The sequence below is a fragment of the Melitaea cinxia genome, chromosome 7 (assembly GCF_905220565.1).
Source record: "Melitaea cinxia chromosome 7, ilMelCinx1.1, whole genome shotgun sequence".
NCBI lineage: Eukaryota > Metazoa > Arthropoda > Insecta > Lepidoptera > Nymphalidae > Melitaea > Melitaea cinxia.
The window spans coordinates 8,949,032-9,014,910 of NC_059400.1; the positions used below are offsets into that span (position 1 = coordinate 8,949,032).

Genomic DNA, 65,879 nt, shown 5'->3' on the forward strand with positions numbered 1-65,879 from the left:
GTAAGTCCAAACCTCTACTATTATTTAAATCCTGGATTAGTAAGCAGACAAATATCATAACAGCTAGGATAAAATAGCTAAATAAACAAAATTGAGGCGAAACTATTATGAGGATAAAAACTTACTTATATCGATTTGTTTACCTTATATTTTAGAACTAACTACTGAGAGACCTAATGGTTGATAAAAGTGGCAAATTAGCAATACCGGCCATTTGGCTAACGTTTTTGGAATTTCGAGAAATTTGCACTGTTTCAACTTAACTTTGTTTCAACGCTCCTTGCTCTCCCCTAATACATTAGACACGTTTCAGGATTAGTAACATACTTATTATTTATAACATACTTATGTTATAAATATATTTCTTTGTTAAAATATTTCAAAATCTAAATATTAACAATCATATGCTTTAAGCATATAATACATATAGATAAGATAAACTATTTCAGTCTTATACAGTAGAATATAAAATATCTATCTCATTTATTTATAGTAGGTTAAAGCCGTAAACACTACAATAAACTTTAGTAGCCACTTGTGATTGTTATTGCGGTGTATGTTTAACCATAAATTATCTACCTACTTCCTTCCTCTAGCTCGGTTGCCCTTTTTTCATTTAATTTATCTAACATACATGACACATAAAGTACTATTATGCTACGTCGTTACGACGAAAAGATCATTTCATGTTATATTAGTATTTGCGGACGTTTTTCGTTATTACTTTAAAAGCTTTTCTTTAACTTGCAATGTACTCGTATGTATGTGTGTATGTGTGTTACGATGGAATCTTGCAACTCAATTTTGAAGCGTATATCTTCAACCGATTGCGCTGAAGTTTTGTAAACACGTTTAGTCGTTTTGATTTTAATGCATGGTTAGTTAAGCTCTAAAAAGATTTGATGATGAAATAAAAGCTTATCGCGAGATTTAGCTACGTAGATAAATAAGGATATTAAATGACTCGTACAGATTGATTTTAATTTTTAAAATTTTCAAACTAAGTATATACGAGTGCATAAATCGCGCAACAACCTTTTATATCACATAAATTGTGTAATGAAGTTATAAAGATAATAAAAATTTTAAAGGAAAAAATATTGTACTCTTTTAATGCATTTATTACAAAGTATTACGAATATTTAAGTTTATAATCCAATCTAAAATGCATTAAAGGAAAAAAATCTTCCGTGTTTTAATTATAGTCTGAACTGAATCACCGGCTGATTCAAAACATCTCACTAGTGGACAGACTTCTCTCCTTGTATTCTACAAGACACATTTATATAACAGTGTTATTATCTTATATATAAAATTCTCATGCCACAATGTTAGTTACGATACTCCTCCGAAACGGCTGGAACGATTTTTAATGAAATTTCGTGTGCATATCGGGTAGGTATAAGAATCAGCTAACATTTATTTTTCATACCCCTAAGTTATAAGAAGTAGGGGGATTAAGGTAATTAATAACATATATGACAAAACAACGTTTGCGGGTCAGCTAGTATATCATAAATTAAATAAAATTAAACGTTATATAACAACATTTGGCTTTTTTTCTATAAGATAATATTATTACTTCTTAAACAAAAAAAAACAACTTTAATTTACTGATACTATATATATAAATATAAGCAGGTAGAGGATTACGCCCCAGCAGGGAGATCAAACGGACGAAGGTTAGAGCTGTAGGCTGAGAAAACCTACAACCGTGTGCTGCAATGCTTTCGGTTTCCAAAGTCCCGGAATCGCAGCTAAATACTAATGTACGGATTGCTTATCTACTATCCATTTATTACTATAATTATGTATTAAATGTAACTTAGCACTGTCGTTAGTGCATGTAAGTGCAACTTATTAGTATAACATATTTTAGTTAAAGAAGTAGGTAACACAGAAGAACGAAAGGTCGTTATAGGATATATAAATTAAAAAAAAATACTTGTTTTCTGTTCAGCTGATGATGGATGTCAAATTAAATTACTTATTTGAAATGACATGGAAATCCCGTTGGTTTTCCAACAATAACATTTTTAACATATTAAAATGTTTTTGTTTTAGCTTCAGCTAATTTAAGGAAAGTTTCGGTCGGACAAAATGACAGACTGATTGACAGACAAAGCACGTGCTGCGTGAGGGTACTTTTCATTGTCGATATTATTTTATTGCATTCGTCCGAAATCACGCTGCGTTTGCCAAAACGTCGTCTCCACTCCAGGACACGTCTGCTCCACCGGCCATCAGTCCTGCGACACAGGTGACCAGCACACTACCACTTCAACTTGCTAATTCCGTGGGCTTTGTCGGTTACTTTACGTACGTTCTGTTTCAGTAAACCTACTAAATTCTTATTTTTTAATTTCTATCAAAAAGATTGCCTGGAAGAAATTGCTTTATGCGATAAGGCCACCGTTTGTACTTTTTCTTGTTTGGTAATTTATTTTAATTATTTTTTCCGGCGTAGAAGTCCGTAGAGTGTCCTTAGAATTATAATTTTTCAAAATAAGTTCTTAACGGAAGTCTGCCCAGCAGCGGGATTTAATAACCTATATATCAGAGAATATTAAGGAATTTTCAAAATTTCAAAGAGAACAGAATTTCAAACAATGCATTCCTGGTATTTAAATTTTCATTTTCCCTCTTTCGAACATCCGGTGTGATTTGTAGAATGAAAGAACTACAGAAACGGAAGCTTTGTTAAAATAAGTTTTTAATAAATAATTAATAAACGCTTCACACTCAACGGATTATTCTTATTTTAAATAGTAAAAGGCTTGTAAATAAATAATAGTCAATAATAATAAAATATTTTACATCAAAAATAAATATTAAGACTGTGGATCCAACGAGAGGAAAATACTCTTTGCTCAGTACTGTTTAAGTTTCATTTACATTTTACAACACGAAATATTCTAAAAACCGTAACAAGTTTAAAAATGTTTTTAATTAAACATGTATGTAAGCCCTAGCTTAGCTAGCTGTTTAGTATGCAAAGGTTAACTGCTATTTACGTAATCAAAACTGTATAATCTAGTGAAAAATTAAAAAAATATATTCGTACTAAAAAACTACCTTTTGAGATTTTACAAAACTGATGACATATAAACACGTTACCGGATTTTAAAAATATTTTTGCTGATTTATTTATTTCACTTTCATAAATAACATTGTACTTATGAAAAAAGATACAAACGATAACTATGGACCCCGTAGAGGCATGAAATATTAAGGCAGAGAGAATCGCTTTATTAGGTAAATATTCTTATTTACATTATTTTAAGTATATTAAGTCTTTCGACTCTTGGAAGCTCCTTTGCCATATTCGCAGGGCGCGGACGTAGGTTATCGGGCAAACAGATAATTTAATTCCAATAGAATAAAACGATAAATCCAACAAATCACCGTACATATAATTTTACACTCGCAGTCTTTACAATATTATGTAGGTAGTATGTAATAAGATTATAACAAAATTGTAACGTCCACCGAACACGTCAATGCGTGCGCGCTCTTCGGCGTTCCGATCGAGTCTGTCGCCCGTCCAAGATGGCCACCCCTTCAGCACTCGGCAAAGAATATAGTACTCTCTACAGAGAGGCGCTCGGTGTTCGTTGTAAACAAGTGACGTAGTGGTGGTTCGAGTAGGTAGTAACGAAATGCGGATATGCCAACATATATATATATATATATATATATATATGTCGTGGAAAAACAATAATTTTAATTAAAAGTAGCTTTATTAATTATAGTAGTAACGAGTAAACGCGGTGACGTCATTTGTTGTTAAAGTTACGTGGACAGAGTCGTGTTGGAGAGTGGGGTAACTGTATAAAAACACTAGCGCTGTCGTACACAATTAGAAAGGAATTTATGAACAACAGATGCAACGATCGCGCCACCTTGCACATCGTTCGATAGTCACCTACCCTCATTCATTATATTACTCGAGTTATTATGACGAGTATAAAACGAACGGTGCAATCTCGGCTAAGGCAGTCTTGGCTCTGGCTTGGCACGGTGCCCTTGTTGTATCCTGCTAGTGGCTTAACCTAGACTCATTCAATAATTAATTTGTGTAAATGAATTTACTGTAACATATTAGGGCGGACAACTCGAGCAGTGAAGGTGAGCGTTGATACGTATCTCAAAGGGGGCCTACTTAACGTACACCTGAGTCGCAAGTCCTAGGCACTGCTCTGAGTTACTCCCTCTGCCACACGATGGATTCGGCACCCGCACGGTGAACCGTGATTCCATTGAATGCTACTAAGTTAGTCTTTGCCCCCTTAACTAATAACCATCCCGCCTTCCGTGCTGCGTTACCCTTCTATTAAGTGATTCCTGTGTCATAATAAATTGGCGATATAATGAATTATGTTAATTATGTCAACATTACCCACTAAAGCCCACAGTAGACCGAGTACTCTGAGACGATGAGAGAGAGAAATATACCTTCACGCCGATATATATATATATAAACTTATATGTATGTATTCTTATTAATATTCGTGCCAAATTTGAAGTAAATCCATGCAGTACTTTTTGAGTTTATCCCGGACACACATACAGACAAACAGACAAAAATTCTAAAAACTATATTTTTGGCTTCTGTATCGATTGTAGATCACACCCCAAATATTATTTTAAAATTAATATTATATGTATAGATAATCTTAGCTCAATAGCTCATTTTTGCAAAATGATTTTGAATCTATGGAAACAACTAAAAAAATATTAATCGAGCAGTTGCAACATCGGCCAGTTGACGAGTTTCCCTAACCGCGAATGCTGCAAAGTTGAGCTTCCAGTCTCGAACGACAAATGGAAATTCCACCAAAGTTTCGAATCTAAATTAATGGCTAAAAAACTTTAGTTTCACTAACAATAAGACTCTCGTTATTTATTTCAAATTATAATTTGCATGATTAACATTTGGCAACCCCAACGCAACGATTTTAATTTTCTTGGTGCTCAAAATCAAATTGTTTATCTTTAAAGAACCGAAAAAAAAAGTAAAAACGTTTAAACTTTAAGCGTTAGTATAGACGTTGTCTCTCTGTGTGTTTTTTACCGTCTGTATAATGATTGTTTTGAAGAACTCTTCAATATGGAACCACCGTCACATTTATAGCATCGCACCCTTTGGCACAAAACTAGATATAACCCACACCAAATTGGATACGTGATTTGCATCCAATAAGATGGTCTTCTCGCAATTTTTTTTTTTTTTTCGTTTAAGTACAAACCGTAGAATGGTCTATGTCCTGAGGTTTTTCAGGACTCATATTTAAACAAAAGGCTGGTGACTCACTCGCACGCCGAATATTTTTTTTTATATTGAGGAGTCTTAAACCTGTCTCTTAGCTCGAATAGGTTGGGTTCAAACTTGACAGACACAAAATTTCATGAATTTTAACAGCACTTTATTTGAAAAGTCAATATTCGCATTCGCGAATGTCAAACTCAATTATTCGCATCCGATTTCGCGAATATTATAAATTCAACATTTGTTACATCACTAATACACATTATATTCTCATAATCTATGAATGAATACTAAGAGATTCTGAAATGACTTATGCTAACACATTGTAATTTAATACAAGTAATCTTCACGACATTGTTTAAGTAGTCTAGGCTTTATTATATTATGCGCGTGTTCGTGTAATTATGCAGTTTTCATTTGTGAGACAGTGACAGTGACTCGAATTTCGTCGTCCAGCTAAAACGTATTTTTATATTGTGGGATTACTCGAATTAAGAAATGGAAGTTTAGTGAATTTTGTTGAAACTTAAATTTTGCATCAATTCGTAAATTTCTGTACAAAAGACTTAACTAACTGTTACTCTTGATATACACACATGTACAAGCCAGATTATTTTTGTTTGTAATAATAAAAAATAAAAGTTTAAATTCCAGCGATAAAAGGTAGGTACAATGAGGGCACATGTACAGGTTGTTCGACTCCTAACTGCGGTTTCATTCATCACTTGTTTCAATATGAACGTGGCAATTAATATTAATATTTCACTTTATCGACGTTTTTTAGGGCTAAGAAAAATAGTATTGGACGGTTATGCACGATTAAGTACATTGCCAGAGTAGCTCGTGAGTTATGACAAAGTAAAATTTAAAATAGGGCTAGGTTTTTATTCACGTGAAACGTAATCTGTAACACCTACCGTACCCCCCATTTGAAAAAACGCAGTTAAAAGTCGAACACTCTATATACGGTATTGAGGAAATGAATCTTATAAGTCATCTCACCAGCTACCGTCATTACAGTGACTCTATCAAGCTCGGTGTTATGAGCCATCGAATTTGCGTACAAATAAAATAGCTTAGCTACATCTGTTCGGAAACAACTCAACGAGGCGTTGGAAAATGAGGTTAAAATAAAGTACGGACTCGACCCAGTCATATCCGACTACGTGCTTTATGTAAGTGAGATATAGTATCAAGTGGTCAACTATGTAGGAAAAGCGTTATGCATGATACGTAAAGAAGAGTACTGAATTTCGAAATCGACTTTGATCTATATTTGAATAGGTTTTTGTTATGTTATATATTATGTAGATACGTTTATTATATTATAATATATTAACTAGCTGACCCAGCAAACGTTATTTTGCCATACGACACACACCATTATTAAACATTATAAAGAATAACCTACAACCTATTGTCTAACCTAACAAATATTCACAACTAATTTCATAAAAATCTGTTACGGGATTTTTATATATCAGATGTACTGAAAGCTATTATAGCATGTATTGCATAATAGAATATTTATTGTGAGCCATTTCTTTTATATTTTATGCACTGTGATACCCGTACATTGTCCACATGACTGGAGGGTATAAAGATTACTTTTTTATGACTTTAGATGAAACCACGATATTGTTTCGCGGCAAAGAAAGGCCAAGTCGGAATTTTTTTTTCTTTTCTTTTGATTTAAATTTCATGAAACCGTAATTGGAAAAATCTGATTTAGATTGGATTTGACAATGTTAAATTGCGCTTACGAAGAAGAGGATTCCTGCCTGTGTATTTTATATATTCTATGGAAACGTACGTATTGTACGAATGCTCAAAATTCTTTATATGCTAGTTAAATTGCTTTTTATATAAAAACAATTGTGTTACAAAATATATACTATAACCATAATATAAAAAATCTTAATAAAGATGTTAATTTAGCCGTAATAAATATCTTAAAAAACTGCACCTAGGCGATGAAAGAAACTTGTAGACTTTCAGTTAAAAACTGTACACAACCGTTTGTTAGAAATAATCCCTCTTTAATATCTAGCATTTCTTTCAAAATAGTTTGCAAATATAGTAATTACGGTGCATACTTTACTCTTGAATAATATAAAATGTGTACCTATTATGATTTTATTCTATGTTAGCAAAGTAAGTTATATAAATATTTAAAGCCAAAAAATAAGTCAAATAAATAATCATAAACAAAGGTTATCTGGAAGAAATCGCTATTTAGCGATAAGATCGCCTTTGTACATCTTGTATTGTATCTTTCTTTATATGTTTCTGTATTTCGGTGTACATTAAGAATAAATAAATAAATAAACAAATTATTTATCTGTTAATAATAATTGTCAATATAAGCAACACAGACTCTGCTAAATTTTATAATTATTTATAAACACATAAATAAGACAAGTTAGCTGTGGAACAATTGAATTGTTTAATGTATTAATCCGCGGGTAGGCACCCGCATTGGAGCAACGTGGTGGATTAAACTCTGATCCTTCTTCTACATGGGAAAAGTGGCCTATGCCCAGCAGTGGGATATTACAGGCTGAAGCGTATGTATTAATTTATTTTGATTATCTCACGACAAAAGGAACATTATTATGTATTACCTACTTCTAATACCTTACACAATTATATATAACTACTAGCTGATTGCCGTTGTTTTGCCAATAAACTATCTACTATAAGTGTGCGGGGATTTACATAATAGAAAATAGGGGTTGATCGTAAAGAGGTGGAAAATTAAGAGTAATATAAATTTTTTATTCTAAGTCATGACAAAATAAAAATAAAAATCTTGCCAAAAAAAATTAAAGTTTATAATTAACAAATAAAATATAGGGGTTGATCGTAGAGGGTTAAAAATTTAGGGTTACACAACCCTAAATTTTCAATTCTAAAGTTTCAGTATTTTTTAATTTTGTGTCATAAAAAAATAAAAAATAATAATTTGTCTAAAAATTAAAAAAATTTAGGGAGTGGAGTACCCTTAACATTTAGAGGGATGAAAAATAGATGTTTTTCGATTCTCAGACCTACCCAATATACACACAAAATTTCATGAGAATCGGTCAAGCCGTTTCGGAGGAGCTTAACTACAAACACCGCGACACGAGAATTTTATATATAAGATATGCTAACATTAAAATAAATAGACTTACCTGTATAAATACTATTATTTACTAATAATAGTATTAAAATATCCAAGTTTATAAATAATCATCTAATATATATAATAAATAAAATTAATATGTAATTAACAGAACTTTTTATAACTTATTATTTATTTTACTTTTCTATCGCTGTCGGAATCCCTATGTTTAGTGAAAAGTTACAAAAAGCTTATATAATTACAAATAGTAATTGGCGAAGAGTGTAAAAAAAATTTAAGTTATAAACTTAATATTGATTAAAAATCATGCCTTAAATATATTACCAACACGATATACGAGTATATATTGACCTATAATTTGTTCATTTAAGGGCTTTCGTTTAATTTATAAAATACATATCGCTGTTGTGTAAAAAAGTCGAGAGGGAATGAGCCCCAAACAAATTTTCATACGTGGCCCATTACGGATTAACTGCGTTGCCATTTAAAAGAGAACATTTGTAATGCTTCTCGCCCTAAAATTTTACATCAAATGCGTATAAGTAAAATAAAAATAGATTTAATTAAAATGAGAACTGCTATACGAAAGAAGCAAAAAAGATTTGAAGTATTGTATACAATAAATAGACATTTCTACTATAGTTAAGCAAATATAAAAAGCTTACTTCAATCACAAGAATAATGAGAATGATAATAAGAACTGACAGAGGTTTTCCTTTGAGTATAAAAATGTATAGTTAAATTTTCCTTTAGGGTTCGCAACAGTCTCACAAACAAGTTTGAAATCTTTGAAAAGTAGTAACATACACGTTTAAATGCATTAAATAAAATTATTTAACGAAACTTGGGCAAGGACTAGTTTTAATTGCAAAACTTTTATTGCAAAGTTTTCCTATTCCCTATATAAAGGATAACTTTTAGTTTAGCGACTGACTCACTGAAACTTTGTATCCGTATACATTTAAGGGTAACATATAAACATGAAAAATGCTTAAGACTTAATGAAATAAAGCAGAACTTAAATAAATTACTATTGTTTTTTTTTTAAATAATTTTTCAATGAAAATTATATGAGTTGAATGAAGTCACTGTAGTTGATAATATTAAAAATAATATAAAAGTAGCTCTTATATTTTAATCGTAAGAAGAATACTTTTTATAATGTATCATCAAATTGAAATAAAATACTTAATGAGTTATAATGTAAACCTTCTTTTTAATTATTTCATTTTAATTACATCTGCCTATGATATATACGAGCATATTTCACTTATTTCCTTTTTTTTATAATGTAATGAAACTTATCTGATGACTGATTTTTTTTTTCTGTTTCTTATCTCAAAAGGGCTTATGACTAACATATTGTAGTTTACAAAATAAATAAATAAACGTAGCTACAGGATAATTAGAAATTGAGTGCTACTTAAAGAAAAGTTAAGTAAGTTTAGTAAGTTTGTTCGGCGTAGTTACAAATTATTCCTCATATGCGACATTTATATTACTAAGAATAAATATACAAGAAAAATCATAATTAGAATGATATAATACAAATACCATATAAGTGGTTATATAGTATATCCTGAAGGAGCTGGTGTATTTGAGCCTCATTTTAAGTACAGAGATTTTGGATGCGTCATCCTATTTCGCGAAAACTCTTGCAAATGTAGTACAGCAATACTTAAACTTTTTGTTTTTGGTAAGATTACGAGACAGGCATTTATATGTGTATTCTGTATAAGCATTAGTATGTATATATTAGCATGTGAGTTTATCATATAACTGCACCACCTACCCTGTTTCGAGCGTATATTTAAATCTATGCTACCTTTAATTGGGTTGTCTTGAAGGAATGGCTAAATAGCCATATGTTCACCTATCTGTAACTGTATTTAAATGTGTTTAATGTTAAAAATGTAGTCATGGTAACGTGATGACAAAAAAATAACAAATTAATTAAAATCACAAATTCATTATGCAGATTTGAATAACATATGCGTTTGTCTGTGAATTCAAAATAACTTTATATTTCAAGTAATTATAGGTATATACATGATACTAAAACGTTTTTACTGTCTTTTACGACAATTTTTTCAAATATAATTAAAATTCCAATATGAGATAAAGCGGGATCAGAATCACGCTGTTAAAAAAATAATAAGTGTCTATATACAATCTCCAGCGCGAACGAAGTTGCGGGTACAGCTAGTAAGTACTAAGTTTACATGGGTCAACACGTTCGATTCAGCAATATTTGTCAAATAAGAAAGCTGAACTGAACCATGTTCAACTGAAGCCTGTTGGTCAAGCCGTTTCACGCTTTATTCTTCGGATTTGTGTTACTAAATCTGCTCAAATAAAAAAAAATTTGTTGCATTGTTTCGGTTTTGAGAACCACATCACACCTAAACGTTTTAGGCCTTTGTAAACAAAGTAAACAAGCAATAACTCAAATTTTAGCACTACTAAAGCAATGTTGATCGATCGGTAAAACCCGACGGATATTTGTCTTTTACCAACCGTTTTAGTTTAGCTGCAACGTGCGAGTAAGGCATATTCGAGTACCTTTGTTGAAAATATATTGTACCATACCGCCCGACAGCACCGATTAATGAAAGCCTTCTATATATGGAGCATAGCATGATGTTTTTAAAAGATATATAAATTTGTGTCCGTTACAAACAAAAAAAATCGACTTCAATAAAAAAATATATAATATATATTATAATAAAATATAAAAATAACAAAGAATCGTCAATTAAAAGCGCATTATTAGAGGTTATTCAAAAACTACTCGTCAGATATCACTCGAAATCTTTCATACAATGTGCACTATGGTATTATAAAATACACAATACAGAATACACGTCTTTTATGAATACCATTATAGTAAAAAGGATCGACTAAATAAATATTATGTTGGACATCAAATTTTTTGATGTAGGATAACAAAATAACGCAAGAACCACTTAACAAAATAAGCTGTTTTTTTAATGTTACGAAACTATCGACTTTATATTATATTTTTACATTTCTTCCATAATATATATTGATGGAAATGAATCGGAGCTATCTGTGATTATCTGTAAGAACCAAATCAACTAATTGAATTTATCATTGTGTGTCTGTAGTTCTTCCTGACAAACCTGAGAGCCCGTCTGTGTACGGGCCTAGAAAATTGCCTAAAACCCCTTGCTCGGGCTTTCATCACTGGGGAGCGATGCCTCAAGAGTCACTTTATTTTACGCCCAGTAAGCCAGGTCCTGTGATAGATAGGTAGGTAGGTAGATAATATTCTTTATTGAAAACCAAAATCCAACTAATCACAATAACAAATGAAAACAAAGATGTATAGAAGCGATCTTATCGCTGATGAGCGATTTCTTACAGGTAACTTTTACAACTCAGAAACGATAGTGTAGCATCGATTAGGAAATGTACAATAGAGGGAAACAAATGAAGAATAATAATAATAGATTAGGATAATAATACAATTATAAATACTACATTAAATTTTTCTCTATTAAATTATCTACACAATGATATGCAAAGTATTGTAGTTCCGTAAATTAACAAGCGTAAAATGATAAAAATAGATTAGGAGAAAAACCAATAAAAAAAAATCGATCTTAACACACTAATGCTTTACGTTATTCGCGTTGGCGTTCTTCGATCGTGCAATATTTGGTTTATATTAATTGAATAATGTTTAATAAAAAAAAAAAAAAATGTTTATTACTCGAACAACAAAGGGTCCATAATTGTTAATAAAAATAAAAGATGAAAGCTTAATAACTAATATTAGTGCTTAATAACTACAAAGCTTAATAACTAATGTTAGTACTTAATAACTAAAAAGCTTAATAACTATTTTTTTTTTTTTTTTTGATATCGCAGGGTAACCCATTTACGGGTGATATCCAGGATGCCCGGGTAGGCATTCCTAGACCGTATGTCGGCTTAGCACTTGGGGGTGCACTACCGACCAAAACCCCTGCGGGAGCCTTCAGCCGCTTTAATTGGAGGGTCCCGGAACTGCAGGCAACAGGATCCCTCCAGCGACAGGCTGGCCTCGGCGAAAAGACCAGACTTCTCCTCCATGGGACTGTCCGGCTCACCTCTGAACAATCCCGACGACGCCATGTCTAGCAGGACCGGGTTCCCATCCCGGCCCGACATGGGCACAGGGGCGTTACTGGAGGTGCATTAAGTAGCGCCTCCTACGCACCCCCGTTCGTCGCCTGCGGACGGAGGCCTCGTCGGCGGCCCCCTCTCTCATCCGCTCGTCGTTCTCCTTCTGGGACATTACTGTCTCGCAGAAGGAGACCATCGCCTTCCAGGACTCGTCGTCACCGAGCATCGCGGTGATAACGCTCGGTAGTGACAAGTCCCCTCCGAGGACTGTCGTCAGATCGCGACGTAGCGCCGCCCATCTCGGGCACACCTCGAGGGTGTGCTGGGCAGAGTCCACCGCCGCGCCACAATCGTGACATTCAGTCGTCGGCTCCCTTTGGGCCGTCCGACACAAGTATTCACCAAAGCAGCCGTGCCCGGTGAGAACCTGCGTCAGACGGAAGGTGAGGGGTTTGCGCTTACGGCGCATCCACCGCTCAAGGACCGGGCGCAAGGCAGCCGTTACGCGAGTGCCATACGGCTGCTCCAACAGGTCCTCCCCCCACCTCCGCATTAATGCTTCTTGCCCCATCCGGCGCACCCGTAGCATCCCGTCCAACGTGAGGTTCTCACCGAGAGCCCTCCTACCCGAGACGTATGAGTAGGTCTCGGCAAGGACCTCCGCCACGAGCTCCCACGGGGGGTCGCCAGCTAGAGCAGTAGCTGCAGCCCACGATACCGTACGATACCCCCGAATCACCCTCACCGCGATGATCTTCTGCGCCGACCGCAGTGCGGCCTTATTCTTCGCAGTGAGGCGATCCGCCCAAACCGGGGCACCGTACGTCGCCATACTCCGGCAGACTCCGGAATATAGCTGCCTGCAGGCAGCGCTGGGTCCTCCGAGGTTCGGGAGGAGTCTGCCCAGTGCACTCGCCACCTTCACGACCTTCGGTCCCACCATAGCGAAGTGTGGACCGAAGGTCCACCCTCCGTCAAGGATGAGCCCCAAATATTTCATTTGGGAGCTCATCCGGACCCTCCCCTCTCCGATCTGCAGGGTAGCCCCCGGTGGGGGTCCCTTGCGTCCGGTCCCGCGAAAGAGGAGGGCTTCGGTCTTTTCAATTCTGACACGAAGCCCCAAACTCTTTATGCGGCTGATCACGAGGTCGAGTCCGACCTCAGCCAGCCGCGCCGCCTCCTTATAGTCTCGTCCCCGGGAGTAAACGAGAGTGTCATCCGCGTAGCAAATGACACCCATCCCGGGGAGGAGACGGCCTCGCAGGACCCAGTCGTATCCGATGTCCCACAGGATCGGGCCCAGCACCGATCCCTGTGGGACACCGCAGCCGACCCGCCGCCACTCCACGGACCCCGACCGATTTTCGAGGCCTACTTTGCGATCGGAGAGGTACGCCTCCAGCAGCCTCCCTAGATACGGGGGTACTCCGAAGAATTTGAGTGCCTCCCGAATCACTGCATGCGGGAGGCTGTTGAAGGCGTTCGCGATGTCCAACGACACCGCGAGCACCACCTTCCTCTTGTGTTCCGCTTCACCCGTCACCGCCCGTAGGCGTTTGAGGGCGTCGATGGTCGACCGGCGCGCTCGAAACCCGAATTGGGATTCCGAGAGTCCGGGTCCCGAGCCCTCCTCCAGGTGCTGAACGAGCCGGGAAGCCACTATTCTCTCCAAGAGTTTCCCAGCTTCGTTCAGCAACACCACCGGTCGCACCGACGAAGCCGAGTCCGGGGTCCGCCCTGCCTTAGGAAGTAGGCAAAGCCGACCCTCCTTCCAGGCCCCCGGGAACTGGCCAGACCGCAGGCAGCGGTCAAACAGTTCCCGGAGGCTATCGCCGAGGTGCCCGAGAGCGATCCCAAGTACTCTCCCGTGCACCCCGTCTGGACCCGGCGCCCTCTTCTTACTCTGAAGGCGGGACAGAGCTGCCTCCATTTCAGCCTCTGTGACGGGTGGCGGAACACTCTCCTCCTCGTCCGGCGTCTGCCGAGCCATCCTGGGGGGCATGAAACCCTCGGGTTCGTCGGGAAAGAGTTCCCCGACGATCCTTCCCAGTTGCTCCGGCTGGAGCGTTTCGCTGATGGGGGCCGACTGGGCGCGGAGCTTGTTCCGCGCCCAATTATACGGTCGGCCCCAGGGGTCTCTCTCTAGACCCCCAATTAACTCCAGCCAGGCCTCCTCCTTAAAAAAAAAAAAAAAAAAAGCTTAATAACTAATGTTAGTACTTAATAACTAAAAAGCTTAATAACTAATGTTAGTACTTAATAACTAAAAAGCTTAATAACTAATGTTAGTACTTAATAACTAAAAAGTAGTATTATAGTGGAGGATTAAGAGCTGAGGTAGAACATTTCATCACAAATCGTGCAATAATTTCACTCGTTATTATTTTTAGGCCTTTTTTTATTATCTTTGAACTAGTAACTCAATTGTTAACTACACGAAAACTAACTTAAAAATTGTATTTTTATTTATTTATTAGTTCTTGCATACATATAATCAAACACTTTTACATAGTAAAAAAAAAAAGAAAAAAACAACAGAACAGAAATAAAATTAAACAAAAAGTAGTGACAATGACAGCATGTAAAGGCGGTCTTATTGCTTTAAGCAATCTCTTCCAGACAACCTCAGGTAAAAGGAGATTATTAGTAACAAAGTGCGGGATTGTGCAAAAGTAGATAAATATAAATGGAATTATAAATACATAAAAACATATATACATACACTTACAGAAGAATAAGATAAACATACAAAATCATGAGAATAAATAAATTTACGTAAACCATACGTAAGAATATAGGTACACATATTAAATACTTACAACATACACAAAATACATACATACATACATACACATAAATACATACACACACATACATACATACATACACATACAACATAAGTACACAAATGCATATCACAAAATAATATTTAAAAAAAAAACATTTAAAGCGATAGATAATGTTTGTATAAGCGATTCTTAAAAATTGATAACGAATCAGAATAACGAACATTTCCAGGTAGGCTATTCCATAGTTTCGCAGCCTTAATCGTAAAAGAGTTGCTGTACACTTGCGATTGCGAAACAAACATCTTCAGCCGATTGTCTTTACGTGATCGAAGGTTTAGGTGAAGGTCAGAATTTGAGCCAAGAAATACAAAACGTTCTTTTAAATAAGAAGGAGATAAGGGATTATAAAGAATGGAGTAAAGAAGGGAAAACATGTGGAGATTACGGCGCAGTCTGATTGGTAGCCACTTGAGTCTAGTTCGGTATTCGGATATGTGATCAAACTTACGCAATCCCTATATGAAACATATACAAAGGTTTTGAAGTCGTTCAAGTTTGTTCAGCAATTCCTCTGAAAGATCGGGATAAGAGGAATCTGCATAGTCTAAAAGCAGTAGAAGAAGTGAATGTGCTAATGATAATTTGGTCTTGACAGGAAGTAAACGCTTCCACCGTCGCAAACAGCCAATAGTCGCAAAAAAAATTCTGCTCATCTCATTCACCTGTGGAGCCCATGACATAGTACTGTCAATAATAATACCAAGATTCTTTACTGAAGTTCCCACAACGAAGCTAGTATTATTTATTTTAATTAAAGGCAAACTATTAATATTAACTTTCGCAATCTGTTTTGCGCCACCTAACAAAGCCACCTGGGATTTATTGGGGTTTAACGCTATTCCAAAAGACTCACTCCACGAACTAATTTTATTCAAGTCAGAATTCAAGTCTTCATATTGTTAGCAAGGGCCGAAGTATAAACTTGCAAATCGTCAGCATATACATGATAAGACGAGGAAAGAAATTTGACGACAGTGTTAATAAAGATGGAAAAAAGGAGAGGAGAAGAACACCACCTTGTGGCACACCAGCAGTAAGTGAACAATAAGATGAAAGGCGGTCATTACTGCGAACACACTATTCACGACCACGCAAATAACTGTCGAACCATTGGATGGCATCAGATGAAATATTAATGGACTTTAGGACGGCTAGAAGGATGTCAAAATCAACCGCATTAAAAGCGTTGCTGCGTATTTTTATGAGTCGTAGATTCACTAATTAACTATCTAATAAAAACTCGGTGGCATGCACTTTTGGATTAACAAATATATTCGTTTCTGTTCTGGTTTCTAGCATTTTTTTTTACCCCGGCTCATCGTGATGAAGATGGTGTCGTAGAGTTTGGACAACTAAACTCGAGAGACTGGCGGGTGATCATCCACGGAGTTTCTGGGGAGCCACGTGACACGGAGTCCCCCTATGATAAGTGACCACAGTTAACCTCCACCCACGTGTCAGAAATAATTCGAACCCGCAGTGTAGTTTAAAATTAATATTAGATTCATCAAAAATGTGTTTCGGTCCATAGTGTAGATTTAAAATAATTTCGGGTTGTGTTAAACTCGTTCGTTTAATCCATAAACGGAAGATAAAGTTGTTAGTTCATTCAAATTTGTATTAAGCTTAAAATTGTGTTTCCTTGTATTAAATTATTTTCTACGTTAGTCTTATTTGATTTGGTTCTCCAATCCAATCTGATCGCTAATTTTTTTTTTAAATATATATATATTTACCTCTCTGTGATTTAATTCGTCGCGTTAAGAAAGATTTAATATTTTCTTATTCTATGCTCTTTAATTTAATTAGATTTACATATATTATTTAACGCGCGACAGGGCGAGGATAGTAAAAATTTAGTCCTTTTAGTTATATCACAAAGCTCACAGTTTTTTTTTATAACTAGGTCGGCAAACAAGCGTATGGCTCACCTGATGGTAAGCGATTACCGTAGCTTATAGACGCCTGCAACACCAGCAGTAACGCAAACACGTTGCCGACCCTATCCCCAATCCCCCAGGAGCTCTGGTCACCTTACTCACCAACAGGAACATAATACTGCTTAAAAACAATAGGTATTATTTAGCTGTGGTCTACTGTAAGGTCGAGGTACTACCCCAGTCGGGTTGCTCCATATTTTGAGCAGGAAATTTCCTTCTGTGCTCTACCTCAGTTAGGTTTACCTACCAATTGGCCTATACAAACGACTGCCATTAGCGGGGATCGAACCCGCGGTCGCAAGTGCCACAACCAGTGCCGTGACCGCTGCTATATAATTCTAATAATATTTGCCTATTATCGAAACATTTTTTTTTAGTATCGACGGGAGAATAATACTTCAACTAATAAAAATAATCTTTTTAAAACGGATGACCTTTAACCTAAATTAAGCATTCAAGAACGACCACGCACAAGACCATTGTTTAATCGATGAAATTAATTAGGTATGAATCCATTCTAAGTATCACTGTTGAGTCGCAGCTCGTGGAACGACTTCAGAGTTAAAATAGATCGTCTTTATGTTCTACTATTCATAAGTAGTTAGTTTGTATCTAAAGACCTCTTGTTACCATTTCTTTATAAAGCCCCTTTGAAAAATTCGTTTCACCTGTATCAAGTTTTCAGAAGAAATGTAAAGTATTTTAAACGTAAGATATAAATATAAATATGTTCAGGTAAGCAACATATCTTTTTAACAAATGTATATGTAAGTAGATAATATACACAAAAAATTTATTATATTTTTTATATATTTTTTTTTGTGTCTTGGATGCATAAACACACACAATACACAAGCACAGGCACTCGGATTACAGCATTATCTACTCAGACAAAACCGTGATTTGTATAGGCCACTTATACAAACGATTGCAATTTCCGGGGATCGAACCCGCGATCGCAAATGAAACAGCCAATGCCGTAACCGCTGCTCTAACATGTTAACATATTTAAAATGATGTTTAATTCTAATAATATTTGCCCAACATCGAAACATCTTTTTTTCAGTATCGATGGGAGAATAATCTGAGAGCGATTTAACTTTTTAATGTAATCAAATTGTATGCATAATATCTGAAACGTGTTTCATGTCATCCCATTTTAGAGAATGACGGTGTGTGATGAGATTCGAAACTCAACAGGCTCGCATTTTCCTCATTTCTAGGTGAAAATGTGCCAAGTACGGGTACTTTAGTAATGGTACGCGGTAAATGTGTACTATAAAAGTGTATATTTAAGCTTCTTTGCGTTTTAACATTCTTTTTTATTATTAATAACGTGTACGTTAGTTGGTTGGAAAAAAAAAACGGCAATATTTATAATTCTATTCCATCTGTTAAGCTATATTTTAATCCTCATTTTGACTTGTTTTAATTTGAATAAATAAACATAAACGACATAAAAACTCTCATTGAATTTCACTTATAAACATACCTTTTTTGAATATCATATCAAAAATTGACCGCTCCAGCGGGATTCGAACCCGCGTCTCCGACTGACCGTGTCGGCGCTCTAGCCAATTAAGCTATGGAACGATGTACCCACTAGAGCGAAATTTTCGATATGATGATTTTTACTTTCGGTTTAAGCGAACCGTGGCGCCGTCTATAGTGAGTTCTTTACAGAGACCCGTAACTATTCAAAGTTTCATATTACAATGAAAATCTTTGACAGGAGACGACACCATGCTATTTTTAATATGTATGATTTTATTTTTGTGTTACCCACAATTAGGAATTCTAAACATTTTTGAATATCATATCAAAAATTGACCGCTCCAGCGGGATTCGAACCCGCGTCTCCGACTGACCGTGTCGGCGCTCTAGCCAATTAAGCTATGGAACGATGTACCCACTAGAGCGAAATTTTCGATATGATGATTTTTACTTTCGGTTTAAGCGAACCGTGGCGCCGTCTATAGTGAGTTCTTTACAGAGACCCGTAACTATTCAAAGTTTCATATTACAATGAAAATCTTTGACAGGAGACGACACCATGCTATTTTTAATATGTATGATTTTATTTTTGTGTTACCCACAATTAGGAATTCTAAACATTTTTGAATATCATATCAAAAATTGACCGCTCCAGCGGGATTCGAACCCGCGTCTCCGACTGACCGTGTCGGCGCTCTAGCCAATTAAGCTATGGAACGATGTACCCACTAGAGCGAAATTTTCGATATGATGATTTTTACTTTCGGTTTAAGCGAACCGTGGCGCCGTCTATAGTGAGTTCTTTACAGAGACCCGTAACTATTCAAAGTTTCATATTACAATGAAAATCTTTGACAGGAGACGACACCATGCTATTTTTAATATGTATGATTTTATTTTTGTGTTACCCACAATTAGGAATTCTAAACATTTTTGAATATCATATCAAAAATTGACCGCTCCAGCGGGATTCGAACCCGCGTCTCCGACTGACCGTGTCGGCGCTCTAGCCAATTAAGCTATGGAACGATGTACCCACTAGAGCGAAATTTTCGATATGATGATTTTTACTTTCGGTTTAAGCGAACCGTGGCGCCGTCTATAGTGAGTTCTTTACAGAGACCCGTAACTATTCAAAGTTTCATATTACAATGAAAATCTTTGATAGGAGACGACACCATGCTATTTTTAATATGTATGATTTATATATATGGTATAAAATGTAAAACATTCTTGTTTTATTGTAATATCGAGTGTTCGGTAGACTTAAGACCCCGTTTTACGACCTTGTTAAGTCTTATAATTGTTGAACTTAGCTCGATGGTGCTCTTATGTAAAATAAGTGACTTTCTTACTCTGACAAAGTATTTTCAACAATGCATCATCTCATTTTCTAAATTTAATCCTATTTTCATTTATAAATACATGCAATAAAAAAAACATTATTTTATATTAACATACATCACTGAATAATAAAAAATAAATTATTTGTATTATTTGACATAATTATATTGAAATTTAATATCAAAAGACCACTATAGGAAACAATGTTAACGAATGTACTAACAACAATTATTTATACATTAATAATTTAGTGAAACCTATTTTTGTTATATTTTTAATTATTCAAAATAAATACATATACCTTTAGTAACACAATTTGCTTGGCAGACAGTATGCCATGCGTAAGTTTATCTAGAAAATATTCCCTTATCCAAAATTTCCTAAATCTCATTATCGTGTTAATATCAAATTTTCTTTTTTTAATTTCCCTTTATTCTTAAAGTCGATACTTCGTCATTTTTATATCACCCCATCTACCCACACAAATCAAAACGGTTGATGACACTGGCTTTCCATTGAATAATTATGTTTATTCTCAAACAAAAAACTTACCTACTTCAATTTACATCGACAAATAAGTACACAACAAACACCAGCTATTGAATAAAAAAAGTTTCATCAAAATCGGTACACCTGTAAAAATTTATGAGTTAACACACAAAAAATACAGTTGAGTTGAGAACCGCTTGTTTTGAAATCGCTAAAAAATAAATATTGTGTCGGACTAATAACTTTATCCAAAGAGTAGGAAATGGCACAATCGTTAAGGAAAAGATGATGTATCTTTAATTTCAATTAAATTTCTAAATCACTTGGTCATTATAAATACGTAATTATATGTATCCAAAAGTGTGAGATAACTGTGCACACATAATTATAACATTTTGATTTGTCCCCGCCTGTAACTATTGCCGCAACGATCGCTGTTATATGTATATCTATAATAATAATCCGGGACAAAAACATATGTATATTATATTTTTATTAAAACACAGAAAATTATATAAATACTCGTAATAAAGAGAATGAATACTAATGCGGCTCGAACAATTTTAGATCCAAAGAAGAAAAAATAAAACTATTGATTACCTTAAAAGGGATAGCAACTATAAGAACATAATTAAAAAATTCTATTTCATGTAAAATTAACATGAAATTCAGACATTTCAGATACTCAAGATTTTTGTTATACATTAAAATTTTAAATAATGAATGGCTTTTTTTTCATAAACAATAATTATGTTTAGAGAGAACCTAAAGCATTTTTCAGGTTTGTTATATGTTGTTGACATTATTAACTATCCATTCTCAACAGGATCATAGCGCGAGGTAGGTACTACATTAGGCTACTATACCTTTTTTTCAAGCACCGGATAGTTCAATTACTCAAATATTTCAGACGATTCAATCAATATATCCTAGTAATAAACAAAAAATATATATATTAAGAAATATGTCTAACACATTCTAAACTTGCACTTTTACTTTAAACTTGAACTTTGATAACTAACTATGATTGAACTTTTCTTCTTCCTTAGTCGTTCACTCTTGACAGAGTGGTCGTGGTTGATGACGATTCATTGGCTAGAGCAGCCCTCACTATACGCCTCCATTTGATTGATTGAACTTTTACTTTAAACTTGAACTTTGATAAAACTACATAATTGTGTTGTTTTTAATGTAATATTATTTAATGTATTCTATATGAGTCAATATAGTTAATGTTTTGCCGAATAAGTTAGCAAGGTGTATATTTATATACTCGTACTTGACTAACTCAATCGGCATAGAATGAAATTAAATTTATTTTATAAAATATAATAAATGCTCTGGTATTCTACATATCACCAAATATGCTGTATTGCTTCGATATCAATCGGTTACTACTGTAATAATTAAGTCAAAAAATATCTGGATCACTAATAAGCTGATAAATTATCACTTAGCGTTAGCAAAAATTAATAAATTTAATTATTAATTTTTGTAATCTTCAGTGCGACAAAACCAGCCCTGCGATCACCAATCCACCTGCTCAGCGTGATGACTATGGTCAACACACATGAGTTCACACTATTATTAGCGCGAACTTATGGAGGCTTATGTCCAGCAATGGACTGCGATAGGCTGAAGTGAATAAATTTAATTTTCCAAAGATTGACTAACACGTCACAGCGAGTCAAAGTATTGTCAGATGTACTATCAGCTAATCTTAGTTAATTTGTAGACAAAGATGTGGAACACTCATTATTTATTAATGTATATTATATTTATAAATACAAGTATTTCATTTAACACTTACCCATCGTTCATTTATAAAATATTCGTATTTAATTTAGATAATATTATACATATTTATTGACATACGCATATCCGAACGATACCCATGTACATGTACCCCTATCTAGAAACATCTCACAGCGCATGAGGGTGGATTGCGTAATATCAATTTTTGTAATCATTATTGAATAGGTAAATAATAATTAATACTTAAAAATTTAATGAGATAGTCATATTCTTTTTTATATGTAATATAAGTTTTTTCCATATTTTAATTAATATAATTTTATTTCATTTCACACCTAAGTACTTAGTTTTAAATAATTGTGTTTGCTCGCAAACGAAAAAAAACCGACTTCAATTACATCGACGAGTAATACAACGTAGATCGACGAAAAAATAGTCAAGTAACTACGCGTTATCAAAGATTACTCAAAAAGCAGTTACCAGATCTCAATAAAATTTATATGTGACCACATGACAAACATCAGCTTCCGATTAAATTAAAAATTATTAAAATCGGTACACCCAGTAAAAAGTTATTGCGGATTTTCAAGAAGTTCCCTCGATTTCTCTGGGATCCCATCATCAGATCCTGGTTTCCTTATCATGGTACTCAACTAGTGATATCTTCTTTCCAACAAAAAAGAATTATCAAAATCGATACACCCAGTAAAAAGTTAATGCGGATTTTCAAGAGTTTCCCTCGAATCCTCTGGGATCCCATCATCAGATCCTGGTGTCCTTGATATGGTACTAAACTTGGGATATCTTCTTTCCAATAAAAAAAGAATTATAAAATCGGTACATCCAGTAGAAAGTTATGCGGTATAATACAACGTAGGTCGACGAAAAAAGCGTCAAGTAAAAACGCATTATTAGATATAACTCGAAAAGTAGTTGTTAGATCTCAAATAAATTTATATGGAACCAATTGACACACACCGCCTTTCGATTAAAAAAAATTTGTCGAAATCGGTCCACATGGTCAAAAGTTCTGATGTAACATACATTAAAAAAAATACAGTCGAATTGAGAACCTCCTCCTTTTTTGGAAGTCGGTTAAAAATATCAACAGAGTTATTGAAATCAGTTACTCCACAACTTTTGCACAAAAAAAAAAACATTTCAACAAAACCACTCAATGAAAATTATGTCCTATCCCTTACAAAAGAAGACTTTGTTCTATACAAATGCATGAAAACATTTGCTAAATATCTAGTATTGAAAATAACTTTTTATACTTATCGAGATATAGGTATATAGATTCGATGCAAACTGATTGAATAATTTACTGTTCATAATTTCATATTTTAAATATTCTGCAAACAATTTGATTGGTGTTTTATGACTTTATAAAAAAATCATATAGAGATAAGATTTTAATAACAACGATAACTTACTAGGAAAGTAATATACTTACTGATACGTAAAAACAATATAACAAGAATTCGTTAATGATCGCACCCAGTAAGCAAGCACATCCAACGTTTCCTTTACTTTAAACGAGTTTGACATCGTGCCTGGTATAGGAATGCAATGAAATAAATATTCACGAATCAGCAAAATTGTTTGTACAACGATTGTTGGGTCGTTATAAGACTTTCATTATAAAATTTAACTATTTTAACTTTTGACGACGCGTTAGGGCAGCAGTCACAGCTATAGCTGCTATTGTGCTTGGGGTCTTGGGTTCGATGACGTTTTAATGACACATGACAAATTTTGTATAGATCATATAGATGTTTGTAGTTGCCTGGGAGTTGGTGCCTGTGTATTGTGTGTGTTTCCGGACTCGGATACTAGAGAAAACCCTACTGGAGGGCATTAAGTGTAAAGCGTTTATTTATTATTATTTATTACACTTACAGTGTACTACAGAGACTAGTTTTTTTTTTGGTATCGCAGGGGAACCCCATTTACGGGTGATATCCAGGACGCCCGGGTAGGCAGTCCTAGACCGTATGTCGGCTTCAGCACTTGGGGATGCAATACCGACCAAAACCCCTGCGGGAGTCTTCAGCCGCTTTAATTGGAGGGTCCCGGATCTGCAGGCAACAGGATCCCTCCAGCGACAGGCTGGCCTCGGCGAAAAAGCCAGACTTCTCCTCCATGAGGACTGTCCGGCTCACCATTGAGCACAGACCAGTACAGTAGTACTTATAGTGTACTTACAATTAAATTCACAATGACTAAATTATTAAAACATTCATTTAATTTGCCATTTTAGTACCACATGTTACACGATCGCGTTTTAAAAGGTTATTCTCTTCAAACTATTTTACATTTTAAAAAGCAAGCTAAAAAATATTTACACAACTATTTTTATAAATGTAATTCCAATATCAGTCAAAACAGCCACAAATAGCAATTAAATTACTATACGAACTACGTTAAACTTCATTGATATTTTTTGATTTATTCGAAGCATACCTAGTTCAATTTCTGTATTAATTATTTCAATCGAAATCAATAACGGTTCTTTCAACAAACGACTCCTGTAATTAAAATCTTAATAACAGTCGTCTCGCTACAGAATCTTTCAATCACGATTCAGGATAACAAAACATTCCAAATTTCATATAACTTTCAGTATTATCATTTTTGTTGTACACCAAAATTTCTGTTTAATATTCAGTATTCTGGAGACAAACGACAGCAAAATTACAATATTATATTACATTTTTTACTAAATCTATACAAATAGATAAAATTGTAGTGTATGTTTTTAATATTTAATTAAACGCTTTTTACTAAATTCATATTTATTTATAATTGTATACACGGTACATATTGTCTGTGTATACATCCATGTGCGATCAATTACATACATGCATACATGCATACATGCATACATGCATACGTGCATACATGCATACATGCATACGTGCATACGTGCATACGTGCATACGTGCATACATGCATACATGCATACGTGCATACATGCATACATGCATACGTGCATACATGCATACATGCATACATGCATACATGCATACATGCATACATACATACATGTATACACACATGCATACACACATGCATACATACATACCTACATACATAATACTTAATAAGATTATGTTTTTAATTTGACCTAAATGAATTAAATTTGACCGAGAACTGACGAGTACTTTTTAAGTTATCCTAAATAATGCGTATTTTACTGATTATTATTTTTTCGACTACGATAATAATTCAACGAATTATTTGTCAATGCAAATTAAATTCGGTTTTTTTTCAATTGCGAGCAATTATTGTTTATAAATATACTTAAGTCACTATGCATACTATTTATGCCATATAACATTTTAAAATCAATTATACCTTAAATCAAAAATGAGTTTTATAAAATCGAATACATAGTGAATGCTCTGCAAATTTTCGAATGCAATTTCCTTCCAGGACGGCGGGCAATCAATTCTAGATGAGCATTGCGCCCAGGTACGACCGAGTTAAATCGGATTATAATATTCACTTAGCCTAGCTTCTTCTGTAAATAATAAAATTAAGTCTTTATTATACTAAACCTTTCAAAATTAACGATTTTTTTTTTTCTTTTATTTAGGAACAAACAGTTGTATACAATGTAAAAAAATACATATATGATAATAATTTTAAACCTATAGTTCCTTACCTTATTACCATACAAAAAAAAATTAAAATATGAAACTTGTACAGCTAGATTGTAACATTTTTTAAAAAAGAAAAAAATTTATTCATTTAATGCTCTAATTAGATCTCTTTTAAACATTTTTTTTTACTCGCACCAAATATATCTATATCACTTAATCTATCATTATACAATTTACATGTACGTCTTATGAAACTATTGGCGGTGTAGCGTGCCAACTGAAATAAAATTGTTTAGTTGAACACGAGACAGCCTTGTATTTCCTTCAAACCTAGAAAAATCCTATAAATTTTCCCTATATTTTGCTGAATAATTATAATAAGTATGGATACTTATTATATAAGAATATATATAATAAGTATTTTTACAGTTTTATTTATTTATAGCTATTCATTTAAAAGTAAATATTCAAAATACATAGAAAAAAATAAGACATTTCTCTGCTTTTAAGTTACAGGAGAAAAGTAACGTTAAAAACTGAGATTGACCTACGTTTATCAAATTTATTGTTTAAGCCGGCTATTGAATAATAATAATTGTTTGCTGGCAAAGGAAAAAAAACCGACTTCATTTACGTCGATAAGTAATTCAACGTAGGTAGACGAAAAAATAGTCAAGTAAATACGCATTATCAAAGATTACTCCAAAAGTTGTAATCATATCTCGATGAAATTTAAATATGACCACATGATAAACATCAGCAAACACATAACAGATAACAATCATCAAAATCGGTAAACCCAGTATAAAGTTATGCGGATTTTCGAAGGTTTCCCTCAATTTATCTGGGATATCACTTAGGATCATGGTTCCTTTCCAACAAAAAAAGAATTATCAAAATCGATTCATAAACGACGAAGTTATCCCCGAACATACATTAATATATATATATATATATATATATATATATATATATATATATATATATATATATGTATGTATGTATATAGACGGTCGAATTGAGTAACCTCCTCCTTTTTTGAAGTCAGTTAAAAAGTTAAATTCGTTAAAAGCAGTTCAAAGTGAATTTTTATATTTTTATTTCACTTATATTGTAACAACCTTCTTATGAGAAAATAGCATTATTTTGTACACCTAAAATAAATAATACTCCTGCTTAATCATTAAGTTCTTCGATAGAATTGACCAACGATGCGTACTGCGTTTACAAACATTCGATCAATGTGGACTTTGATGTATCGTGAATGAGAAAATTACAATTCAAGTTAGATACTTGTTTGATGATAGTCTTATCGGAGCTTAAATTTCATTCATTGACTTATCGGAGCTTAAATTTCATTAACTGATGTAGGGCACAGCAGGATATACCCTGCTCAAAATCTGGGGCAGCCCGACTGGGGAAGTATATGGACCTTACAGAAAATCACAGCTAAATAATACTGCTTTCAAGCAGTGTTGTGTTCCTGTGGTGAGTAAGGTGACCAGAGCTCCTGGGGGTAATTGGGAGTAAGGTGGGCAACGCGCTTGTGACGCTTGTAGTATTGCAGTCGTCTATTGGCTACGGTAATTGCTTACCATCAGGTGAGCCGTACGCTTGTTTGCCAACCTAGTTAAATAAAAAATTACTTAGCAAACTAAAAGAAGTAATATGAATAATTAAGATAGTGAAAATATATATTCATATTCTACCGTTCTACAGATTATAAATAAAATAAAAATATAATATTATGTCAGGTCAACTAATTTTCTGCACATTAGCAAAAAAATATTCCTACAAATTATATTATAATAAAGAAGACATACATTGCGGTATTTTACTAGTCTATTTTTGCTCTCCGTTAAAAAAATATCAAACGCGAGACTTAAAAATCAAATTTATTCTTTCTTTCGCTTACCTTGAAAATAAAAATCCGTGAAAATCCTTAAGACGCCAACATTAGCATATTTATTAGTAGCACTCAACAAATACCAGGGTTGCTTTCGATCTGATATCAATAATAAAATTAGAAAACTGACATTGCAATTTTATCATTTTACTTATAACGTTATTAATAAATGGATTAACTTTGTGTTAGTTATACATTTACGTACACATTTTTTAGTATACTGCAGAAAAACCTAATGTAGAAAGACCTTTACAACCTAGAAAGACATAATTATATTAATGTGACGTCAATTTTTGTTATTGAAGTGAAGCTTCTTTAGAATCGTTGTGATTTGATACTCGGTTAAACGAAAAATGCATCACGATAAAGAAAGAAACGCTTATATATAAGAGACAATGAGATACAATACATTACTGCTGAAAACCCGTAAGCAACGCATTTTGCATGGCTCTTACGACCTTTTTCACAAGACCCGTGATTATCCTCAATAGAACAAATCGCCATGGCCAACCTTTCCACGACTTTTATGAAGTTTCACTTCTGCTATGTGTAAATTGCACAAACACACATTTTCTAAAGTGAAACATCTTTAGAATCGTGATTTAAAACTTGATGAACTAAAAATGCGTACAATAAAGAAAGAAAAATAAAAGAATAGGAGAGACTGATACACTACATTACTTCTCAAAACGCGTAGGCGACGAGTTTTGTATGGCGCTTATGACTTTTTTCACGAGACCGTGATCATTGTCGATAGTACAAATCACAACAGCCTACCTTGCTACGACATTTCAGAAGTTTCACTCCTTCCATGTTTGAATTGCGTACTGGATAACGCTATTTGATGGATGACGGTAATCAACAGAGAAAAGATTTTGACATACTTATTATTCATTTTTACTATCGAATACCACTATATTTACGAAATATATCTATTCGCAAATGTGAAACTAAAAGTTGTAATTTATTATTTTAGGAGAAACAAGTAACTAATGGCTAATTCTACCTCTTGTTGTTTAAGTTTACTCGGACCTTTTGTATAGGATAAAATTTATCAACAACTGGTGACACAGGCCTTAATGTTAACATAATCTAATTATAAGACTCAGCTGTCGGTCCGTCCTTGCATTGTCGTTGTTATCAGGTAAGTAGCTACTGTGCCCACCGTGCCCCGGAGAGCACGTTAAGCCGTCGATCCCGGTTGTTATCATGTACACCTGATAGCGATCGTTACTCATAGTAGGGAATATATCCGCCAACCCGCATTGGAGCAGCGTGGTGAATTAAGCTCTGATCCTTCTCCTACATGGGGAAAGAGGCCTATGCCCAGTAGTGGGATATTACAGGCTGAAGCGTAAGTAGCTACTGTAGTAAAATCTTGAGCTTCCTATATACCTACTCGTATTACAATTCAAATGATAGTTTAATTTAGACATGGCACAGCAGGAAATACCTTGCTTCAAATTATTCGATATCGTGCTATCAGTTTCACAAATAATTACAATTCTTATAAAGCAGCATGACCTCGGGCCAAGAATATAGCTTTCAGATTTGGACTTCGTTGCTACATAATATTACATATTAATAAAATCTGTTAATGCGCAATTGCGCAATATTTTAAATCTAAACGAATTTAGTAGGTACTACAGAGCACATACAAATACGTTATTTGTATAATGAAACGTGCTTGAATTTGCTAAGTAAGACATATCGACAAATATTATAAAAACACTGAATGAAGTCAAAACAAAGCACTTATATAATTAACTTCCAGTAGACATCAATAATTTGTGTTTGAAAATGGTAGACAATGGAAATAAAAATATTGTATTGTTATATTTCTATTAACTTTGTTATTATACCTTGTAAGTAACTTGTTGTGTTTATATGAAGAACATTCCTTAATTAATTAAATTTTAATAAATACAATAAAATAAAATGTGAAAATAGTGCATATTTTTTTGTATGCTTTAACTTTAATCAATTGAAATTCAAAATAAATTTCAATAAACAATCATTTGTAATATAAATATAAATTCTGAAAAGTGTAAAACTGGAAGTTAGAATTTAAGCGTTACGTTACTATGGTCAATTTCGTGACCTTTTTCTAATCGGTCTTTTATACAATTTAATTATCCCAATATAATCTTAATATAAATTTTAAAAAATTTAAACAATTATTTACAATATAATTAAATCTTTATTATTTGTGACAAATTTTTCACAAAAATTTACATGTCATTACAGATCTTAACGCAAAACCGTTTTCTTTAAACGAAGTTATTGCCGCTGAACGACGAACAACAACCCAGCCTTCAGAAAGGGTATTGGAAACGCTGAGTGAGTAGAACTATATAGTTTAATTTAATTAATTTTCACTGTAAAGAGAAGTAATAAAATAAAAATATGGAGCAGCCCGTCTGCGGAAGTATCTATACCTTACAGAAGATCACAGCTAAATAATACTGCTCTCAAGTAGAGTTGTATTTAGAGGGCGAGTAAGGTGGCAAGAGCTCCTGAGGCTTGTCAGGAGTAGAGTTTACAACGCACTAGCAATACTTCTAATGGCTATGATAACCGCTTATCATCAGGTTGGCCGTTAACTTATATGCCGACCTAGTCGTATAAAATGTTTATTAAAAAAATAACATCCACAATTTAAGTGGTGGTGTATAATTTAAAAGCATTATATCGATGGCTCCTAAGTATACTGAGTCAACTCTACTTTTAATAACTTTATTTTTTTGTTACATAGGTAGATAGGAAATGAAGTAAATGTTATTAATATCTTAAAAAATTAAATTATCAAAAGTTGTTAGTTGACTCAGTATACTTAGGAGCCATCGATATGTTGTAATAAGACCGCAATATTATAAGGAATGATAATTACAATTAATTTTGCAGGTAATCATTTCCCTCAAACTAAGAAAACCTCACCTTTCAAGTTTAAAAAAATCTTTAAAATTAAATCACCTTCACGGCCCAAGAAATTAAAACATTTGCAAAGACTTCGAAACAACCGCAAAAGACTAACTTCGAAAAGAGAAGTCAATCAAAATGAAAAAACTAATAATAAATACATACCTTTACTTAGAAATATTGGGATGTTATTTGATAATATTCTCAATTCAGATTCAAGCGAGACCTTCAACAATAGAAAATACCAGAGAAATCAGTTTAGTACCAACGCCAATGATGACATTACATGCGCCTGTAATAAATATGATGCAGAAGATAGATCATATCCGCATAAAAAGACAGCTACCGCGTCTCCTTCCCCTGAGATCGAGACTGAGACATCCAGCGCTCCCATTGCTACCACCACGACGTCCTATAATTCTGCCAATGATAACGTCAGCGGTTTCGGACAGTATAAGAACATACCCTTATTACTTACAAGAAATACCTCGAGCGTTTGGAGAAACAATAATAGATTCAATGAGAGAAGCGGCTCCACATATAACGGGAGCATTGAAGGATATATCTCCGGGGTTCATGGAAATAATCAATACGATACCGGCGTCAGAGAAAGACAATCCGATACACAATATCATGAGAAAAATACCAACAGCCATTCACGAGACAATACAAATAGCCATAGATCCCGTGCAGGAATACGCGGAACCAGAACTGAGTCAAGAAATTCAAATGTTAAAGGAAGAACCCACAAAGCAAAAGAATTTTTACGTGAGACAAATGAAACCGTTGAAGACATTGCAAGAAACTTATCTGAATACGAAAGAGAAATTGAATTCGAAATTCGAAGAAACGAAACAGAAAGCGCAATATTTTTACCGAAATTTACTTCAAGATTACGAGAACATAACTCCCAGGAGAAAAACACATCGATTCGAATCTCCGAGTCTGATGAAAAAAGCAACGCATACAATTACACCAGTAATAAACGAGTCTCTGGCAGAAATGGCTCAGATACCGAGGAAGATAAAACAGATGGTGGAACAGATAAAGCAATAATGTCCGTATTTCCGTTGTCTAATTCAACATTTCCAATTGGCAAGATGGTTATGATTTTTGATGGGTACAGTGTAGCTAGGGATGTTAATGGTGAAAACAAAATAAAAGAAAAAGCTATTCATATTCATTCATAGAAACTAACTTTTATATTATGTTTTATATTAATTTTGTACAGTGAAATATAAACTAATTAAATAAAAAAAAAGTATTTAATTGCATTCGAAAACGATACAGTCAAACAAATTATCGCCTTCCTTTTTTTCCTTTAGCTTTGTTTCCTCCTTGTTGAACTACCTGTGGTTGTTGATCTGCAGGTCTGCAATAAATAAATAAAAATATCAATACATTATAAATATAATTGCACTATTATTGATATTTGTTTTTTTTTTTTTAACATATTTTAAATAAAATATTACATACCTGTTTTGGCGAGTCTTCAACTTTGGAATAGATTCAGCAATATACTTCATAACAGATTCCCTATTGGGAAATTCTGCTTTAATTGGTGATCCATCATCATTCTTTAACTCTACTCTTATACGACCTCTGTACAACATTTCCTAAAAAGATAATAAATATTTCAAAGGTATTACGAGGGGAGTTAAAAAAGTATTGAGAAAGACATATATATTTATAAGGTGTAATTTAAGAAAATAATTATTGCTTCGTGTAATAGGTCTTTGTCCCACTATAACTCCAAATAAAGCAATGTTTAAATACTCTGATATTGGCAAATCCACAAGGGAGCCATTTCAAGAATAATAATAATAATAGGTCTATGTCAAAATTCCCAGAAATTATATTTTTTTTAATTTACCAGTGCCGTTTGTGTTACACACTTTTTTGTGACTTGTACATACATACGTTTCGAAAAAAATGGATAAAATAAAAATTTGTGGGGTGATAAAATATTTTTGCTTGAAAACTTTTTACCACGGAAAAGTTTTAAACGAATTATGAGAGACATTAGGAGAGACTGCTCTGCCCTTTTCTACAGTTGCATGATGGTGAGCAGAATTTAAACGTGGAAGAACAATGGTTAAACTGGTCCGTGTTCGGGCCGTCCTTTAACGTCAGTCGCTCAGGAAATGATCGAAAAAATTGAAAAATTGTTTTGGAAGATCGTCAAGTCTTTTTTATTGCTAAAAAGCTACAGATTTCAGTTGGGAGTACCTATTGCATTTTGGGTACCAGGAATACAATCGGACGTACACACGGCTCATGGTTTTAAAGAACTCATTCAAAAATATTTCAACAAAATCTTGATCATTTTTTGGTTTGTTTCATAACAATGTGGTTGGTGAAACAGGTTTCACCAACTCATCAAATCATTGTATAAAATCTTGTGCATAACTACTATTATTTTGAATTTTTATCCTTATAAACAATTTATAATATCTCCAAAATGGACTGTTCCAGTATTGTTTAAATTAGTTTTTGTGTTTGTTTACAATTCCCTAATGTGTAGGTAAAATAAATCATACGAGTTTCATCCTTATCTATAAGACGAAAAAATTTGAATGCTTGTAAAACTGCACTTTTTGATTATTGTATATTAATACCTTTCACTATAACAGTAAACTTTATTTGTGTTTGTTAACTGAAACGAGACAAAGTACCTTACTACGCTCACGTGGGTAAAGCTTATTCTCCACACCAATACGTAGTCCCGTACCAAATAATACGTCTCTTATCTCTTGGTGAGTGGGATTTTCAACACACACATCTTTTGGTAATCTGCGGCCCTGCGCTAGAGTCTTTTTATTATTTAAGTAGGCTGGATATATGCATATCCATCTGGAAATTGTTAAATTAATAATATTACTATCTTAATTAAAATATATCGTGAGCGTATGTGTTCTATATTAAATAATAGAATTGTATTTAACCTTACAAGTAATTTAGTACAACGTTGTCTAACCTTTCTACATCACTGTGCTTCTTGTCAGGATTCCACGAGCTAATCGTAGACGTCATTTTTCAATTCAAAAAATTTAATTATTAATTAGAAGGCAACTAATGATATAAAATCTAAACAAAATATTATTACTTCGTTATCAACTTTAGTAAATAATTACTTTTACGTTTGGACTTAAAGCAAATTGCTTATAGAAAAGTTTAAATTTTCTTCACTATTATTTTTAATTAAACTAATAAAATTGCAATATTATAATTTATAAGGTTTTATATAACTTCAGTTCAGTTCTTTTAGCTCACATCAATTTTTTTGGAATATTTTGACAGTAACCAGATGACATGTCAGACAACAGTGGCTGCGTTCCATTGAGCGTCCGCAACTATCTGCAAGGCGCAACGCCCACTACGCCCATTCTATCGTTTCACCTAAGGGGACATTCGTTAATTACCTACGTGAGAATTTTTCGATCAGTTTAAAAACTTTAGACCCCTCCTACCACTTAGGTGAGATTTAGTTAGATTTGCCCGGACACCCCTCCTCTTACCTCACGTATTGACGTTGAATAAAATAAAGATTGACGGGAAATAATAAACTGTTCAAGCATACTATAGTTAATTTATTTAAGTTAAATAAAATTCAAAGCAAAAACTAAATGATTTTAATAGCCATGAGATTTATTGACGCAGGCAAAATGAATTCTCAAAATATATTTTTTTAATGAATGAAGTAGATTCTTCTTCTTCTTTTACTTTGGCTCCTGAAGGATTTGCCAGGCATGTATCTACTAAAAACAAATGGGATGGATTAAAATGTCTAAAAATTAATTATGATATGTAGATAAAGAAAAATCAGTTTATTTAATAAAATAATGGCAGTTGAGGTTACCCACTTACTAGCCTTTCTATACTTGAAAAACCATGGTTTGACAAGAATGAATCCATGTACACTAGCATAAAACTTTCCTTTAGTTATACTTGAGTGAGACCAGACTTCCGACCAATCACGCATCATTCGTGTCTTTGCTAGTGAGATCAAGTCATGGCTATAGACTTTGTAGTGGCTGAGGCCACCTGATGTTGTCGCTTCTTTTGCGAAAAAATCTGTTTTCTCATTCCCTATAATGCCACTGTGAGCCGGAATCCAAGCTATCTCGACACGGATGTTTTGTGTCAGACACTTAAGGAGGAGATGTCTAATTTTGAGGATAAAATGAAACTTAAATTTAGACTTAAATGGATTATGTAAAATACTCTGCAGGCAGCTTCTGGAGTCCGAGAATATAACTGAGTTGTTTAATTGATGTGACTCAATAAACGAAAGCCTCCAAGATAGCCACAGCTTCCCCAGTAAAAACTGAGGAGGCAGGGGGCATTTTGCAGTTCAGAACTACATTAACTCTCGGAATCCAGACAGCTGATCCTATACATTCATGTTCAGAAAGTTTAGAAGAGTCTGTGAATAAATGATACCAATCTTTGTAATGTATGTTTATGGCGTAGTTAAATTGCTGATTTGCTGAATACGATCCTTTATCTATACCAAGATTGAAAGAAATATTGGGAAGCAGAACTAAAGCATCGAATGGGACCTCGTAAATAGGTAAGATTCTACACTAATAGACAGGAGAAGGAAGGCCAATAAATTTATTATAACTTTTAATTAGACATGGAGGAGATTTGTGAGACCAGTAGGATGAAGAAAGAACTAATTGAGAGAGAAGGTGTAATCTAGTTGAAAGAGGATGGGAAGAGAATTGGAGGAGGGTTTTAAAGAGAAATCGTTCTGAGAGGTATTCGCGTCGCAAGTGTAGAGGAGATTCAGCACATTCCACCTGTAGAGCGTTAATAGGAGAGGACTTCATGGCACCTACTATTATGCGGAGCGCTTTTAATTGAATTTTGTCCAGTTCGCGTATAATAGTTTTATGACATGGCTCGAGGATAAAAGATACGTAGTCAAGATGGCTACGTATCAGAGCGTTATATATAAGTTTTTGTGTATAGGGATGGGAGCCCCACCAGACTCCAGAAGACATCTCATAATGTTTAAGTTTTTTTCACACTTTCTTAGGACATGATTTGTGGTGGACTCCTGTCATTTTAGAATCCAAAAAGACACCCAAGAACTTGACTTTATCTGAAACCGGAAAAACCTGATTATTGATAGTTACAGTTAAATTAGGGATGGTTCTTGAGCGGGAAAAAACGACAATACAACTTTTTCCACAGAAATATTCAAGCCATGTTCTGTGAGCCACTCATTTAGGTAATGGATGGCAGAGTTAAGGCGAGCAGCGGCAACAGAGAGATCACTGGTGAACATATACAAAGCTATATCGTCTGCATATTGAAGTACATTGCAAAATGAGTTAACGGATAAATCTAAGTTGTAGGTGTATAAACTATAAAGCAGAGGGCTTAAGACTGATCCTTGGGGAAGTCCTTTCCAGGCCATCCTTGAAAAAACGGGTGAATTTTGATGAGAGATAAGAAGGGAATGGGAGCAAAGGGAGTTGCAGATGTAATTGACAATCTTCACTGGGATACTCAGATGTAGCATAGTCTGCCTGAGTATTGGAAGACGCACGTTATCATAAGCAGACGAAACATCAAGGAACATCCCTACCAGCGACTCTTTCTTCGAAAGGGCAATGCGAATGTCGGTGACCAAAGTACCAAGACTGTCCATGGTACTGAAGCCCTTACGGAATCCAAATTGGCTCCTCGAAAGGATGCCTCTGCTTTCTAGCAGCCACTCAAGTCTATTTTTTATTAAGTTTTCCATAATTTTAGATAGTGTGGTGGAAAGAGCGATAGGACGATAGCTTGCAGGATTTTCTTCAGGCTTTTTCGGTTTAAGAATTGGGATGATGATGTGAGTCTTCCACTCATCAGGGGGTATTTCTGACTGAAAAATAGAGTTGAGGAAATTCAAGATGACTCTTTGAGAACCAATATTACACTTAATAATAAAAGAATACGGGACACCATCAAATCCTGGAGATGAGTCAGAGAGAGACCCCAACACAAGCTGAAGCTCCGCCATGGAGAATGGAGCCTCAAAGTCGCTCACAGCAACAGAGATTGATGAGAGTACTGGTCATTCGTCAAAAGAGGGAACCCAAGGTAGGGCTAATGTCTGGGAGAAACGTTCAAGCCATGGGTTAGGGTCGTTCGAAGATGGGTTAGTGGAAGCAGAGAACGATCCGCGGATTTTTTTTAAGTTTTTCCAAACTAGGGAGGGGTGAGAGAGGTGATAAGCTTTCACAGAAACTGCTCCATCCTTGTCTCTTTTTCTGTGAAAGAAGTCTTTTAGTTTCTGCTGCTATTTTCTGATATTTTATATAATTTTCTCTAATCATTGAAGCAAAAAATAAACGCTCAGCCTCTTTACGCCGCTTGCAAGACATAGTACATTCCGAGTCCCACCAAGGAGGGGAGGCAATTCAGAAGGAGGATCTGCCCTTAACGGGGATGTGTGCATCTGCACTATCCAAAATAGCCTGCTTCAGTATTGGGTAAAAGGAGTGAATATTAGACACATTAACAGGAGGGATGCGATCAATCAATATCTCTGCCATGCTCGTATATTGGGGCCTGTCTGCATCTGTCAATTTGTATTTTAAATGAGGAGCATTTTTGATTTTATATAGAATAGAGCATTGAGGCCATTCAAGGGTAATGGGATTAATGATCGCTACCAAAACAGGAAGGAAGGATATTCCATGTGAGTTCAGAGGATAATGAGGAGGAGCAGAGTGATAAGTCCATGGCGGATGGAGAGACCTGGGACAGGGTAGCGCGACGAGTGGGAGAGCCATCATTTAATATAACTAAGTTAAAGTCATCAACTAAATTTAAAAATGAGGTTGATAAAGGATCACAGTAGTAAGATCCCCATGACGTGTGATGGAAGTTAAAATCTCCAAGAACCACCATAGGAGAAGGAATTGTAGAAATGATGGAATAAAGTTCAGAAAGGATAGTTGAGTTAGGATCAGGCAAGTATATAGAGAGAAATGAAATGTTGAAATAGAAACAGCAACAATATTAAAGTTATTACTATGAGGAGGGATAGGGATTGAAGAAAAAATAACAGAGCTGGATTCAAAAATAGCTACACCAGTTCTACCATCATCTCTGTCATCCCGAAGACAGGAGTATCCACAGACCCTTAAATGGGACCCTGGCCTCAACCAAGACTCCTGGATTGCAAAGATGATAGGATTATATTTGTTAGCAAGGAATAAAATATCTTGTTTTTTATTTCTTAAGCTACGACAGTTCCACTGTATGATCGGCCTCCGAGCCATTATTAAAGTTTTTTATTAGATTAAAAAGCTGAGTCAAGTTGCCGCGGAGATTATACGGTAAACCGGTGTCATTGAACCGGGAGAGCATATTCAGAAGGAGGTTGGTAAGTTGTTCAATTAAGTTGTCGTTTGGTGAATGTTCATTATTCATGATGGCAAAGCCATTGGGATATTCAGTAGATGGGTTTGGACAATAGACTGGTGAGCCAGTTTATCATAACCAGGAGAGGGGGAAGAAATAGGATTGCGAGATTTATAGACTGTTTTTTTTTTTTTTGTAGGATACAGTGGAAGATGGAGGCACTTTTTGACGGGAATTAGAAGAGGGGTGAGTAGATATTGTAGCATCCATAAATGATCTACGGACCTTAGGGAATCTGGTTGAAGCTTCCGGGTAGGAGATATTATCCTGAGACATAACAATTTTTATTTCTTTCTGTCTAGCAGCTTCAGGGCACTTAGGATCATTCGCTGGATGGGACCCGGAACAATGGAGACAGGTGGGAGACTGAGCAACACAAGAATCACCTTCATGTGATTGGGAGCATTTGAAGCATCTTGGAGATGATCTACAAACAGTCTTGATGTGGCCAAACCTACAGCATCTGTTACATTGAATTATGGGGAGGATGTACGTTTCAACCGGAAGAGAAGTGTAGAAAGCGTATACATGAGGAGGGAGTTTTTGACCAGAAAAAGTTATGACTATGGTTTGTGTAGGGATCCACACAGTCGTGTTGGATTCAGAGACTGATTTACGGCTCAATCTACGAGCGCGAACAACCTCACCGAAACCCATTGGAACTTTTAAGTTCTGAATTAATTCCTCCATTGACCATTCCACTGGAACATTCCTAACTAAGCCCATGCGAGATACGCTGTAAGACGGAATAGCTGCGGAGAATCCTGCCTCTAAGAGGACAGAAGAGTCAATGAAAGAATCAGCATCAGCTGCTGTCTTAAACTCTACTGACACTCAGTTACGGCCAATCTTTATTATGCCATTAAAAAATCGTAGGCGATTTGTATTGCGATTTGTACGGTAATTTTGTCTGTCCTACCGAAATACTGAAAAGCAGCGATTTCTCCACAAATTATGAATTTGGAGCAACGACCTTTTTTTCTTTTGGCCAACTGAAATTTGAAATTTGCTGAAAATTTACGATCATCTGAAGCAACGACGACCTTTTTTTTCGGCGACAAAACAGTTGTTCAATATTTATACGATAATTTGAAGCAACGACGACCTTTTTTTGGCTGACTGAAATTTGAAAACAGTTGTATAGATTTTTTTTTAGAGTGGATGACCTTTTCTTTTTTTTTTTTTTTAATGCACTGACACTTGAAAACAGTTCTTCAAATGTTCAGTGTAATTTATACTTAAAAACTTGAATATTTTTTTTTTGCAGTTCGATAATTGTTTGTAAGTATAATAATTTCTGGCACTTTGTCGATCAGACGAGCAAAAATTTCTGGTAACACTGACCTGATAGTTTTTAGCATGGGATTTTATTTTAATTTAATGACAGTTCTCATTAAGGTTATTTAGGTTATGTTTTGAAAACTTAAAGAAATATGCAAAACGATTATTGAAGAAAATAGTACTTTTAATTAAGCAATACGTAATTATGTTAAAATAAACATGTCGTTATTAGCAGTAAATAATGAAATCATAGCAGTTTCGAAGGCAAATTGTGTTGGTTGTTATAACAGATCAACTGATGTATTTCTCCAGTTTAAATCAGATGTAACGTTACAAGAAGATGACTTCGTTGTGGATATTGTTACATCCCCTAATAATAAGTTTTTAGGAGTCTTATTGTCAGCATCTAAAAAGATAATAATATGTGAGCTGCCTAACTTGAAACATATGGAAACGTTGATATTGCCACGAAGTGCAAGCAAAATTCGATTCGACATGTCTAGTACCAGATTATTAGTAGCAGACAAAACAGGAGATGTTCTTATATTTGATATTTTAAAAGAAGACAAGGGAACTAAAATTCTTGGTCATTTAAGTCTTTTATTAAACATATTACAAACTAATGATGGTAAATTTATCATAACATCAGACAGAGATGAAAAGATTAGAGTGTCTTGTTATCCTAATGCTTATAATATTCAAACATTCTGCTTAGGACATAAGGAATTTGTTATGCATATAGAACTTTTACCTGACCTTCCAGAATATTTAACCAGTGCTTCAGGAGATGGACTTGTTAAAGTATGGAATTATACTAATGGCAAACTTCATTATACAATTGACACTTATACTGACGTTAAAAACAATAATGACTTGAAACAAAATTTTTGTAAAATAATGAATGAAGAAGGGATTGAAATTAACAGTTTGCCTATAGTGAATTTTGCAATTACTAAATTATCTGATTCTTTTAGTCTTATAGCTGTCACAGTTCACTCTTATATGAAAATACTTATATACAGTTTAAAGTACGACAACAAACAATTTAGCCATAGTCTTGTGTTGGAGCTTCCGTTTGAAAATTATCCTATTTCTATAAAATTCCACAATTTATCATTGTTTGTTTATGACATTTTATATTCGAAAATTTCGGAATATCAAGTATCAATAGACAGTGACTCAATTGTTGTTAATTTACACAGACGATTACATGTTTTTGAAAACCAAAAAATTGAAATAAGTAACACCCTTGACCATAATTCCATTAAACTGTTATTTAAAAGAAAATTTGATAATGTACAAGAGTATCAAGAGAGAAAGAAAATGAGACTGGAAAAACCAACAAATTAGATTTATTTACGCTTATTGTAAATAATAATAATAAATATAAGTTACTTTTTATAATAACTTTTTTTTTATTTGTATTAATATTTTTGGTGCCATTTCATATCAACACTTCCTCAAACATTTAAACACAAACTTAAAAATATATTAATTATTACTACTACTGATTAATTTAGTTACTTGATAATGTATTTTTAATATACTATAATATATATAGCTATACCCGTGCAAATAATTTGCACTAAATAAGTATAATAATTATCAGTAAAAAAATTACAAAAAAGTACAAACGTGAAATGAATGTTTACATGTGATTTCATTTGAAATTAAACAAAAAATTTACCAACCATCAATCATGTTGACGTTGTTTCAAAATTAAAGCCATCATAATTATATTTAATTTAATAAATTACTTACAAAAATAAATGCAATAATATTTTTTTTTGTTGTGGATACTGGTAGAGCAGGATATTATCTATAAAATGATATATAATTTGTCGAGTAATTGTGAGGTTTTTTCTAAAAAGGCAGGCAAACATCTTAACCTTAGAGTATTCATATATATTACTATTTTTGTCATATAACTCGAAAAGTACTTGTCAGATTTTAAACAAATTGAAATGATACCACGTTACAAGCACGAACTTTCGATTAGAGTAGGAATCATCAAAATCTGTAGACCCAATAAAAATATGCCTCATATGATGTGGAAACAAAAAAAAAAGTAATTGAGAATCTCTCCCTTTTTTGAAGTCGGTTAAAAACCAATACAAATTGAAACATGTTAACAATAAGTTCATAACTTCATTTTTCCTTTGACCCATAAATCGTAGCTTGTTTTTAGTTTTTATGAAAATTTAATAGTTACGAAATTATTTCTCGATAACATTGTTTCAATCAATAACTAATTATTATCATTTTTAGGAGAAATTCGCGATTTTACAAATAAAAAATATAATAAAAAGTTGTAGGTATATAAAGATACTTTAAACCAAAAGAATAATCTTAATCAGTCCTCTAGAAAAGTAACAAACTCTTTTTAACCTCTGACGCAGAACAAGACGAAACGCAGATAATGATATTGATGCCATTGTCTCATTGTGGTATTGTAGCTCTCGAAATAATGGATCGACTTTAAGGCGGTTTTTTGAGTAAAAGTTAGTTTCCTTGTGATTCTTAACTCTCTCTCTCTCTCTCTTGTCGGTCCCTCATGTCTGAGGATCGTGGTCAGCATCAGGGTTGCATCTGGAGCGGATGATTTGCCTCCACCGGTCTCTGTCCATGGCGTCTCTTACGACCGTGTAAACTTAGTGGCAGATGAGTTTTTAACCTGGTCTGCCCATCTCGTTGGTGAACGACCGCGCGATCTTTTGCCGTCCGTGTTCCTTTATTCTTAACTATATTAGTAGTAAAGGTCGATCCAGCAGTTTGAAGAGTATCAGATAAACTGATGTATGGCATTTTCACTACAAAATCAATTATTGCATAAGGCCATCTTAAAAGTCTTGAAAATCCGCAATAACTTTTTACTGGGTGTACCGATTTTGATAATTTTTAATTTAATCGAATGCTGATATTTATCATGTGGTCACATATAAATTTTATTGAGATCTGATAACTACTTTTTGAGTAATCTTTGATAACGCGTAGTTACTTGACTATTTTTTCGTCGATCTACGTTGTATTTACTCTTCGATGTAATTGAAGTCGGTTTTTTTTTTCGTTTGCGAGCAAACACAATTATGTGGACAAAATTAGTTTTATGTGTGTGTTTACAAAAACAATTAATATTTATCAATTTTTCTCGTGAGTTCAATTCCCAGTCACGACAAATGTTTTTACAGGAATACAGTATATACCTATTTCTAGTATATGTTGATCATTGAGGCGTTGGTATTGGGGTGGTTTTCCAGGCCCGAGATGCAGAATTTTGCCACACTGGGGAACTTTATATATAAGACATTAAATTTTATTTATTAACCTCTTAAACTAATAAGGAGTAATTTGAAAAATAAAATAAACCTTCACGTAATTATTTATTACAGTTGGAACAAAAAAAAGAAGTGCAAGTCTTATATGTTGTACAAAAATAAATGAAACCAAGTGAAGTTTCAACATTAAGCTAACAAGATATGCTAAGCCATTTTTATATTTACTAACAAAAAAGCTAAATTACATATCACAATTTTTAATTAAACACAACAAGATTATCATAAAGTGATATCTGATTTTTAATAGTTTTTAGTTACTACTTAAACCCGATGACTACTGAAATTCATTCAACTTAACTGTAATTATTATCAATACAAACATGTTTTTACAGTCACAATGATATCTAAATGCAATAAATACAGCTCGGCCATCTCAATTTACCTAGATTTAAGCACGTTGGCAAAGTTACGCAGCTGCGAACCGAGGCTATCAATTTCATTCAAAACGCTATCCACTTCATTTTTGAGATCTAAGAGGTCAGGTATATTATTGCAGTCAGGCACGTTCAAGAGAGTAGTAAAAATTTTGTCCCACAGGCTATTTTTCATATACCTGTAAAAATGTAATGAGTTGTGTATAATGTAAAACAATTAATTATATAATAATTAAATTATAACGAGTTATTGTATTCTATTAACATATAAGAGACAATCTTTATGTTAAAATCAATAGTTAATTAAAATCAAGGTTTTTCAAGTTTTAACAATAAGATAACATATGTTACAGACTAGAAAAGTGCGTGCCTACAAAGTACACATGTCAAAAGTGAAACTTCTTTGGCAATCTAATTTTTAGGTCTCGTTTATATTTATACAAATCTAAAGCCGTTTAATCCGTAAAAATTTTGCCCTCATTCGCCTTAAGAAGTTTCTCTTCAAAAATTGTAAATGTTGAGTAAAAATAGTTTACCTGGGCAGTTTTTTATCAATATTCCATTGTCCTAAGCGGTTAGCTACCTTCATGTAGCTACCCATTAAAATGACGTGAATTGTACCGGCAAGACAGTATAGATCTGTTTGATAGGTCCATGGTTTGCCTTCCCTCATTTCAGTACAAGTAAAGCCTTCAGTGGCTATTAACTAAAATTATATATAAAATATTAATAATAAAGTTTATATGCAATTTCAGACAAATATTTTGTAATACATTATAGCTTACTTCTCTAAAGGTAGTTCCCTCTGGGAATAATGACATATCTATTGCACATCCTAAATCAATTAACTGTAAAGATGGTGTTCGCCATTCTTGTGTTGGTCTGTAAGCAAAAAAATTTAATGATATAACATTTAATTCAATTATGAGGTAATATACAGTAAATAAAAATCATTCTTACATTTTCATTAATAAAAAGTTATCCGGTTTGATGTCAGCATGAATAATTTGCGCTTTATGGAGGTAGTGTACGATAGAAAGCATCTCTGACGTCAATAAAATAACAATAAACTCATTTATACATTTTGAAGTAGCGATTCTGACTTTATTTGCTACATCCAGCAGGGACCCATAACGAGAATATTCTGACACAAACAAACTTGCATTTTCTCCTAAGAAAGCTGTTGTTATGTCCATGTAACCTGGAAGCTAAAAAAAAATTATCTAGCAGTTGCAATAAAAAAATATAAACTTATATATATCAACTTATATGAACATTTAAAAATTTACCATAAAAGGATCTTTGATTCTGGCTTTTATCTCTTGACTTATGTAGAATTCCCAGGGACGACTAGGTTTTTGATACTTTACTGCGACAGATTTATTGTTATGAAGATCCAAACACAAAAATACTGCTCCATAATTCCCTTTTCCTAATTGTTTTTCCACAGAAAATTTTGTATTTCCAACGCTAACAACGGTAGCTAGTTGTATTTTCGGTATAGACCTAACTTCAACATATCCATCGGCATGTGTTTTATTTGGAAATTTAACATATTCTAGTAACGAAGTTAACATTTTTTTGTTAAATGGGTCAATAACTTTTGGGAACTCAATATCAGCAGGCCTTGGTATATCACTAGTTTCCACTAATGATATTGAATGTGATGATTTAAAAGTACCACACTCCATCGAATTTTCACTGTCTATGTCCATTCCATAGCCATCAGATTGAAAATCAGACTGTCGCGAATATATAGATGAGATCCTACTTTCTTTACCCACAGAATCCCTGCTATCTTCAGACTGAATATCAACCCTGTGCTCAAAATCTAACTGCCTCTTTGAAATATCTTTGTGTTTTTCACTAGGATGAGATATTTTTGCAGACTGAATAGGCGTAGCTGTTTGAGCTGTCAATGAATCTTTGCTATCTGTATCAGAAAGACCAGAAGAGGGTGGAACTTGAGCTTGTTCAGGACTTGACACATACAAATTTTTATGCATCTTTTGAGATATACTTGGACTGTTAGTAAATTTGGGTGTATTGGCATTATCTTTAGGTTCATTTCTGTTAGATATAAAGTTAAGGAACTGGTTAGAGAATCCAATATCAGGAGACTTTTGTCCTATTTTTACATTAGGCTGATCGTGCCTGACATTTCTTAATACTGAACTGTTGGGGCTCTTATGCATTACTGCTTTCTGAGACGTAGCCAATCCGTTACTTGCATTCTTATCAGTTTCAATCTTTTCATGACATTTTATAGACATGTCCACATTTCCTTGTCTAATTTGGTCAGTGTACGCGTGTTGAACCATGTTATCTTGCATTGCATTGTTACGATAATTACTGTGAGAAGCTTGTGGACTTTGATAAATTTGAAATGACTGATTGTTTGCAATAGGATTTCCATAATGTGATTGAGTATTTTCCGCGGCTTGCTTAGGAGGTTGTCTATAAGGACTCTGAGAAGCATTATTATAGTTGGAAGAGCTTGTACTTTGATTATTGTTCGAATACATATTAGGGTTATTATACTGACTCTGAATATTGTTGTAGTTTTGTTGATTGTATGTCTGATTTGGAGTCGCTACTTGGTTAGGTCGTTGATAATACAGTGAATTCTGATACTGGGTCTGATGTGGAGGACTTTGGAAAATTCCCGTAGATTGGTGTTGTTGATTAACATACATCTGCCGCTCTGCTTGACCAGGGTAATGATAATCCTGACGACCTGCATAGCCTTGTTGTGGGCTCATCATAGCATGCCCTGGACTTGTTACTGATGCTTGGTGATATACCATTTGATTAGAGTATGTTGGACTTTGAAAGCCTGTCGAAACTGAAGGATTCATGTCATGGGAACTTTGTACACTAGGGTGTTGAGGACTATGATAGGCATTAGGATTCGGACTTCCATAGCCTTGAGACTGCTGGTGAGTAACTAAATGGTTATTTGAATATCCTTGTTGATAGTTATAATTTTGTTGATAATGATTGTGCATAGATCTTTGTGGTGAATAACCGCTATAATTAGATGGTAATGGTTTTTGGTACTGATGGTCATGAGAATGATAAGGCACTGAAGTGGACGGCGGTATAGCCACCTTACTTTCTGTTTGATCTCGCTTTTGCTGGTATGATCTGGTATATTGTCCATTTGGTAGTCTTGCTTGAGTTGACATTGAAGGTCTTTTTGAAGCAGTATTTTGTTGATTATGATCATGATTGTTGTACATTGAATCAAAATTTGTTGTATATCCAGTAAAATTTGTTCTTGTTGACTGACCGGAAGAGCTAGAACCTGACTTACTGAAAATACAATATTAAACAAAGATTTTTAGTAAATAAAGCAAAATAACAATAAAGTGTTAATGATTTCTAAACAATATCTTATGCCAACCTATTATATTCTCTTGTTGCTTCCATGATAACTGAGAGTCCACCCCCTTGGGTGTCTACAGTACCATGTTGGTCTGTTGTTTGTCTGGAACATTCGTCTCTTTTACTGCTAAGTGTATCAGGCTGTTCTGTAACACTCTCATCTATTGCAAATTTTGGCACAGAAGCAAATTTACATGACTGATCAATAGACGGTTTCTTAAATTGTGACATATTTGGAGTGCTTGCATCTTTTATATTAAAATTAAAGACTTGAGTGCATGAGGGCTCTTCATAGTATGCTGTTTTATTTATCTGTAACAAATCATATATTTGTTTATGTTATACAGTAATTATATACTTATTATGTGCATGTAAATAATCCACTTTTAATATTACCTGTTGGGTAGCTACTGGTGGAGGAGGAAAATTATTAGCATTTTCTTTATCTTCAGGAAAACTTCTGACTTCAGCAATTTCATAATTCTTTTTTGTGTTAATGGCCATGGACATTGATCGATCTTCATGGATGTCAAATTTTGGTATGTCAAATTGTTGAACAACTGGCTGCACTATTGACGGTTCTGCTTGAAAAACAATTATAATTTTTATTAAATATTATCAAAATATTTAAAAATCATTAGATAAGAAAAGATGAAAACTTACCATTGTCATTAAAAATGTTTCTTAGCTCCCAACGTGCTTCTTTAGTGTTTACTGTTACAGAGTCACCTAAGAGATTACTCATGAGACTTCGATTAAACTCTTCCATTAAATTATTCCGGCCAAAATTAGCATTTTCATTTCTACTATTATTATTAGGTGTGCCTTGTGTAACTACTTGATTTTCTTTGTTAGTTTCAGAACTTTTTGGTCTTTCACTTTCATCACTTTTCTTAGCAGTCAATTCACTTACTTCATTTGAATCTAAATTAACTAATACTTTTGGTTCGCCGGGTGAGTGCATATTAGTAACTTTAGTAACATTTTGTAATGTTGGCATAGCTAATGGCATAAGCTGTGCCATGTGATCCTGTTCAGTGTCTAAAGCACAGTTTGCTAAAGTCTCTAAGGCACTACACTGTGCAAGTGTTTCATTGATATTTTTATAAGATTCATTTACAACATTAACATTATCCACTTTAATTTCTTTTTTTAAACTATATTTTCTTGATCTTATTTCTTCTAAACTATATTCTTTATCGTTATCATAGACCTAAAAGTAGCATTTTTTATTAGTTAGACAAATTAACATACTATGTTTTTTAATTATTGAGAAATAATGTTTTACCTGTATCTTATTATAACAAGGTATTTTTGTTGGATCAGCTGGATCAGGTACACATAGAGGCACATTAAACGACAAGTCATCCAAACAGTAAGGCATATGGTTCGAAGAAAGTTTTAATTCATCATCAGCATCTTCATAAGCTACAAAAATGAAGGCAACGACTATAATTTATTGAAACAAAAAGAATCAGTTTTTATTACAAGCAATTGTGCTAATGGCACGATAACATATTTTGCCATTAGAACTATTTGTATAGAAATATTATATATAAGTAGGAACTAAATATTGTTGGATAAGTTACTATAACCATATGGGTGAATATTCTTCAGTTTTACTTGTGTTGTGTCGTATTGTATATATAATTTTTTTTTTAACTTTCGAAGATGAAAAAATGAACTATAGCAGAATACTATTTTGTGGTATAGATTAAAATTATTATAGAATAATAACAAGTAATTATAAATGGCAAAACACTTTTACTATTACAGAAGACTTTATTATGATTTCCTACTTATTATTTCAGTTTAGACTTCAAATAGTTAACTTTGCAACAATAAATTTTAATATAAATTAATTTTAAGCAAAAAAGTAATTTATAATAAGTACTATTTTATACTTTCATATTATCTAAACTTTCGAGACGAGTTGAATTTCTTTCACACCTTACTTTTAATAGGTAAATTTTTTTACTGGATGTATCCAGTATGCAAGCTTTTGCATTAAAAACAATAGAGTATAACGAGTGATTTTTTTTTGTTCAATTAGTAGTAAGTATTCAATTTTATTATTTATTCTTATAGTATAACTATATACTTACGAGTAAAAGGTAATGGTTGATGAGGAACAACATTTGAATGAACCATTTTTGTTTTTGGATTTGTCCATATGCCAATTTCCTTTTCATTCTCAACATTTCCAAAAGCTTGCACTAATGAGGCAGGCCCAGGGTCTTCTGCAGTAGGAACTGCTCCTCTCGAAGTTGATGGAGCATCCTTGTAATCGAATCAATTTATAAGTAATTTTAATTTTTTTTAAATAATGTTAAACATCTATGGTGATATGATTGACAAAAAAGTAAAAAACATAACATAAGAGACAAAAAATGTAATCATATCTAATGTTAATGTTTAAACACCCAGGACTTCTAATTGCGAGCTTAACTAAGAATTTAATTTTAAAATAAAAGAGAAATTTTAGCACTATCTATTGTACCCATTAGAATTGTATAAGCATAAGCAAAAAGAAAAAAAACACATTATGAATTTAAATAGGATTAGAAGTTAATGCTAGGATAAGAAATATTATCTTACCTCAAAAACATTAACCATTACATTAGAATTAGGCAACCTATTATCTACCCCTTGCTGTCGTATAACCCCAGGTGTAATGTTTTTTATGCTGTCACCAACTCTCTGTACAGGTACATTAGCAATATTACGTCTCTTAAATGACTTTAGTGATGTTAAAGCCATTCTAGTTTCAGCTAGAGCTGAAGCCGCCTTCCTTTTTGTGGGAGAGTCATCGTGCAACATCCTCTGTGCAAAATAGAGTTGGAAGTTCCTAAAATATAATATATAAAAATATAAAAAAATGTGTTGTAGTTTGGTAGTAAAAAAATTATAATGAGTAACGGATTACGAGTAACGGTCATATACGACAAATCAATACAAATTTTATAGAAATATCTCTATCCACCCCGCTGCTGCACTGCGGGTTGGCAGATATATTCCCTATTATAAGTAACAATCGCTATTATATAAAAGATGTATTTGATAACAACTGGGACCGACAGCTTAACTTGCTCTTCGAGACACGGTGGGGAGGCCCACAAGGACAGACATTCAAAACGGAAACAAATATTTGTACAAATACAAAAATCCATCTCGAGCGGGAATCGAAACCGAAAACCGTACACGGCAAACGCACACAGCGGTTGTTGGAAAATTAAAACATTTTTCATCAAAAAATCATAATATTGTTTAATCATTCTATTAATTTCAACATAAATATATCATTTACTAGCAGACCCGGCAGACGTTGTCCTCCCCAGAATACTGCTAGACACTCAAATATATACAGCCAAATATGATTGCTGTCATATCGATAGCAACGCCACCTACCGGGTCATAGAAATATATGTACACAATTTTAACCAAAGCGGTCCCGCCGTTTAGGAGGAGTTCAGTGATAAACACACGAACAGAAGAAATAAATAGAGCTAGCTGCCCGGACAGACTTCGTTCTGTCAAAAGTTAATAGTAAAAATATTTTAAAAAATATATAAATTAGTCGAACATTCATTCGATCATTTTTATTTATATACTAGCTGACCCCGCAAACGTTGTTTTGCCATATATTTTATTAACTTTCTCAATTCATAACTTAGGGGAATAAAAAATAGATGTTGGCCGATTCTCAGACCTACCCGATATGCACACAAAATTTCATTAACCCTCTTAGCCCCCCTCCCCCTATAACTTAGGGGTATGAAAAATAGATGTTTGATTCTCAGATCTACCCGATATGCACACAAAATTTCATGAGAATCGGTCAAGCCGTTTCGGAGGAGTTTAACTACAAACACCGCGACACGAGAATTTTATATATTAGGTCGCTTCAGCCTGTAATATCCCACTACTGGGCATAGGCCTCTTTCCCCATGTAGGAGAAGGATTAGAGCTTAATTCACCACGCTGCTCCAATGCGGGTTGGCGGATATATTCCCTACTAATGAGTAACGATCGCTATCAGGTGTACATGATAATAACCGACGTGCTCTCCGAGGAACGGTGGGGAAACCCACAAGGACTGCACAAACACCCAGACCACGGCAAACACCTGTATGGCCAATACAAATGTTTGTCATGTGCGGGGTTCGAACCCGCAACCGCCAGCGCAACAGGTACAATCCATGGCTGTAACCGTTGCGCCAACGCGGCGTCATTAGATGGCGTATTAGATAAGATATTAACACTACAGGTTTCTTGCAAAGCCTTTAACATGTCTTATTGTTAGTTTGAAAAAATGATTTGTTCACAAACATTTCATCAAACTATCCCAACAAAATCTCTAAATTGTTATTTCACCTCCTTTTTCTTTTTAATTTTTTTTTTTATCATTATGAACTATGATTTGGATTAAAAAAAATTTGGATAGTGATAATATTATTCTTAACATTTCCGAATATTTTTATTATAAAAGCTACACATTTTATCTTTTTTCTAGACGTACGTTTTATTGATGAAACTGGTAACTGACCTAAGGTATGGTGTACCGTGTATGGTGTCCTAGGTGAAATGTACATATTTAGAATAAAAACACTTTTTATTTGATATTTTAAGAACAAGACAGGCAAAACAGAACACAAGAACAGAAACAATTTATTTCCTAGAAGTAATAATTATGATTATCATGCTTGTTTTTTTTTTTGTAAGCTTTTAAGAAAACTATCTTTTCGTTCCGTCATGTAATTTGCCAATCTTAGAATGCAACGCAGTTCTTCCTTTTAATTATTTTAAGATTTTTGTTAAGCTGCAGTCCAATTGCAAAGATCTTTACATACACAGCTTCTTTAGGAATGCTTTTTTTTTAAATAATACCGTCTGTTTTTATCATATACCATATACAATTCACATAGTAAACAACAACTTTTGGTTCGGAATGAAATACAAGAACAGGTCAAAAAATGTTTGCCATAATACTGTTAATTGCAAGGAATTTTTTATTGGACCATTTGATGTATCATCGTCGCCCTTACTTCAAACTGTAAATAATGTAGCGCTTTTACTCTTCTTTAGAGGTCGTCCATTAATTACATGAGCTTCGAAAGAAAGGAGGGGTTCGAAAAAAACTAACCGCAAAATATCAGATGGGGGGGGGGTCTGCAATAGGACATCAAAATGTAATCAGACAATATTTATATTTGGTTAAAATAAACATTTTATTCTGAAAATTTTAATATATACGAAAAATAAATAAAATATACACATGATTTATGAGTATGGGGTAGGATTCCCAGAACCAGGATTTTCGGTAATTTGTCTTAAGGGAACCGGGATTTCCTGGTCCTTTCAGATCTTTTCAACCGACTTCCAAAAAAGGAGGAGGTTCTCAATTCGACTGTTTTTTTTTTTATGTATGTTACATCAGAACTTTTGGCCGGGTGGACCGATTCAGACCAAAATTTTTTTAATCGAAAGGTGGTGTGTGTCAATTGGTTCCATTTGAATTTATTTGAGATCTAAAAACTACTTTTTGAGTTATATCGTTATAATGCGTTTTTACTCGACGCTTTTTTCGTCGACCTACGTTGTATTATACCGCATAACTTTCTACTGGATGTACCGATTTTGATAATTCTTTTTTTGTTGAAAAGGGGATATCCCTAGTTTGGTACCATGATAACGAAACCTGGATCTGATGATGGAATCCCAGAGAAATCGAGGGAAACTCTCGAAAATCCTCAATAACTTTTTACTGGGTGTACCGATTTTGATAATTTTTAATTTAATCAAAAGCTGATGTTTATCATGTGGTCACATTTAAATTTTATCGAGATCTGATAACTACTTAGAATATTTAAGGTTATAAGCTATATTATATGTATATATATAAATACATATAATATAGCTTATAACCTGCTGACGTAAACGGAACGTAGGGAGGTATTAGACATGGGGCTATTTTATGATATATTTCGTGGCCGCATCAACTGCCCGGAGCTTGCTGAACGCATTATACTAAACAACCTTTCACGACGCACAAGACACACTGCCTTATTTTATGTCCCGAACTGCTCCACCAATTATGTACAGAATTCTATACTTACAAGATTACCTAACTCATACAATTTGAAATTTCAAGACGTAGATATTTTCAAAGGTTCAAAAAAGATTTTTCAAAAATAAAATAAAACAACAGTTCTTTAAAAAAATCAAAACAACAACTAAAATATATATATATAATTTATATATATTTCATAAATATTTACACAATCTTCACTATTATTATTATCAATATTATATTTCCTTCCAATAGAGTAAATTGTTTTTAATTTATACTTCCCAAGGGTACTTATAGGTTTAATATGAAAATAAGTTTGTTTTTTTTCTTTTTTTTCTCAAAGTGTTAATGATTTTGTTTCCTTTTATTTATTTTTTATTTTTTGTTTTTCACGTTTGTTAATTTAAATTTTAAACGGATGGATGGTTGTAATTGGCCTTTTTGATTATATTTAATACTTGTTTGTTTTATATTTTTTTCTGTGCTGTGTCCATCCCTTATAAATAAATAAATAAATAAATAAATGTATATGTAGTCTTTCGACTAATTGGAAGCTCGTTTACTATATTTGCAGGGCGCGGGCGTAGGTTATACTCGCACTCTTTACAATACTATGTAGGTAGTACTTAAAATGATTATAACAAAATTGTAATGCGATCCGATCCAATCTATCGTGTGGCATAGGGAGTAACTCAGAGCAGTGCCTAGGACTTGCGACCCAGGTGTAGGTTTAAGGAGATCTCCTTTGAGATGCGCATCAACGCTCACCTTCACTGCTCGAGTTATACGCCTCGCCTAGCCAGATTAATCGTAATAGATAACAATTAATTCGTTTGCACAAATTAATTATTGAACGAGTCTAGGTTAAGCTACTAGCAGGATACAACAAGTGTATCGTGTCAAGCCAGAGCCAAGATGGCTTAGCGGCGGTGGCACCGTTCGTTTCGTACACGTCAGAATAACTCGAGTAATATAATAAATGAGGGTAGATGACTAATCGAACGATGTGCTAGGTGGCGCGATCGTTGCATCTGTTGCTTATAAATTCCTTTCTAATTGCGTATGACGGCGCTAGTGTTGACATATATTAATGTCATAAATTTTTTCTTATTTTTCTATCCTCGTGTTTAGTACTATTAAATAAGTCAAAAATTAGTGAGCATTATTTGCATATCTACCATCACGAATTGTCCATGTCCATCTGTTCAGGGCAGCAGCATTGGTTACAATGTATCTAATCTAAAGAAGAGATTCTAAAAAGAGAAGTAATATTACCTCTAAGTTCTTAAGAAGTAAATTGCTGGGATACATTTTAAATACATATACATATCGTCGGGGATAGTGCAAATCCGCGTATCTGCTACAGGTAGGGAGCGCGTATCTGCACTCGATGTAACTTTACAGGAGAAGGTTAAAACTTAATAAGTTTTTTATTTAAACGAATTTTGAGCTCATTTTTACACAGGGAGTAATTATTTATATGTTCTATCTCTTGTTAGGAAAAGTATTCCCTAAAAGTAAATCATTTAGGCCCTACGTCAATTACGCGGATTTGATTTGACCAACATTGGAACCTAAGAGTAAGTTACGCGGTTTTGAAATGAAACAAAACTAACTAAAAAATCTAATTCCTCAACGTTTTTCGGTCTTTGCCCAATATCGCCATTTTTCCTTTCCTGTCCAAAGTTTAAGAGAGTCTTGCCTATCAACAGCTAACTTCATTTCTTTCCTCTAATGATATCCTAAATCCTTATCAGTCCGGTTTCCGTAAAGGTACGGCTACGGCCCTTGTAAAAATGTGATGATCTCCAAATTTATTCTCACGCTGAACTGATAGATTACCTACATCAATAAATAATTTAAAAATGATTTAAAGAACTTATATAGATGGAATAACTCCTGTAGATTTAACATTAATCCCACAAAATGTCAAGTCATTATTATCAGTAGTCCTAAACTTGTTGTGTCGAACAGACAGGTCGCTTATCACCAGTCGTTTATAACAACGCTGTAATCAGTTACAACGACAATGTGAAAAATCTCGGAGTTATCTTCGATAGACATCTTCCTTGGGCACCTCAGCTGAGTGAGATGAGCCGTAAACTATTTGCAACTATCGGATCACTGCGACAACTGCAATATTTCCTCCCTTTGTCTACCAAAATTACTTTAGCACAGTCACTCCTTCTACCAATTCTTTACTATGCTGACACTTGCTATAGTGATCTTAAAGAGGAGCAATTAAATAAGCTTGAACGTCTTCATAATTTTCGCATACGGTTCACATTTGGTCTTCGCGAAAATGACCATTGTTTCCGAATTTTGCAATCGTCTCAAGTGGCTCCCGATTCGCTTTCGCGGGAATACTCACATACTCACTCATATTCTAGCACGCAACGCTAATTTTATTAGAATATTATGTCTGACGCGTTATTTTGTTTAAAAGTGTCTATTTGTCAGTCGTTAAAGGTCAGTTCGTATCGTATTTTGATCTTGCAGTAAAGATCGTTTTTACGTAAATTTGTTCGAAAATAACGCGTGATAGTCGCAATACGGAGCATAAGTACACTTACCGCAGCACCGGAATTAAGGTAGAGTCAAAAATAACAAAAATTGAACCTCCCAAAAAATTTATAATTGAATACAGGTAGATTACCTGTAATGTAGGTAAAAGCCTTATTATTTGTGTGCAGCAAATATATATAGTAAAGTTTTCATCTCGCTCGCATTTCTCCGACTTGATTTACATATACTATAATTTTTCACTGAAATTTTTCTTCAATAACCATAAAATATAGCCTATATCACTCCTGAACAGTGTAGCTTTGATCAGTATTTGCGAAGAGTACAAACAACAACCCTATAAACAAAGTTAGAAACTTTACCTCTTTATAATATTAGTATATATGTGTGTGTTTGTGTATATGTGCGTGTGTGTGTGTGTGTGCGTGTGTGTGTGTGTGTGTGTGTGTGTGTGTGTGTGTGTGTGTGTGTGTGTGTGTGTGTGTGTGTGTGTGTGTATGTATGTATTGTATATATGTATTTGTCTTTTTACTCGATAATTGATATCGCCTTAGGCGACACTATTCGTCACTTCTCTTTGTACACTTCCCTACCGCTTTCACTTGCCGTGTCCTATATAAGATTAAGGTTGACTGGTTATTATTATTATATATTTTTATTTTTTTGCTTTGCTTCTTTGCTAGTATTATTATTTTAACAACAACCATCTTCTTTGTCTGAGATATTTTCTTGTCTAGTTAAATGTTTTCGTGATAAATATTGCTGTCTTCAGTAATATATGAACTGATACTTTATATGAACAACATAGATCACATGGATCTCTTTTCGGTTGAAACAAAGCTATGTACCTTTCAGAACATCTTCAAAAAGTTTTCTGGAAGCCACTCCCTGTCTCTTTGTTACCTTTTCACAACATAGATACGGTATAGTTCACGTTTAGATTATATTATTTGTTCTAAATATAATTTCGTACTTTCTTTTCTGCAGTAGTCAGAAAGCATTATGGGCATATTCCTTAAGAATGTACAGAGTTTTATAGCAAAAATAAACCTCAAACGCGCTTCTTGTGTCATCAAATCACTTACGCGGTATCGACGCTTGCCGGCCGAAGATACGCAATATTGTTTTTCGCTTGCCGGCCGAAGATATGCGGTATTGTTATTTGGCGATTTCTGGCTTTCTATCGGTCGAAATAAACTCACATCAAAGTGGTGGCAGTAAATCAAGATTTTGCGTTAATTGCACGCGAAAACTTAAATTAGCTACATTTGTCAGATACGCGGTATTAACCAATGCTAGTTATGCGGTTTTGCACTATCCCCGACGATATGCAGATGTCGTGAGGCTCTTAGGCTTATAAAGTAGAACCTGTACATCTGTACAACATGACATCATGGCATTAATCAGAAGGCACACAAAGCAAATTGGTAGTTTTCAATCTCTGCGTCGAATTAAACTATTAAAAATGAGAGAAATGTAACGCCAATCATCCTCGGATGCGACTTAGCACACGAAGTGAGTTTTGAGTAGAGAGCTAGTCGTTGCATTCTTCATTATTTTTATGGCAAAAAGTCGAGTGGTCAAATGGTTTTCTGACCATTGTACTGAAAACGTAAGCTCCTAAATTGGATTTGATAATAATGCACTTTTTCTCTGTTTCGAACACCATTGATGTATTACCGTAGGGTTTATTTGTGACTGACGCCGTTTACCAATCGCTATTAAAGATAACGGAACGAAATCTATGGGCACTCGGCAATAATATTTGAAATGTCTTTGATTGGGTCTGGCATAAAGCTTTGACACTTTGGTAACCATTTTGTAAAGGAGCGCCGAATAAAGTTGTTGTCGAAATAAAGTATACTGATACTCGGAAAAACCATTAATGCTGGAGTTTTACTATTGATGAAAGTGGATGAGAAGACACAAGTTTAAGCGCTTTTCCCTTAAAAACTCCCCTACATTTTAACTCAGAATTTGCGAAGACCTCCCTGAATATTATAATCCTTGAAACTTACGTCCTACTTTAAGATCATTTGGAAAATAACGCCAAACTGGCTTCTAAAAAGCTCAGTGTACTGAACAAGGCCAGACGCATTGAGACATGGCTTTTTCTTTGCAGGCCCGTCCCTATGTCGAATATTCCAATATAAACTTCAACTTCTAGACTCCATCGACGACGGGCAGTTCGTAATTTCGTTTGTGACCTTTAGATATCCTTTCATCTTCAAAGAGACGTTGATTCTACATGAGTTTTTACCATTTACAATGGAGAGTTTTCTGAAGAGCTTGTTGACATAGTTCCACCGTTACCATAGTAACTTTCTCTTTAGGGCACATTATTATCATTTATCTTATTGATAATGAATATTCGTTTATGTCTAGTTCTAGTCGCTTTAGTTCGAAATCTAGGTATTGTCTAGTCTGGTTTGCTTTAGTATAAATTGCACGATTAAAATAAAATTTCCGAAAGTACCGAAAGATCATATTTGATTTTTGTTTTCGGTCTGGGAACCCCCGGTTTTTAACCATACGTATATTTATAAACATGTATGGAAAGGGTTAGTCTAAAACTTCACTAGCGGGCGGAGAGGTTGAAAAGTTGCTAAAAAATTATTTGACAATGTTCTTGCCAATAAACAAAATTTTTTTGAGCAACCACTGTTCTCTGTATATTGCTCAAAATAACATAGGTGCTTTTTATATAAGTTTGGTTAAATAAATGATTTTAATAGTAAAAATGTTAAAACTGCCAAGAAAATGTGCATGGGCAAATATTGGTTTAACAACATCAACATTACAGTGCTATATAACACAAGTCTTGGTTATTAAACAGTTTCATATTTGGGTTTGCCTTCATTAATTATAGTAATGAGTGTTGATTGTATAACAGTACCAATTTTGATAAATTACCTGATAATAGAGATGTTTCGAAATTAGCAACCACAATTATAAGTATTATAATTGTTTGTTTATAACTTTATATAAATGGGATAATAATAGTACCGATTCTAAGAAGTATCTCATCATACATAACAATCAAAAAACTTTAGACCATGTAACTTTAAAGCTAAATTTTTTTGTATTGATGATAAGATATGCAAACATAACAAGCCATTAATTATCTAATTAATTCTTTTTAGGCTTAAAGACTAATGGTGGCAACACATCTATTTGATAATACATAGATAGGATAATTTGCAACCTCATTAGCTATTTGTTTCTACACCTATCACAAAAAAAAAAAAAAACAAATTACTTAATTCTATATTCAAATTTCTTTATACTGCTAAGTTAATAAATAATAGAAGAATTTAGAATTAATGGCTTTCACTAGTGCCGAATAGCAAATAAATAATAAAGTTTACTAACTTCAATGACAATTTTAACATAAAAAGTTTCCTTAAACCTTTCATAGCTGCCATCTCATATACATAACCTACCATAGTACTAAAATACAAATGTACAGATCTAGTCATTTTTGTAACTTTGTAATGAGATTTTAAACAATTTAAGAAATTTTGACTAGTGGTGTCCATGGTTACTGTGCATGCAATAATCTTTAGTAATGTATCATATTAAGGTTTTTCAAATAAATATAAAAGAAATTTATAGACTAAATTGAATTACATGCTTATACTTACATATGAGCTTGTTCTAATTCATCCAAAGGTTGAGCTTTCGCCTGAAGTCCAAGCATATAAATATGATTTGCCTTTTTAAAGTCGCCAGACTCTTCACAGTAACAAGCCCAAGCTCTGTAAAACTCTGAGCACTCTACCCCAATACCCGTATTGTACAATCTTTGATATATTTCAAGTGGATTAGACAGAGAGTCCACCTAAAACATTAAACAAAGACTTTGCATAACTATACTACTCTATAGAAATATATTGATGACAAAACAATAAAAGCCAATTCATATTCTTAAAATTGAGCAAATAACTATAGCAGCTTACATATTTAATCCACAGCTTGATAAGTCTTCTATCTTGAAAATATCGTTCATCTTTTTCAAATAGTTGTAAACAATCCTTTATTAATTTATCTATATTACCTTCATGGCCATGTTTTGGATATGATTGTTCAACCCATTGGATGTAGTTAAACCATGGATCTAAGGGATCAGGACCTTGATACTGTCTAATTGCTGCTTCATGTTCTCTATAGATATAAGAATTTAGATTAAATAAACATTTCAACAAAGCCATTTTATACAATCAAATACCGAAAAATGGACATAACATCTAGTATAATTTAAAAATAATAGTAAAAAATAACTCACTCTTTTTGCAACTGTAGTTGCCTTTGAGCATCAACATCTGACTGAGCTTGCAATGCAGTTCCCAATTGCACAAGGTTCCTTCCACCCCTTAGTGGCTGTATATTTTCTTTACTAACATCAATATCCATTTTAGTACTTAACTATAATCGAAGTATGAAAGCATTACATAAAAACATAACATAAATTGTTACAAATACGTGATTTAAAATACTGATATTTCACAGATCAGTTTTACTGTTTTAGATCACTTTAGACACAACAATTAATGAAGGATTATTCAATTAAATAAATGTAAAACTTAAATATGTGGAATCCGATCATAAGAAACGAGATGGAACTATATTATTCTCAAAAATATTCATGTCTGTTACAACTGAAGCACAAATCCTGAATTCACTCACCATCAAAAGTGACAAAATTACCTAGAAGGTTGCATGTCTATGGTACATTTCAAATTTTAAAATGAATGGCCGTTAAAATTATTTCTTTATGTATACAATACATTAATGATTTTTTTTTTCTTTTAATAATCTAAAAACTTTGTATTCAAACATATATAACAATAGATGAAAAAAAAATGAATGTAATGCTTTGACTTCATTTTATTTTAAAAGACCATAAATATTGTAATTTCTGTAAAATACATTATGTCATAAACTGTTGAAAATTACAAAAAAATATTCACATAAAGAAATGAAACCAAATTATTACCATGCTTTTATTAGCTTGAGTTGTATGTATGTATATAGGTATGTATATATGTAATGGAATCTTTGAGCATAATTTTCACCAACTTCCAGAAGTTTGATTAATTTGAAACTTTGCACACGTTTCAAGGACCGACGACAATGCAATAATTCAAAAACAATGTCCCAATATCCTTATTAGGACCGCAAGGATTAATAAATGAATAACAATGACGCCGCGTTGGCGCAACGGTCACAGCCATGGATTGTAGCGGTTGCGCTGGCGGTTGCGGATTCGATCCCCGCTCATGACAAACATTTGTATTGGCCATACAGGTGTTTGCCGTGGTCTGGGTGTTTGTGCAGTTCTTGTGGATCTCCCACCGTGCCTCGGACAGCACGTTAAGCCGTCGGTCCCGGTTGATATCATGCACACGTGATAGCGAACGTTACTCATAGTAGGGAATATATCCACCAACCCGTGGATTAAGCTCTGATCCTTTTCCGACATGGGGAAAGAAGTCTATGCTCAGTGGGATATTACAGGCTGAAGCAGAATTAATAAATTCTTTCGTGGATCCTCTGTAAGAAAGTAAGAGAGATAAAGCTAGCGCGCAATCTGCGTATACCTACAGTTTCGGACTTACTCTTTCGCTCGGGCACTCGGCACAGCACAACGGAGTCAGATACTTTTTCAGGCTGGTTGAATTTTTACCTTGTTTATTCCTTACTACCTGTTACCCGTCCGCTTCGCGTAGCGTAAGCTGGTGGCTTCGCTCCCCGTGGAATAGTTATTCTTTTATTTTTATACTAGCTGCTGCCCGCGACGTCGTCTGCGTGAACGCTATACAGCACCAAAAATACCTACGATTATACCTTTTAAAATAACATTCATTTACCCGTTTCTTCTTTACATTTCATATCTACAGAAAAATCTCATAGATGGCGCTGCTTTAAAATTGTATTGTCTACTTATTATATTCATTTAATTATGTTTATCGGCTTAGTTACTTTTATTGCGTGATTTTTAACAGTGTGAAGCTAGCTTATGACATGGTTATTAACATAATAACAACAAAATTCAAATGCGTCATGCGTCGTTAGATTGCACGTTGTTACAGATTGCGTTGAGGAAATAAAGGTTCACTGCTCGTTCCCGGTAGGTGATAGATAGCATGATAATATGTAGCCTATTAGTTGACCCGACTTCTTAATAATATTCGTGCTAAATTTGAAGGAAATCCATGCAGTACTTTTTGAGTTTATCCCGGACATACATACAGACAAACAGACAAAAATTCTAAAAACTATATTTTTGGCTTCGGAATCGATTGCACATCACACCCCAAGTATTATTAAAAAAAAATATTGAATGTACAGTTTTGACTTTCCTACCATTTTATTATATGTACTAGCGACACGCCCTCGTTTCGCACGGTGGCAAAAACTATCAATGTTCCTCTATTATATTAAGGTTAAAGAACTTTATTCTCAAAAAGACAATGTCACTTACATGAGAACAATACACTACAATAAAAGTAAAACATACATATCGTCGTCTTATAAATCCTAGTGCTCAATTAACGAATAGTTTAAATGGTTTCTTCTAACGATAAAGTGTTATTGAGAATATATTGCGAAAGCCGAGATTTAAATTCGTTAACTGAGCTTACATCTTTTATTAGACAAGGTAATTTGTTGTAAAGCTGTGCTCCTTCGAATGTGATATCCCTTTTGGCAAATGTCGTTCTAGTCTTAGGCAGAACCAATAAGCTGGGTCGTCGATTGCTGCGCTTCGTGATACGTTTTATAAAGGACAAATTTGAACGAATAGATTTACTGATAATTTTTTTTATTAAAATACAGGAATTATATATATAAAGTTGTCGTAGGTTCATGATTTTAGTTTCTTTATAAATTTTAGTTGTAGATGTGTAATATGGATATCGAAATAGTATTTTTATTATTTTGTTTTGTTTTCTTTGAAGCTCTTGTAATTTTGTTTTGGAGGAATTACCCCATACTTCAATCAAATATAACAAATGCGACTTAACCAATGAGTTGTATATAGAATGGCGTAATGTTTGAGGAATGCACTGAGAGATATTTTTTAGGCATATGATCAAAGAGGACATTTTTTTTTTAATATGATCTATATGGTTATTAAAACTTAACTGGTTATCCAATCTTAGGCCAAGGTACTTTTCACAGGTTTTTTCTTCAATTGGAATATTATGAACTGTTAGTGGATTGTGTTGTGAAATAATTTTATTTTTTGGTTTAAAGATAATATAACACGTTTTGGAAGCATTTATAGTTAATAAATTATGATGAAACCAATCATTTAAAAGATCTAGATCTTCCTGTGCGTGACTGATAATGTCATTTATTCTGTTTCCAAAATAAAATAAACATGTATCATCTGCATATAACGTTAGATGACCATGTAGTTTCAAATTTGCGATACCATTCATATATATTAGGAAGAGAAGTGGTCCTAAAATTGAGCCCTGTGGGACTCCACAAGTAATAGGTAAAGCACCACTTTCTTCGTTACTAATTTTCACTATCTGCAGTCGATCTGTCAGATAAGATTTTAAAATTTTGAGAACACTACCTTTGATACCAATGTTTTCTAGTTTACGTAATAAAAGTTTGTGACTAATAGTATCAAAGGCTTTTTTTAAATCAATAAACACACCGACTACAATGTGTTTTTTATCTATATTTTGTCTTATAGTTGTTATCAGATCTACGATTGCAGCAGTAGTATTGCTTTTAGCCCTGAAACCGTATTGCCGTTCGGATAAGAAATTGAAAGATTCTAAGTGAATAGTTAAGCGGTTGTAAATTAATTTTTCCAATATTTTAGAGAGGACCGGTAGTACAGAGATTGGACGATAGTTTCCTGGATCAGTTTGAAGGCCAGATTTATATATAGGTGTTATTTTTGCAATTTTTAGTGATTCAGGGAAACTTCCTTCAGACAAGAGTTTATTAAAACATTGCATCAATTTTTCTGAAATCAAATTTTGTAAGCATTTTACAGCTTTGGTGCTAATTCTATCTATGCCAGTACTTGAATTAGAATCCAGGTCTTTTATGATTTTATCAATTTCATTAGTGGTGCATAATTTTAATGTCGACAGTTCAGGGTAATTATAATTATTTTTTGTATGAATAGGGTGAAATATATCGTGGAATTTTTTTGGTATATTTTCAGCTAAATTGGAACCTATTGTTGAGAAATACTTATTAAAAACCTCACAAATTTCTCTCTTATCCGTAATTTCTATTGATTGTAGGATGATTTTCGAGGGAGCACAACTCAGTTTTGTTTTATTTTGAGATAATTTGTTTAAAAGTGTCCAGGTCCTTTTTGAGTTATTTGCATAGTTTTTAAATAACTTATAATAGTATGAATTTTTTGTTTCCCGTATCAATTTAGCCGTATTACTCTTCTTTTGGTTAAAATCTTCTTCTATCTTCTGGCATTTTGGATTGTTCTTATGTTGGACCCATAAATAGTTTCTCTCACTTATTCTGTCGATAATCTCTTTATTTATCCAATCTTCACGCATATTATTCAGAATCTTTGTTTTTATTACTTTGCTGTTAAGTATTTGTTGTTTCAATATAGTTTCTAGCTCTGTGAAGTTATGTGTTGTGTTACCTAGTATTGAAGATTCAAAGCATGTATATAATTTTGTGTAATCTATTGCTTCATAAGTAGTACGTAGTTTTTTTGGTGTTTTAAATTTATTCATTTGTACATATATTACGCATGTATTATACATATAAACCTTCCTCTTCAATCATTCTATCTATTTAAAAAAACCGCATCAAAATCCGTTGCGTTTAAAGATTTAAGCATACATAGGGACAGAAAAAGCGACTTTGTTTTATACAATGTAGTTATTGTTATTTTCCTCGCTAGAGAGCTCCGATAATAAACGCGTGCGATCGCTGCTAAGTCCAAAGTGCTATAGAGAGAACCGCGGCCTCCGACGCGCTATTTATAGGCACGCTCCCTCCACCCCGACCGGCCAGAACCGCCGCAAACGCTACGTCCCGCAATTTTTAAATCTGTAATATCTTCGAAAATATTTATTTAAATCATATGCTGTAATATAAATCTATATTAAATCAACAATGTATTTAAGGTATTTAATTAGATAAGGATTAATGCTGTATTGGTTAAAATCGCTTCGAAAATTAGCCATTATTTGTCGTAAAAAGTAAAAGACAAAAAAATGTTATTGTGGGATATCCATAAGGGATAGACATATACCATAGCGGAGTTTTCTGTAGACTTTTACAATGCGTACAATACTTAGTACATTATTTTGATAAATCTCGTAGGGTTCAGCCTGCGTTTGAAATGTAAGCGGAAAAAAAAAATTATTTACGAGATCACATTAGAAACCTCAAAAATAACAGTATTTTTCCACTATTTAATGGATGTTATTATACATATAAACCTTCCTCTTTAATCACTCTATCTAGTAAAAAAAAAACGCATCAAAATCCGTTGCGTAGTTTTAAAGATTTAAGCATACATAGGGACATAAGGACATAGGGATATAGGGACAGAGAAAGCTACTTTGTTTTATACTATGTAGTGATAGATAAATAATGGAAAACTGTCACACACACAATCACATGTGAAAAATCGAACTAAAAACTAAAAAACCACGCTTTTATAGCTATTCGAACTAAAAAGTAGAAAATAATTTTTAATTACAAAGTACAGTTACAGTAGTTGAGGATCGAACAATCAACCATAATTAATTAGTTCAAAATAAAATTATAATAAAATTTAAGTGATTAAGAGAATAATTCAATTCAGAGTAAAAAGTGTGGGGTGCTTGATATATTAAATGAAACAATTTTTCTACTTGCAACTATCTATGTACGGAGAGTTATAAAAACAAAGTAAAAAGTTATGAAAATACAGTAAAATGCATCCCACGTTGCATGTGTAGTACTTCAGTCGTGTGGTCTAAAGCACACTGGTTTTTTTTCTACTTGGTATTGCTCCTAACATGAAAATTTTGACAGAACTACCCTGAGCTTCGTACACACTGTATTAACTTTCATACTCCAGTTCACGTTGCGGTTCACCCATAAGTCCTAAATATTTACATTTATCGACGTACTCCAGATCACGGCAAGAACAGTTGACCATCTCTGCATGCAGGGACTCGTAAATGTGAAAAGGGTGGGGAAAGGTCAAAAATGCTGTGCCATCACAATTCAAAATAGAATATATCCAATTTTTAGTTAAATAAAAATAATGTTGAAACAGAATTTAAAGTTAGAATAGGTCTTAGAAATATGACAATGTGACAAGGACTTGGGAAGGGTCCAAAAATTGTGAAATTCGTGTGACATAATTTATGACGCCTTGCAATTGTTACTACAAAAAGCAACACGGAGGGGAGTAGCCATGTACAGGCGTTCCCCTCTGTCAAGGTATAAGGCCAAATGGCCATATGCGTACAATAAAACTAGTTGCAGCCGCACTGATCACTAGACTAAATCTAGTTGCGCCGTTGAATCAACGTCCTTCAAAAAATGCCAAATATTATCTATCGTGTTGACTCGATTTGTTTAACAACACAGGCCGCTCGCCCTCATACAATATGCGGATCGGTCGGGCGACTGATCGGAGTCTAT

General features: G+C 33.9%; 5 protein-coding genes across 5 annotated transcripts; 2 read left to right on the forward strand and 3 right to left on the reverse strand.

The window, feature by feature from the left end:
* The first annotated feature begins 29,722 nt into the window (after window positions 1-29,722).
* On the forward strand, window positions 29,723-32,092 carry LOC123655157 (GATA zinc finger domain-containing protein 14-like). The gene is made up of 3 exons (XM_045590992.1): window positions 29,723-29,777; window positions 30,160-30,252; window positions 30,817-32,092. Exons 1-3 carry the CDS (start codon window positions 29,723-29,725, stop codon window positions 32,019-32,021), a joined length of 1,353 nt encoding a protein of 450 aa, XP_045446948.1. The 3' UTR covers window positions 32,022-32,092.
* Window positions 32,003-34,165, reverse strand: LOC123654978 (signal recognition particle 19 kDa protein). Its single transcript, XM_045590831.1, has 4 exons — window positions 33,809-34,165; window positions 33,507-33,684; window positions 32,308-32,447; window positions 32,003-32,203 (listed from the first exon to the last, which is right to left on the reverse strand). The coding sequence occupies exons 1-4, from the start codon at window positions 33,862-33,864 to the stop codon at window positions 32,131-32,133; spliced, it is 447 nt and encodes a 148-aa protein (XP_045446787.1). The 5' UTR covers window positions 33,865-34,165; the 3' UTR covers window positions 32,003-32,130.
* Window positions 34,166-38,370: 4,205 nt separating this feature from the next.
* LOC123655158 lies at window positions 38,371-38,985 on the reverse strand. Its single transcript, XM_045590993.1, has one exon. It carries the CDS (start codon window positions 38,983-38,985, stop codon window positions 38,371-38,373), a length of 615 nt encoding a protein of 204 aa, XP_045446949.1.
* A 636-nt stretch (window positions 38,986-39,621) lies between these two features.
* LOC123654979 (tRNA (guanine-N(7)-)-methyltransferase non-catalytic subunit wdr4) lies at window positions 39,622-40,947 on the forward strand. Its single transcript, XM_045590832.1, has one exon. The coding sequence runs from the start codon at window positions 39,760-39,762 to the stop codon at window positions 40,888-40,890; it is 1,131 nt and encodes a 376-aa protein (XP_045446788.1). The 5' UTR covers window positions 39,622-39,759; the 3' UTR covers window positions 40,891-40,947.
* Window positions 40,948-42,907: 1,960 nt separating this feature from the next.
* On the reverse strand, window positions 42,908-59,642 carry LOC123655317 (mitotic checkpoint serine/threonine-protein kinase BUB1 beta-like). Its single transcript, XM_045591129.1, has 14 exons — window positions 59,515-59,642; window positions 59,189-59,393; window positions 58,874-59,070; window positions 49,235-49,484; window positions 48,742-48,916; window positions 47,925-48,064; window positions 47,300-47,849; window positions 47,033-47,217; window positions 46,656-46,948; window positions 44,539-46,564; window positions 44,210-44,457; window positions 44,035-44,131; window positions 43,786-43,955; window positions 42,908-43,428 (listed from the first exon to the last, which is right to left on the reverse strand). The coding sequence occupies exons 1-14, from the start codon at window positions 59,640-59,642 to the stop codon at window positions 43,254-43,256; spliced, it is 4,839 nt and encodes a 1,612-aa protein (XP_045447085.1). The 3' UTR covers window positions 42,908-43,253.
* Between the last annotated feature and the right edge of the window lie 6,237 nt (window positions 59,643-65,879).

Bases quoted from the DNA above. Each gene is read 5' to 3' on its own strand.
- LOC123655157 (XM_045590992.1), top strand. From the start codon at position 29,723: ATGGAAATAAAAATATTGTATTGTTATATTTCTATTAACTTTGTTATT. The intron at 29,778-30,159 runs GTAAGTAACTTG...ATGTCATTACAG, and splicing joins TAACTTTGTTATTATACCTT to ATCTTAACGCAAAACCGTTT. The intron at 30,253-30,816 runs GTGAGTAGAACT...TTAATTTTGCAG, and splicing joins AAGGGTATTGGAAACGCTGA to GTAATCATTTCCCTCAAACT.
- LOC123654978 (XM_045590831.1), bottom strand. From the start codon at position 33,864: ATGACGTCTACGATTAGCTCGTGGAATCCTGACAAGAAGCACAGTGAT. The intron at 32,448-33,506 runs GTACTTTGTCTC...TTATCTTTTTAG, and splicing joins ACCCACGTGAGCGTAGTAAG to GAAATGTTGTACAGAGGTCG. The intron at 32,204-32,307 runs GTATGTAATATT...TATTTATTGCAG, and splicing joins TTGAAGACTCGCCAAAACAG to ACCTGCAGATCAACAACCAC.
- LOC123655158 (XM_045590993.1), bottom strand. From the start codon at position 38,985: ATGGGCTTAGTTAGGAATGTTCCAGTGGAATGGTCAATGGAGGAATTA.
- LOC123654979 (XM_045590832.1), top strand. From the start codon at position 39,760: ATGTCGTTATTAGCAGTAAATAATGAAATCATAGCAGTTTCGAAGGCA.
- LOC123655317 (XM_045591129.1), bottom strand. From the start codon at position 59,642: ATGGATATTGATGTTAGTAAAGAAAATATACAGCCACTAAGGGGTGGA. The intron at 59,394-59,514 runs GTGAGTTATTTT...TTATATCTATAG, and splicing joins CAACTACAGTTGCAAAAAGA to AGAACATGAAGCAGCAATTA. The intron at 43,956-44,034 runs GTAAGCTATAAT...ATATAATTTTAG, and splicing joins AGGGAACTACCTTTAGAGAA to TTAATAGCCACTGAAGGCTT.